We start from the raw sequence: 72,089 nt of genomic DNA on the forward strand, positions 1-72,089 counted from the left end.
GAAATTTCAGGGAGTTCATGAGCTTAGCAATTTTTATGCACAAATTCTCTATTTTATAATATACATTAATACAGTCCAGCTTTTATATTTCACATATATAATTATCATGACTAAGCACAGTTAAAAACAAGTCTATCCAAGAATCACTCATGGAAACATTTTTGCCCAGGAGGGTAACAGTCAGTGAATGAAGTCAGACGAGTCTTCTAAACAAATAGAAGTTTTATATATTTAGAAAAAGGGAGAACCCCTGAAAAAGCCCAGGCAAGTTTATTCTGGATCAATAAAAACATGGGGCAGAATTGTGTAATTGCAGCTTTTTTACACTTAATGTTAAACTTTTCCTGTAAAAGGCTAGAACAGTTAGAGATATTTGACATTAAGACACTTCTGAAAATTAAAGCAACAAAGTCAGAATTTGTGTATTTATTTGAATACATAACTGACATCTTGACAGAAATAACTAGTTAGTAAGAGGCTAAAGCACTGTGTGGCTATAATTTGCAAAACTTTGACAAACCCCATACAATCATGATCCCTAAAATTACAAAGAATGTCATATCTATTGATACATTCCTTAAAAAAAAAAAAAGACTTTCCCAAAACTGAAAACATCCTTTTCTTAGAAAAATATGAGATTCATGAGAAAATGAATGTATCAGTTTTTAAGAGCAGAGACATCAAGTATTGCAATACAACTCAAATCCTACAATGATACGAATTTTTTTCACCCATTTTTGAAACACTAACTATATTGACTGTACAGCTTTAATCTTGATTGGACTTCTTTTGCAGTGGAATTTATAACATACTAGCACTTTTCTTTCTGTACATATTTCTGTCAAGGATGTTTTTTAAAAGCTCAAAGGGAGAGAATTCCTAGATGAACATTTTCAGCCATACCTTCTGTTAGTAAAGAGGAAAAGTTAATAGTAACTATAACTCTGTATATGCAGAATTTACTGTATATCAAAAAGCGTTACTAAGTGCCTGCCACTAGAGGCCATGTATTTCCTGATGAAACAAGCTATGATGCAGATCCAGTTTCATTTGGTTTTTGTTGAAAATGGGAACTGGGCAGAAATAAAAGAGAAGAGACTGCCCAGCTCTAGACAACACTGAAACTAGTGTTTTTGAAAAGAAATAAAATCATTAGTTCTTCTCTATTGATCTATCCATTAGATTCCAAGGGAAGGGAAAAATTTGTGGAACTTACTGTGTGAAAAATCAATGGCTCTGGTAAGGGATTTGTCGCATTAGCTCCGAATATGTTCATGGGTCAAAAACCATGAAGCTTACAGAAGACAGATGAGGTTTGGTTAAAAGTAAAAGATCACAGCATTGAGACAAAAACAGAAGTTTCCACATGGAGGCATATTCATTAGGCAGCTTAATAAATCATTGGAATAACTATAGGAATTAATTGTAGGATATTGGTTTAATCCTTTTATTTTCACTGACCAAGTAATCAAATGAGCATACATTTAAACACATTTCAGTCCATGATACCTTCCCAAGAATGAAAATGACATAAGATTCAGATCCATTACTAATATCTTAATGAAGATAATTGTTCAAGAAAGTATCTCCTTTGTCACATATTCAAAACAAGAGAAAAGTTGACACTGCTTCTTTGGGCCTATACTGGTGTCAGAATTACACACAGGGCAAATTAAGAGCTACATTATCATAATTTACATACATACAAAATGCTAAACAAGCTGCACGATTGCTCTGAGATACAATGTAATTTGGAGGTACCTTGAGTTAGTTAGATCGTACAGCAGAAGAGTACATAGCTGTAGGTTTGCTTTGTTTACTTTTAAAATAATAAGTGTGTTCAAAAGAAAATGAAACCAGATAATTTTTACATAAATAAGTAGAAAACTTCATACAGGCAATCAAAATGTAGGTTTTACATTGTTTCCAGGACAAACACATTATCAGGACTGGAATGGGATTAAGATTGTACCAGTAATATAAAACAATGAAGATAGTCAAGAGAAAAGATAACTAATATATTAAACTCCTGGTTTTACAAGCCAGTGAGGCAGGCTCATTTGTATTTTATTCTGACTCTCTCTGGTTACTAACATTACTTATTCCACATGCCTGTTCAAAACAGGCAAATACACTTGGTAGAGGTGTTAATGTATCTTAAATACCACAAAGTGTATAAAAAAATCAAGATCAATTTTCTTAATTGGAAAAAAAAATGCAGATGCAAAAGAAGATTCATCATTTAAAAAAAAAAAAAAGGTAGCACCCTTTTTTCACAGCTTCCTTTGCATGAATTCTGACCTAGGTCAAATGACAGAAAATTATGTGGAGAGAGAGGTTACACAATAGGCATGAAATAATCCACAGATGAGGGATTTTACTCACAGTGTCAAGGTATCACAAAAAAAGTTGTGCAAGTACTTGAGGTCTGAAACATTCAGAAAACACTGAAAAGCTTCCTGGAAATTGTGTTCTAAGGATCTCAGGTAATCAACTTTGCATCTTTTTTTATAGCTGCGAGAGTCAAAGGGATTATTGTACTGACAAAATGTTGTGCCATGTTTCTGGGAGCTAATTTTGCAACGAGAGAGTGGGTCTGTGTACTACTTCACCTCTATATGAGAGGGGACAGCTGTGAGATTCCTGAAAAAAAATACTTTGAATATGCATTTTTTCCCCTATCTGCCTTATGTGATGGTAAGACATTATTGTCATAATTTTCTCAATCCCCTTCGAAATTCAGAGAATGGCAGTTCTCAGACTTCAAAATGCAGGTCTATTTCTTAAGCAAAACCACAGGTATTATCTAGTACTCCCATGATCACAAAAATGTGACACACCATGATACCATGCAACAGCAGAACTCCTATGATGTGTGAGACTGCAGAAGCTGTAACTGATCAAATAAAACACTGTAAATTTAGAACATGGCTGTGCTGGTTTAAAAGTTAACCAGCAGGGGAAATGAACTCAACTCAAAAGAGAGATTATAAGTCAGAATAACAATTTAATAAAATAATACAATAAGTACAATTATACAGACAAGCAATTTGGTTTTAACCCACAAAACCCAAATGTATAACCCAGCACCCTGGGGCATGAACAAAGTGGTGTTTCTTGGTCCCCCCCTCCCCCCGAAGTCCCAAGGTCAAGGGGGAGGGGAAAGAACCTGCTGGTGGGAGAGCTGTTGCAATCTGGTCAAAAGTGGTGATTGCAGTCCAGTTGAGGGTGGTGAGCTGCAGTCTGGTTGAGAGCGATGAGCTGCAGTCTTCCTCTGGATCCCACGAGTGGTAAAAAGGTTCCAAACCTCCAAGTTTATATATTCTCCAGTTCAGGCAGGAATGCTCAGTCCTTCCCTCAGAGCGGGGAATTCCATAAAAGGGTACGAGGACAGGAACATCTACAGGCCTAACAATTTCTGGGAAATGGCATGGAAGGCTATAGAATACACAGTTTTGGGTTACACCCATACGATGATGAACTGGTTTCAGCTGTCCTAACTAGGACAATGGCTAAATTTTAGAATTCTTCCACAAATTTAGCAATGTTTTTTTTAATATTTGTTAGTGTCTCCTCAAGGTGTTCCAGTATTAATTTTATTATATTCTTTTGACTTAAACATCCTTTTTTCCCTCCTAGAATATAGTTTCCATTCCCACTTTACACTTTGGATTGTAAAGGGACTTCCTAGTTAATCAGTTCTCATGTCTTTATCCCAGTCATAACCCCATCTAAAACTTTAGAATTCACTAAATCCATTATTAACTGGTTCCACAACACACCTCTACTGAAAATTAAAAGCCTTCTAACTTTAACAGAAAATTAGTTGATGTCAGTTTGCTCATTTGTTCTCAAATCTTCTGTTGCCTTTTTTTTCTCTTTCCTGGTTGTGTATTTCACAGAGCACTTCACTTTGCTAGATTGAACCAGTTGGTTTCTTTCAATTCTTTTTGGAAAACAAATTTCTCTAGTAATCTTTCTGCATGTTTTCTCCTTTAAAGTGATTTCTGGGGAGCTGGCACACACTATGGAGGATAACAACTTTAGCAGGTATCTCTGATTGCAATATACACATAAATTGCTTCTATTTTTTCCCTTTTCATGAGCATTGTCAGTCTAGACAAATAGATTATTCACCTCAGAGTCTATTACCACTTTTTATCTGAGCACTCTAGATCATGGCTGGGGTTCATGAACAAAGATTAGGGAAAATTCTCTATCCACGTTTGACACAAGCACGCTGGTGGCTAAAAAGGCCAATACGAGATAGACATGTCCGGTTGCAAAAGGCACAGCAGAAAGACTCCTTAGGTGGTAAATTCTGCAAGGCACAATTCTTTCTGCATTGTCTTTTCTCCTCAAGAGTGATCCTGCATGTGTTCTCAAAGGAAGCAGCAGCGTTATAGATGGTGTGTCTCCAGGCCTCCCGGTTGGAGGCCAGAGTAGACCAGTTATGGTGATCAATGTGGAGAAGGCTGAGATGTTTCAGGGAGTCCTTGTATCTTCTCTCCTGGGCTCCTCTCATGCGGCAGCTGGTGGTAAGTTCACCATAAAGCAAGATCTTAGGGAGGTGGTGGTCCTTCATCCTGGAGACGTGCCCTGCCCAACGCAGCTGTGTTCTCAGCAACATGGCCTCAATACTTGTGACAGCTGCTTGTTCTAGAACAGATGTATTGGTCACATAATCTGACCAGTGGATGTTTAGGATTGAATGGAGGCAGCATTGATGGAAGCGTTCTAGGAGTCGCAGGTGGCGGCGGTAGATGACCCATGATTCAGATCCATGTAAGAGAGTAGACAGCACTATGGCTCTGTAAACACTGATCTTTGGACTTCTCATCAAGTGTTTATTTTGCCAAACTCTTTTATGAAGCTTTCCGAAAGCACTATATGCCTTTGCTAACCTGTTGTCTATCTCCTTGTCAATCTTACCATCCGAGGAGATGAGGCTACCTAGGCAATTAAACTGCTGGACTGATTTGAGCACTGATTCGCCAGTGGTGATATGGGGATGATGGGGGACTTCCTGAGGTGCTGGTTGATAGAGAACTTCTGTCTTCTTTAAGCTGACTTCCAGCCCAAAGAGCTCAGCAGCGTCTGCAAAGCAGGGTGTTAAATGCTGCAGAGCTGCTTCTGTGTGAGCAACAAGGGCGGCGTCATCAGCATAGAGCAGCTCCCAGACAAGATGGTTTAAGGTCTTAGTGTGGGCCTTCAGTTGCCTTAGGTTGAATAGGCTTCCATCAGTACGACATCGGATGTAGATACTGTCCTGATCATCGAGGTCTGCTGTGGCCCTTTGGAGCATCATGCTGAAAAAGACTGTGAATAGGGTAGGAGCGAGAACGCAGCCTTGTTTCACACCATTAGTTATTAGAAAGGGCTCAGAAAGTGCATTGCCATATCTGACTTGGCCGTGCTGATCCTCATGGAGTGAGATGATCATTTTAAGGAACTTGGGGGGACAACCTAAACCTTCCAAAATCTGCCACAGACCTTTCCTGCTCACAGTATCGAAAGCTTTGGTGAGGTCTACAAAGGTTACATAGAGACCTTTATTCTGTTCCCTACACTTCTCTTGCAGTTGTCTGAGAACAAACACCATGTCTGTGGTGCTCCTGTTGGCTCTGAAACCACATTGGCTTTCAGGTAGAATTCCTTCTGCTATAGCAGGTAATGGTCTGTTCAAGAGTATTCTTGCCAGGATTTTGCCAGCAAAGGAGAGCAGAGTAATACCATGATAATTTGAACAGTCTGATTTAATTCCTTTCTTCTTATATAGGGTAATGATGACTGCATCACGAAGGTCTGATGGTAGTTCACCTAGTTCCCAACGAGTAAGAACTCGTGAAATTTAGCATGGAGTGCAAGGCCCCCATGTTTCCAAACTTCAGGTGTCATTCCATCAACCCCAGCTGCCTTGCCAATTTTCACCTGCTGTATGGCCTTGAGGGTTTCTCCTAAAGTGGGGGCAATATCCAATTCATACTTCACCAGTTGTTGTGTAATGGACTGATTTGCTGTGTCTTGGACTACACGGTTGGTACTGAAAAGGGTCTGAAAGTGTTCAGACCATCGATTCAGAATGGAGGTTTTATCTGCAGAAGTGTTTGACCATCAGCGCTGAGTAGAGGACTTTGAGCTTGGTATGTAGGCCCATATGCTGTTTTCAGGGCTTCATAGAAACGTCTGTGATCACCCGTGTCAGCACACAATTGTGTTTTTTCAGCTAGACTGATCCAGCACTTAATCTGGATGTCACGGAGTTTCTGTTGGAGCTTGCTGCATGCAAGATGAAAGGCTGTTTTTCTTACGTGACAGGCTGGCAGTGCAAGGTGTGCTTAGTAGGCGGTTCTCTTCTTCCTCAACAATTCCTGGTTCTCTTGACTGTTTTCATCAAACCAGTCCTTGTTCTTCTTGAGGGAGAACCCTAAGGTTTCTTCAGAGGACTGCTGGATGCTGTTTTTGATATGGTGCCAGAGTGTTACAGGAGAGGGATCTGTAGAATCTGAGGAATGGTTATCTAGCCTAGTTTGAAGATTCGCCTGGAATTTGTGTCTCACTGTGGCTGATTGGAGATTGTTAACTTGAAATCTCCTCCTTGGGATACTGCCCCTTTTAGGTTTGAATTTAAGAATGAGGTTAAGTTTACAGTGCACCAGTCGATGGTCTGTTTGGCATTCTGCACTGGACATCACACGGGTGTGGTGGACATCGCGGACACCTGTCCGTCGCATCAAGACATAATCAATGAGGTGCCAATGTTCGGATCTGGGATGCATCCATGTTGTCTTCAGACTATTTTTCTGCTGAAAGATAGTATTAGTGATGGTGAGCTGTTGCTCTGCACAGAATTCTAGCAGAAGTCGACCATTATCATTGCAGCTTCCAACACCATGCTTGCCTAGTATTCCTTTCCAGGCTTCAAAATTCTTTCCTACTCTGGCATTGAAATCACCAAGGATAATGATCTTATCATCTACAGGAACCTTCTGGATAAGGCAGCGCAGGTCAGTGTAAAATTTATCTTTTTCAGCAGGGTCAGCTTGGAGAGTTGGGGCATATAAACTAAAGAGGACAACATGTTGCTTGTTGTGGAGTGGAAGGCGTAGGGAGATAATTTGGTCAGAATGAGCTGATGGCAGATTTTCGAGTTTGGGAACAATAGAGTTTTTGATCATGAAGCCGACTCCTCAGAGATACTTTTCAGTTCTGGGTTTACCTGACCAAAAGAGTGTGTAACCAGCACCACGTTCTCTGAGGCTGCCTTCCTCATGAAGGCGAACTTCACTGAGAGCAGCAATGTCGATGTTGAGACGTGATAGTTCATGGGCAATCAGGGCAGACCAGCACTCAGGACATCCACTATCTGCAGAATTGAGCATGGTGCTGATGTTCCAGCATGCCAGAGTTAATTTGGCTGCACCTTTGGAGGCAGGTGTATATGCCTTTGTCTTTTGATCTTTGTGTGACTGCATTTGTAGAAGATGTCGATACAGAGTTTTGCAAATGTGTGTAAGGCCTTTGAGCCTGCGCAATGGAGTTTTTAGGTGAGACAGTATACGCTGAACTGAACCCACCCTTTAATTCTAAGGTTCATCTGCCAGGGCCGAGTGAGCTTGGACGGTGGCAGCGAGGTCCTCAGGATGTAGGTTTAATTAGAGTGACCTTCTCTTAGATGGATGGCCTTACAGGGCTGGTCGAGCTCCATCTGCCCGAGTTTGGAGTTTTCCTTCTCTTCTGTGTGTTCCGGGCTCCCGCTTTCATCTCCCACGATGGCACAGTCCGCACCAGCGAAGCTCCTCCTCTCTCGCTCCTTTCTGTGCCTGGAGCCGGGCCCAAGCGCACACGTCCTGGGGCCAGGCTGAGGCCGGGCCGCGCCGAGTGCATTCTAAATACTTTCCTGGAACCAATCATATTTTGCCATTTTTGGGTAGATTTTGTAACCAGTCTTGGATTGCCAGGAACTTAAACTTCTATAATAGCTTCAAGTATGGTCTCAGAGTAAAGCAGTTTATAACAGCTGGTTGAATCTACTGCATTTTTCGGTAAATTGCTTTTGGGGACATAACCACTGCAAAAATACATAATATTTTATTCCCTATCTCTCTCTCTCTGTCCCTCTGGCTTTCTTCTAAAATCTGTGTTCTGCTAGCATGGTATAAATTCACTCCTATTGAATTTCCTGGATTATTCAATTCCCTACTTAATTCTCAGACTAGGCCTATACTGGACACCGCAATGCTATCCTCCCCACTTTTCTTAAAAATGTTGGCTTTATCTGAACACTTTATTTTTCACAGTGAGCTCCACTCACTTCTCTTTTTCCCTTCTGTCCTGTCACCTTCCTGTGGTGATAAAACCAAAACCACCAGCTGACAGCTAGATGAAGATAACAACAAACCTAGCTGATCTGGTAGAAAAAGGGAGGTTTTCGGGTATCCTTAGCAGTATAGTAATTTAGCAATTTTGTGGATTATTCTTACTACTCTAGCATGTAGGTACTCTAGCAAAGATCGGGGTATCATTTCTAATGCCATGTCCTACTTTATTTTAATTAGGAGGACAAAAACCCAATCAATAAAATTCAAACAAAAAAAGAAAACTCTACTAAAATATTCTTTCTGAAACAGACTAGTGTGCCAACTGGCTCAGGCACATCCTTAGACCTCTCACAAAGATGTTAACTGGGATATATCTTGATGACCAGCAGAGGAAAAACCACTCCAGATTATAGCCTGAAATGATAATAAGCTAGTTTCAGAGTTTGGGCATCATCAGTGACCAGCAGATGAATGCTTCACTGGAGAGCAGCTATCTGAGCTCCTGTGGGCTTGGGAAGGTCACTGCTCTCCATGGGGATGGAGTAGCACCTGGAAGGGCCCCTGTGGTGCCCAAGGAGGAGCGTGAGGAACGCCCAGCTGCCAGGGGATTCCATGGCCCTCCAGCTCTAGCCATCACCCACTGCCTCTGCAAGATGTGTCAGAAGAATCAGAAGCAGCTGATTTCCCATTTGCAATTTATCTATAAGAATAAACAGACACATATTCTCTTGTCTAAGTTACTTGTTATCTTTTACAGAAGGTCATCTCCATGTTGTTTCTGTGCTGCTAATGAGTACTTGAAAATGTGTGCTTCTCTCCTAAGAGCAGATGGATGAGAATTGAAGAGGATGCCCTGGCTTTCACTGTGAAGCCAAGGTCACTGATAATATCTCTAGTTTCAATCTTGTTTCACCTGTCTCTAAAATGTAAATGACTCTTAAGAGGGGAAGGACTTTTCAGGACTAACTTCCACTGCCCAGAGATGAACACCAGCAGTGACAGTTAATTGATCCCCAGATTCCCTCCCAACTGTTCTTGTGCAGATGAGTAAAATAATTTATACTATATACAAACAAACTTGGATTTTCTTATACATTTGACAAATTCTGATGGTTGATGTCTGCAGCTGAATTAATGTGTTCAATGACTGGGAACTGCTGTATGTGGAAACGCTCACTGGAAGGGAATAAGTATTTTCAAAGGATGACATCCACAAATGTCCAGGGCTTCTGCTGTGGGTGGGTCACGTTGCCTGAAGTGGGAAAGCACCGTATCTGGTCCATTTTGCAACCTTTCCCTTTTTGCAACACTTACGTAAGGACATTTTGAACTATTTTTTTTTGATTTCCAGAAAGAAACTTTCGTGACGACTTTTTTTTTTTTTTTCTTTTCTTCTCCGCACAGAACGAATGACGCTGGACAACACGCCTCTCTTGGCGGCTTACACCGACCCACCGGCGCGGGGGAATTTCCCTCCGGGAGCGGCCGAGGGGGCCGAGCAGTGCCGGGGCCGGGCGGGGGAGGTGCCAGCACCTGCCCGGCGGGGCGGTGCCGGCCGGCTCGGCCCTGCCCTTCTCCGCTCGGTCCGGCCCTGCCCCCGTGGTTATTCAGCGGCGGGAGCGTTGGGCGCGGGTGCTGCTCGCAGCCGGGGGTGGCAACGGCTTCGGGCGCCATGAGCGGCGGCGGCATCGAGAACGCGGCGTTCGAGACTCCCAGCCCCAGCCTCGGCCGGCAGCGCCCCTGGAACTCCGCCAGCTCCAGTGCCACTTCTAGTGCCTGTGCCCCCTCCGATCCCGACTTTGAGGAGGGGCCCTGCGGGTGGGGCCGCTGTACCCCGGAGTCTCTGCAGCTCTGCAACAACCCCGAGGGCTACCTGGTTGTGTACAGCCTGCTGGCCACCTTCCAAGGTAACCCGTCCCTGTGGGCTCTCTGGTGCCCGGGGCACCTCTTCTACTGCTTCTCTTTCCTGGGGGGAAGCCAGCCGGGAGCCTGGACTGGGGGAGGCAAGAGAAGCATGGTGATGGTTTAGGCAGTGGGCAAGGAGAGACAGGGTTCCTCTAGAGACGGTAATGGCTTTGCTAGGGGAAGAAAGTACAGTAATGCCTTGTATAGGGAACTTGCTCGTACAGTGTTACTCTCTCTACTTCACTCTGTTCTACCTCTTCTTTTCCCACCTACGTTACTGGACGCTGCTGAGTCCATGGTCCCACCAGGTCTGTGCTTCGTGCTCTTGTCAGTGCTGCATCTGCATTGCTCACGCTTCACATGCACTTATGGGTTGGGACTTAGAAGCCAGGGAATAAAACACCGATATAAACCAGTAGAAAAAACTCCAGTACCTGAGCATGTACTGTGTTACTTCCCTGCTAAAACAGTATCTTGACCTGGTTGGGTTAGGACTTTGGGTAATTAGGATGGCTCTGAAGACAAGCAAATAAACAACATGTTCTTGTTCTGTGGATCCCAGTGCAGCCGTCTTCCCAAAACTTAATGGTTTAACTTGATTGTGGGGGAAACCTGAAGTTTAGCTTGCCCTAAATTTCTGCTGTTCAGCTTCAGAGTTTCTTGTCCATAGTTTTGGTTTTGTGTAAAAAGATTTGTTAGAGCCTTAGCAAGTCTGAAGCTTAGGAAGCAGTAATAGTAACTGGATGGAGGAGAAACATTAGTGTACCAAATATACAGTCTTGAGGTTTGTCCTTCAAATGGAGCTATTGGATTAATGTTCGTAACCCTTCAATTTTATTGGGCTGACTAGAAGTGAAAATGTGTTTCCTGGAAAAATATGAGGCTTTGAAGCTCATTGTTGTTGCTCCTAAAGAATGACACCGCTGTAGAAGGGTGAAGGGAGATGTTGGAGATTTGATGCTACAGGAGCTGGCAGCCTTCACCAAAGATATGCGGGATATGGATGGCTGCATTCCTGCCTGGAACTGCACTGAGATGACTGGGGTGGTATGAGGAGAACTGAACAGGAGGTTCTGCTTAAAACCTAGAAGGATTTGAATGCTGTTTGTGTTGCTTGGAAAGTCCTTGAAGGACATTGTCTCTCAGTATGTGTTTCTGTGAACTTTTTCTGATTTCAGCCTGTTCAGAATCTAATCTTAGCATACAGGTCTTGTGTTAGAAAAGAAATATCTAGGGAGTTTTGAGCAGAGCCTGTTATTTCTTAGTTGGATTTGAAAAGTCATGCTACAGCTGCTAGGATCAGGAGGTGATTACTGTTACGGTTGTCCTACTGTTAGCTCAAATTTATTTTCTTCATAAATAAAAAGAAAGGTAAAGGTGGAAGAACTTCTTACATAGCAGATTTCAATGGCGGTTGAGTAGTAGAAGACTTTTAGAATACACGTCTATCTTTTTTTACGTGACTTAAGAGTTCTAAACCAAGTGTCTTGAATATTTCCAGCACTTCTAAGTTTCTTCAGATCTGGTTTGCTGTTGTGATCTGGTTGCTGAGCTGAATAATAAACTTCATGTCATTTAAAATTTTTCTCTTTTTAGTAGTCTGTGTAGGTTGCCAGTCATAAAAGCATCTTGTACCATAAGAATTTCTGTCCCCTTAAGAAGGCATAAATGTTGTTTGTGCTGCTTATCCAGCTCTTGGTCCTGTTATCTAACTTTATATATATTCCAGGTAACTAATCTAGTTCAAGTTTAGGGCCTTTAATGTAAGGAAGCTTCTGATGTTGGTTTTGGAAGCTGATGTAAGTGTGGCTATCACAAGTCTTGTGGCATTCCTGATGTTGTTACTTCGATTTTCTGAATAAGAGCCTTTCCTTTGGTTTAGAACACAGAAAGGAAACTGGGTGCTAAAGACTCAAGCTGCAGTTCTTTTTGAGAGGCAGGAAAAACAAGAGTCCTTATCAGCAAGAAATTCAATGTTGTGTATTAAGCTTTGTGAAAACATTCAAGTCTGTAGCTTCAGACTTTAGATAAAAGCACACAAAATACGACTGGAATTTTGAAGTTTTGTGAGCTAATGCTGTGTGGTGGTTTTGGGTCTAATTATTTGACTTACCCTCCAAATTACAGAAACAATCATTGAGGAAGATAAAATATATCTATTTAACTTGCTAGCACACCTCTAGAAAAGATTATAACGTAAGGTATTGAAGACTAATGAAGGCTTTTTACGTGAGTGAACATAGTGGGTGATTATCTGCAGTGACCTGGTACCTGTGTGTAGATTTCTGGGTGTATCTAACTTAAAGCCTGTATTTGTCAGGTTATTTTCTAGCTGCTTTAGAAAAGAGATTATTGTTAGTACCTGATGTGCTGTATTTCAGCTTCTCAGAAGATTCCAGGTGGAACTTGTAATTTCTGGCTGTTTCTGTGTCAAGTATTATGAAACCTGTATTTCCAGAATAGAAAACAATTTGTGTAGAATGTTGTTGCATGGCTAATACCTGCTTTCTGTACAGCATGTGGAGTTGCATAAATGTATGTGGTATCTTGTAATACAGTAACTGGATGTGCTGCAATTCCTAGCTGTAGTAGGAAACAAGGTAGAAATTATCTCACTATTTTGAGTACAAGAAGGACTGTCAGTAATTTTTATTAAACAAAATGACAAAACTGCTGTTTGAGGCTGGTTCATTCTAATATGTCTAAAAAAATTGAATAGCACAAATATTTTATAGGCTGGTTAGGCCTTTTTAATTTTTTTGTGTGCCTGCAAACTACTGTGTTAAAGCCACCATGCTTATAACAACTGCAGAGCAGTTTTGTTTTTTTTTAAGACAGGATAAAGAAAAAATACTCTTGTGTTTCACGAGAGCAAATTAAGTTGGTTTATAATTAATCTGGATTTTATGGGTCAGTACCCACTGAACCTAAAGCTCTAACAGATGTAGTGGAACAATAAAGTTTTGGTTTAGAAGAGTTGAAAACTAGCTTCTGTGCTACAACTTTAGAGTGTTGAGATGGCCTTGCAGAACTTGTTTTTCAGATCAAGTATTAGCCAGGTTCCATCTTTCCTAGCGATTAGTCACTAGATGATGCCATTGGAGGAGCTGCCATTCATCACATCTGTGTGTTTACAGATGAAATCTAATTATTCAGTAAAATTAACTATGAGGTTTTATGGCTTTTAGGATGCAAATTAAAGGTGATGACTTAAACTACAGTAAAAGACAATGCCTTCTAGCTCTGTAATCCACTTACCGTGTAGCACACTTGCTTCATATGAATTTCTCAAGGCCTTAGTAAATGTTTGAGGTGCTGGCAAATGGGGGAAAAAGTTGTTTGTTCATTCCTTCATGCTATTATTGTTCTTTGGTAAATGCTCCTTAATAGGAAAAAGTTGCCAAATGTATAACCAATGGCAGTGGAGGAACACTGTAATACTTCTGTTATTGACTGATAGGTAGAATTGTCAACATTAATAAAGAAGCCATAGGGTATTGGAATTAAGAGTGTGCCAAGAGCTACCTCCTTATAAAAAGCTGAAATGTTTGCCTGTGGTGGGGATTAGAAAACAACTGGCTGATTTGGAGTAATTTTTTTCAATATGTTGGAGCACTTGAAGGAGATGTTGAAGTTTGTCCTCAGTAGTTGTACTTCTGGATGGTACAATGCTTGTTGAAAAGTAACTTAAGCCTATTGCTGTCACCAGTCCTTCTGTTCTGGTTGTAGAATGACAGTAGAGAATCATGTTTGAATTTTAGAAAGAGTAAGAATAACTGTAGGTCCTGTGTCATGAGAGAGGCTCATCAGTCATCTCTGAGGTTACATAACTCCAACTTATTTGCAACTGTGACTCCAAGACTTCCTAACTTCTTTTCAGGTATATATTTTATTATGGACACAGTTTAATTAGACTATGATGAAGTTTCCTGGCACTGTTATGAACTACTGCTATTAATCTCTTTGGTGTTTCACATAGAAACAGAATGTGAAGCAGGATGGGAGATTTGAGTTAGAATCTACAGACAGTGCATTTGTAAAAATGGACATGCACTGGCAATTGCAGCTTACTTGCTTCTACTTTGGGATAATTTTTATTTTTTTGAGGTTCATCTGTACTTCAGTAGGGCAGCTTGTGCAATGCCTTTTTTTCTGGGTCATTTCATACTTTTACTTCTGGGAACTTAAAGATTCAGAGGACAAACTTTTTATTTTTCACTTAAAGTAAATCATCTCAGTTGCTCTAGAACAGTTGTGAAGTATTTTTAAATAGCTTTTTTCAATTATAGGGGAAGCATGTCTATTCAAGAGCCTTCTTATCTTCCCTTGTGGTGGCAGGGAGGAACTTATGTTTTTTGACAGTACTTTGAAAGCTATGTCCTGAACTTAGTTCACTTGTAGCTTGTATTCTAGTGCAAGCCATAACCTTGACTAATTTCCTTTTAACTTGTACAGTATCTTATGATACTGTAATGCATTCTGTTTGGAATCTGTGCTTCAAACAGAATCTGGAACCTTAATACATGAAAAGAGTTTGAGGCATGGTATATTTCTGGCTTAATGCTTGAGTGTCCACAGGGGAATAAAATTGAATAGCCTGTGCAATTTTACTGGCTTAAGCTGGCACTGTGTTGATCTAGTATATACCTAGATTTTAAAGCTAATAAATACTTACAATGGAGCTTTGTAAATATGCTAATTTCATAGCATTGCAAGAGTAAACTTACCATTGTGTGATGGAAAGGTTAAAATGAATATATCTTTGACTAATTATCTCTTTTTTTGGTTTTGTAGGTATTGTGGTAAATGGCCTGGTTAACATTAGTATTTCAACAATTGAGAAGCGTTATGAGTTGAACAGTTCCCTGACTGGCTTAATCTCTGCAAGCTATGACATTTCTTTTTGCATGTTGTCGCTGTTTATATCTTTCTTCGGAGAAAGAGGGCACAAACCACGATGGCTTGCTTTCTCAGCATTTATGCTAGGACTGGGCTCCCTTATATTTTGCTTACCACACTTTAGTGCTGGAAAATACCATTATGGAGCTAAACCTGAAGGTAAGCTTATCTTTGTTTTGAAAATTACACACACACACACAAAAAGAATCTCTGTAGCGACTTGTTGCAGCTCTTTATTTGGTACAATGTAACTAATCTCTGTTAAAATCCTAAAATAAAGTATTATCTGTGACACTGAAAATAATGATTCTGTGAAATCTGTAAGTTCAAGAAGTTACAGAACTCTGCACAGTGAACTTTATTTAACAGAAGTGATCTAACTGTCAATATCAGTTCTTGCTCATAAGCAACATTTGAATAAAATGCCTTTTTTTTACTTGCACTGATATATGCAATTAAAATTCACTTTTGAGAAAAGTATCTGGCATCTATTTGTGAATTGGAATCAAGTTAGATCAGTGAGGTAGAATAAGTGTCAAAGTAAAGCTTTGACTGTAGTCAAAAAAATTAGACTTGCCATCTTGTTGAAAGGTGGCTACTTTTTGCAGTTCTTTGGGGTTTTGAACCATTAAAGACATCTTGATTCATTCGTTAACAAGTTTCTAAGTTCCTTTAAAAGATGTTGATTAAAACTTGTAGATTTATTTGAAATAGAGGCAACAAGCAGTACTGAACTGTACTGAACAAAGCAGTATTTAAATCATGGGAGTAGTTAGCTCTCAGTTCTTACATAACTTTTCTCATAAAAGAAGACTTCAATGCAGTGTGGTTAGTGCAGTGTGGTTTGTATTTCAATTTAGTGGCACACCTGTAAATAATACAGAAATATTCGGATAAGTTTAAAGCAGGATGACTTAATCTTAATTGTTATTGCAATGTTCAACCAGACTTACGCCTCCAATGACTAAGCATACTAGTGTGCTCACTTAAAAAAATCAGTAGCTGTTAAGCAACCTGATGAAAGGTTTTGATTCTCAATTTCTTTAGTGTTGATCATGTCATACACTTGCATAAGCTGTCCAGACATTAGTTAAACAAGTTTGGTAAGCTATTTTTCCCCTATCTAATAAATGAGGATCTGTAATGGAAGTTAATTGAACATTTAACTGAACAAGGCCAAAAGAAAACGGTCTTCAGTGTTTGAGGGTTGTGAGCAGATGATTATTTGCTACCTTTTAATAGAGGGCTCCTGGCTCTGTTACAGTCCCATTTCTCTACAATTTTGGTTTCAGGATTGTACTTCCTCCTTCACTGTAGTATGGAAGGGAAGCTGAATTTGATATATAAGTTTTAATCTGATTGCAGGGGTTTTTTAATACTGATAGTGTGGGAGAGAAGACCAGCTATCGCAACTGATCTCTTTCCTTTCAAACAACTGTAGTTGAAATCTCAAAGACTATGTTACTGTTTTATCAGACATCTACGTGGATGTAGATGTTGATGCTTCATTAGGAAGCTGTTCTACATGGACTTTTAAAAATTCCCCACCACTTCTAGACTTCAAAAGGAATGTGTCTCCTTCACCATGGCACTGTCAGCTGACAACATTCCTGCTGTTTTGACTGTTGTAATGCAGGTGCCTATGCTGGGACTGTGGTGAAAGACTTAGCTGACTTAAACAGAACACTATTAAAGATAAATGACTAAGTGTAGGGAACATTTGCACTGTGACAGAGTCAACATAAATCTTCAGGTGCTGTGCAATGGCATCCTTTAACTGTCAAGTACAGGATCATAGGATGTCTGGTTTAGCTAGTTCTGATGTTGATGAAGCATCTTAACTATACAATTGGTTGTGGAATTTAATAGCACCACACCCCCTAAGACCTTCCTTTTTGATTATTTGTTTGAATGAGTAGTTAATAAAAAATATTAAAGTTTCTATAAATCTTTTATTTGATGCTTTGTATTAAAATCTACCACCTAATTTATTTCTGAACAGCTCGTTTTACTAGTTGGTTACTTGATTATTTATGTTTGTCTGCTGTATGTCCCTACAGTGAGTTTTACCTGCAGGATAATTTCAAGTACAGTTCAGTACAATTTTTAATATGGCTGCCAGGCTAATAAATAGATCTAGACTGGAATACAAAATACATATAACCTCCAGTATAAGGCTTACAGACTTCATGGAACTTACTGTTTTACCTTGGGATATTAATTTACTTTTATTCTGAGTATATACATATCCTACTCTACAAAATGACTTGATTGTTTATTTATCCTAATACCACTTTTTAGAAGTCGTTTAGTTTCATATTGAAGGAGTTGTTAATGAATGGTCTCCCTATTATTAAAAATTTTTAGCCATAGCAAACATTTCTTTTCTAATCTCCAGAAAGGCTTCAGACTCCGGTTTGTAGCCTAGGTGTGACCAGCTGTTTGTTCTGAACTTTTCCAGGTTGCAGAGTCGCCGGTGCCTCAGCTGGCTCCGATATGTGCAGTCAGGGCTCCACCTGGTGGTGTGTCCGTAGCGGAAGCAACCGAATTTGATTAATCAGAGGTGGCAGAGGGGACTGTGAAAGCTGCAGATGCTATAAGCAGTGTACCTTTAAACTTCTGTCTCGGATTTTATTTTAAAAATTTAAACATATTTCAATATGTCTTTCGCAGCAAACATGAATAGTAGTTTTTCACTTGACACAAGGAAGATAATTTCATTGTGAAGACAGTCAAACACTGGGACAAATTACCCAGGATTCTTCTTAAGTGCAAAGGAAGGAAATCTTTGACTCCTCCTCTTGATGTGAGGTTTTATTATCCCTTATGTTGGCCTGTTTCCATGTAACAGCACTGTATCACCTGTTGTGAGCTACAGGGAGTAATGGTAAAGTCCATGGATGTATTTATAACACCAGTGTAGACAGTTTGTTTAAATATCTGCTGTGTGGCAAGAACTTTCTTGTACTTTGTTTTGTGAGCTCAAAGTGTGGATTGAGCTTGCCCTTTCTTTCCTTAAGTAAAAAGTGTTTTAAAATCTAAAAGGACCTGAGGAAGAAAAAAAATGTAGTAATTTTGTGGCAAAGTAGGGTGAATGAATCAGTCTGCTTGTTGGATCTGAAGGATGTTTTCATATGTCTGTTCGGTGTGGCTTATTCCCACAGAACTCATGAGTTTGTTGTTGTTCTTAAGGTTTCATGCTCTTCTATGGAAAAAAAGAAACATGCTTCTCTTTTATCTCATCACTTGGCACTCTTACTGAAAGTGCAGTGATAGCAAGGGGAAGGAGAAGAGAACACATACTCCCTGTCATCAGTTCCTCTTTTCCCTCCTTGTAGTGCCAAACAATACAGGAGCAGACACAACCTTACACTGCTGCACCACTGCTTTCCTCTGTGTGCTTAAGTACAGAGACTTTACCTTAACCACTTGTTCTGGAGAGGTGGCAGTGTGTGTGCTCTATGAGAGGTAGTGGTGTAGGTTTTCAAGGTGGGTTTTCTTTTCTCCTAGGGAAACATTTCTCAGAAGAGTGAATGAGAAGGGAGGATTATCTTTGCTAGTGCCTGACTGCACTTTCTAGAAGTCCAGCTTTCCTTAGGTTGTTCAGGCTGGTCTGTCAATTGAGTGGAAGTTGTTAGTGCTCCTTAGAATCATTATAACATACAAGAACAAAATGAAGTGTGTTACCCAGGAGTATTCACAACCTGTGGAATGATCATTTGACAGATGGTTGTTTGTTTGTTTTTTTTTTTTTTCCATAAATCTGATCAGTAATGCTTTCAACAAGGCAAAGCATTTTAATAAGGCTATTTCATTCATCTTACCTTCCTGGTGAGGAAACAAGAACCAAGCCATGATAGTATTTCTTTTGGGGGATATAAACCTTGGCACTGCCATATGGGATACCTTAATAGGTGTGAAAATTGAAGTGGGAGCCTGACATAACAGCACTTCATTTGTAGTTTAGCTTTCAGTACAGATTTTTCTTCAGCTAGACTGTGATGAGCTGGGTATCAGAATTATAAAGTCTTGTTGTCTCTGTTTTTCAGACACTTGTCAAGCTCCAGAAACTGTATCTGCTAATATAACTTGCAGTGCCAGCATGAAGTCTTCACATCACAACTATATGTATGTCTTCATTCTGGGACAGCTACTGCTGGGAGTTGGAGGAACGCCGCTGTATACTTTGGGAACAGCTTTTATTGATGATAGTGTCCCAAAACACAAATCTTCCCTTTATATAGGTAACTTTTAAACTGTTTATAACATATCGTCTGGATTGATCATAAACTACAATACCTTCCAAATGCTTTTATGAATTACTCCAAAAATCTTGTAATTGTTTACTTATATGCATAAAGTGTTTCTACATCAGTTACTGTGCAATTTAGGTATTAGTCTGCTTGAAGTATCAAGTCTTTTCAAGTTTTATTTTGTAGAGCCTGATAAAGTTACTTTGAGCACCTCTCCTGTTACTTTTTGATGTCAGTAACTGAAAATCGTTTTGGTTAATGTAGCCTGTCTGTTAACAACAGAATAGGCTGTAGCAAAAACTTGCTTTTTAGTGTCACAGGTGTTGAAAAATAGTGCATATCAATTAGTCAGTAGCTAGGTCATATTGTATCCTTTAACAATCTTATTTACTTATCTTCTGTTAGTAAGCTGTCCACTCAGTATGGAGACAGTGCTGGGCATTGTGTGATCAGTGCAGTTCTCTAGCCACGTACAAATCTGGCACTTCAGGAGGACATACTGGAAGTATCTTTCCTTCATTCAAAGCCATAGTATGTCTTTAGGGTTAGGGTTGTTTAAAAACTAGCAGTAGTTTTTAACTTTTTTCAGTCATCATTCTCTGGGTTGTGTGCATTTTTACTGCCAAGTTCATTGTAGTCGAAGTGTGTTTTCTGTGGGTTTAAAGATATTTGCTTCCCCCCATTTTGTGTGTAAGCTGATAGAAGCATTTTAGCTATACTGATAACTTCTAGGAGGAATTCAAGGCACCTCAGATTCCTGAACTTGTTTCCAGACTTGATTTTATGGGGCAAAATTGAAATCATCACCTATTTGCATACAAGTCTTGCACATTTGTTCCAGGCAAGCCACTTCATTTGATGCCAACAAATACAATAGTTGCATATGATAAATCTAAAATAACAAAAACGGGTTTTATTTTTGCTGGTATTATACGTTTTTTTCATTTCCCTCCCCCCATCCCTGCCCCTGAAGCCAGTGAAATAAATAGAGCAGAACTAGGGCTGTCTGCACGATTGGGGGATTAAGTAGTGACCTGAAAACTCAGGAGAATTATGTCAGTGTTCATACTTAAAAAAGACGAGTACAATAAACTAATGTATGTACAATCTTCAGGTATCTGAGTTCAGAAGAGCAGTGTATTCTGCCTAATATAATTAAACTGAAATGCAAGTGAGTGGGCAGGTAGCTACCTTAAGCCTTAATTCTTTTTCTTGCTTTTATACAGTGTATTAAGGATTTAAAGTATATTGTGTTGCCTTGCCTAATGCAATAAGGCTTATACAAGGCAGCAAAAAACAAACAAAAAAACGCCTAAAACTTTCTGTAAATAGCTGCTAGCATCTTTGAATATAGGCTTGCAACTCAAAAGTTGATAGTTTCTTTCTCTTGTAAACTGGGTGCATTTTCATGAGGACTGTTCTGCTCTTGCTGAACTGGGACATCAACAACTAAAGCCACTGAAAAGTTAAGCAATTGCAAATGGTATTTAAACTGAGTGGTGTAGGAGGAAATAGGCATCTTTTAAGCTTGGTTTGAAATTCTGTAGAATGAATGTGAACTTAGAAAGTTCTGATAGGCATGTCACTATTTCCAAAATACAGGAAAACCTAGGATATGTTTACTCAGTATTTATTTTGACTTGGGTGTCACTTTTGCATTGGTTTCCCCTCTCGCACCCTTCTCACCTTCCTGCCTCCTCCATCATTTCCTTTTGCCATCTAACTAGAGCGAAATTAATACTAAGTACTCAGGATCCAGACATTTTGGAAACATCAGAAATCCAGATTCTTCAGCCTGGGGAAGCAACATAGAATATCAGCAGTAAGAATGCATGTTTACTAATTATTTCAGATTTTGTTTCTGTTAGTTGCAAGCCTTAATCTGCAGAGTGCTCCTGATAGCAGTGAGTGCTAAACTGCCACATAAATCTGTGGTAGGTCAGGGAGACTATTGTGATATTGAAAGTCTTGTACTTTTTAGCAGGATATGGTTACATCAGCTACTTTGCAGGTTAGGGTTTGTTTTTGTTTGGTGGCATGTTTTATTTTTTGGCTTTTTTTTTTTTAGATGGTGTGTCTGGATTTTTGTTGATGTGTGTTGTTGTTGTCGGTATTTGTGTGTTGGTTTTTTTGTTTGTTTGTTTGGTTTGGTTTTTTTAGTGTAGTCAGGCACTGTCAAGAGCCCTGGCTTTGTATTTTAAGGCAGATATTACTCCAGTCAGACATTTTAATGGAACCTTGTCTTTTAGTCTTGAAAGATGTAAAAATACTGAAGATTGAAAAATATAAATAACTAGATTCTTAAAGATTTTGGTCATGTACTGTTAACAACTGGTGCTCAGACTTTCACTTCAACTTTTTCCTCAGCTAGCTCTTGAATGTAGACACAAAAGGTAGGTGCAAATGGCAGTCCAATAATACTTAAAGTTGCAGTCAGTGAGATTTTTTTTGCTGAACCTCTGAGTTGCAGCTTTTAATGAGAGCTGCAAATTTCCTTGTTGAGGCACAAGTATAAATTTTGTCTTCTACATGCTGTAGTTGAAGTAATGAGAGTGAAAAGAACCAGCTGAATTACGGAATTTTGATCTGAAGTCGATTTAAGAATTTTATTAAAAGAAAGCTTTAAAAAAAAAAGCTTAAGTTATGGTGGACTCGATGTATTTTCTCTTCTAGGAATTGCCTATGCCATGTCTCTGCTGGGTCCTGCTATTGGATATGTTGTAGGAGGGCAACTGCTTAATGTTTATATTGATATCCAGATCCCAGAAAGGCAAGATACAACTGAATTTATTGCTATTTTCTTTTCCTAATAATTTTAATTGAAATCTTCGCTTTTCTTCCTGTGAGAAAGAGTTTTTGTTCAGAAAATACTGCATTAGCAAGAGCTTCATTGATTTGTAAGCAAGTTGCACTCATAAAGGCTTCAAGTAAGTGAATTACTTCCCACAGGGAGTAGTGTGACCCCATTATGTGTGCAAGTTCCTCTACAGTGCAAATATTTAGTTCTAGCTTTTCAGATATTGGCTATTTTAAACCTGAGTAACAAAAAAATGCTTTGTCTTCTGTTTAGTTGCTCGTTTAGTGTTAAACTGCACCTATTGATTTCTTGTGCAGAAAGTTTCCTTGAGTTGCAATATGAGAGGTAGGATAGTGCTGCTTAACTCCTGGCAAAAAGCTTGTGAGAAAATCTAACAGGTTGAGTAGTAGTCCACTATTAAAAAAATGTTATAAATTGTACTACTGTCCAAGCCAACAACTTCATTTAGATTTTTATTTCCTGTGTTTTAGAGCAATGCAATGGCATTCTGAACTTCAGAGTTGGCTTTGACATAACTCATTGGTTATGAAGATTCTTTCTAAACCCAGCCTTTTCAGTATCTTAGTAATGCTTCAGGATCTTGAAGTCAGGGCCAAAGAGTAGCCTCTAAATCAGAATAACATTTACTAATGAGATGAAAGCTATATTTGGTAGAATGCAATATTTTTATGATAGACCCTGTGAATGTGCAAAGAAGCAAACAAAAAATTTAATACATGTGGAAAACAAGAAAATTACAATATTAAAAGGCTTTCTGTTAAATCAGTTTTAAGAATAAATATTCCAGCTCATGAAATCTGAAATTGCTGATTGAAATTCAGAATGATAAACCTGCTTTTTCTGAATTACTTTTTCAGTACAAAGGTGGATCAAGATGACCCACGTTGGCTTGGAGCATGGTGGATAGGATTTCTTGCATGCTTTTTTGCAATTTGGCTTCTTATAATACCTTTTTCAATGTTTCCAAAGCACCTGCCAGGTAAAGGTTTAGCAATGCTGAGTTAGTTTGGAAGAGGGATTTTTTTATACTTGTGGTTTATAGTCTGCTGGACTGGATGTTTCCTCTTTGATTCCATTGTTTGGTTAACTTAAGTCTTTGGCTAAAATCTGCTAAATACTTCCCCCCCCCCCCAGTATGTAGCCTTTAAAATAAGGCAAATGGACTAGAAGAAGGATCTTGTTTATGGTGTCCCCGCCCATGGCCAGGGGGTTGGAACTAGATGAGTTGTGAGGTCCCCTTCAATCCAAACCATTCCAGGATTCCATGGTTCTTTTCCAGTAGAACTGGAAACAGGTACCTGAATGTGGAGACTAATTGTCAAATTTTGAAGATGCTTCCATCTAACTACCCAGAACTGTATTTAAAGCTGCTGTATTACCCACCAAGAATAATGTGGAAACTCTAATGACTTAACTCGTGCACTGTTGTCTTTCGTTTTTTTATTAGTTTGGATGGAATAATAAAGCATGAATCAAAGTATCCCAGAACAGTCTTCTAGAGAGATACTTAGAGTGTAATCTCTGTTCAGGTAGATATTATCTAGGAGTCCCTTGGAATCCAAGCATCCAAAGGAACTTAGTATACTAATATTGAAAGAGAAATGATGGAGGAAAAGAAACAATGAAGTAGGGAACAGGGGAGAGTGTGAAGATGCTTTAAAAAAAAATTGAATGGGCTTCAGCATACTCTGAAGATTTTAGGATATTCCTGATAATATCTTATTGCAGCCAAGATATTCCAATGGAAGCATGATGCTTTCAACAAAAATCTCCTTTCAATTTATTATTGATCTCTTTATAAATCTGTACCAATAAAACACTCAAGAAGACCTGCAGTATCTGAACTACTTTTTCCAAGTAAAGGAAACATGAATTTTTCTGCCCTTTTGACATTAAGTCTATGAGCACAGGTATTCAATGTTTTCATTGTCAATAAATATGACTGTTTGTAGGAACAGCAAAAATACAGGCTGAAAAAGTCTCTGAAACTCATGATGATGGAAGTGAGGCCCTAGTTCGGATCAAGAATATTGGAAAAAATTTTAAAGACTTTCCTATATCTCTCCTGGTAAGAAAAATCCAAACTTTTCTAAAACTGGTATATTCTGAGGAATGAAATGCTTTTTTATATAATCTATAGATATTTAGAAAGGTAATTGCTTCTTTATTGTGTTGTGATAGTGGTCTCCAGTGCTACTGATAATATAACAGATATTCATTTTGTTGATACTTGAGGTTGTTAAAGCAGAAAAGCATATTACTGAAGTTCCATTAGACTAGCTACTTTAAAATATAGTGGCTTCTACTTTAGTTGGTACCAAAATCAAATGATTTCTGGAGCATTATGATAATTTCTCTCCATAGATACTGTTGAGGAATCCAGTACTTATGTGTCTAATAATAGCCAGTTCTTCAGAAGCTTTAGTTACCACTGGATTTGCCACATTTCTACCAAAGTTTATAGAAAATCAGTTTGGAAAGACGTCAAGTTTTTCAGCAACTCTTGGAGGTAATGTGACCTTTTATTTATAAATCTTAGATATATTGTATTGAACACCTCATTAACATGGTGGAAGATTATATGGGTATCTTGTTTGCCTGAGATATTTGTAAATGTGATTACATGGAATGCAATTTCACATCAGAAACAATATTTTTGTTATTCTTACCTGATTTGTGAAAACTTAAGTTTTAATGTATAAGTTAATACTTGTGAACTTAAACTTAATTCATCAAGGGTGCAAATCTACTTGTCTGTAGGTTTTTTGAAGACTGTCAATCTCATATTAGAAGTAGAATGAGAAATTTATGTGCTGATGAGACTGTAGTTTATTCCTTTCTTATTCTTGGTGAAAAACATTTAATTTTCCTTACTTAAAATCAGGTGAAGTAGCATTAGTATCTTAGTCCCACTAAAGCAATCAAGATAAATAGCAGTTGGAAAAAAAAGCAGTGCTTATTGCAAATAAGGGGTTGTCTCTGCCCTTCTCTTCTTCAATTCTGCAGTAATGTTACAGTGAGATTTATTTACAATAAAATGACTAATCAGGATATGTTATAAAACAATTATGTAACAGCTTCTATAGTTGGCTTACTGTCACTTATTCCTATTATCCGATATGGAAAGTAATAGGCAGAATTCTATGAAAAGCTGAGTATTGGAGAAACAGAAAAATTGGGTGGAAGAGCTGCGCTCAGTATGGCGCCATGATTCACTCTGACACAATTTCTTCCCAAGAACAGCAACCAGATCAAGGCAGACATGTCCATAATGTCCCACAGATGCTTGCAGTATGGCAGACTCAATGTTTCTAAACATGTCTTGCCAAGCAGTAGAGTGCTGCAATATAAGGATGAGGTAGCTGAGCTGCTCTTTCTCCAACAAATATGTTTGAGAGAGACTTTCTGACTGACTGACTGACTTACCGCTCTGGACAATACTAGATATAGTACTGTCACTATTCCTGGCTTCAGAACAAAGTATCTTCAAATTTTGCATAGAAATAGATTGGAATACATGCTCAATTGTTAAACAATAACCAGGGGTGAAGCAGAAAACTGAGTGTTGCATTTTATGTCCACAGACCTTATCTGGATACCTTTGAGTTGAAAATATTGATAGGGCTTATTAAATGCACAACTTTAAAGAAATGGCTACGCTAATGTTGAAAGCTGTTTGTACCTGAACTGAGCTAGCTAGTCTGTTACCAATGACCGTGAAAACTTCTAAAACTACCTTTGACTATGATTGATTGTGACCTGTGCAGTTTTGCCACTGTACTTGAACTGTCTCTGAAGTTAGCTGTCTCGGGTCAGTGCAAGTTATACTGAATTCTGTGTTATTTTGTAGGTTAGCCATGTAGAAATGCCCAGTTATTTATCTGGAGTACTAATAGAGCAAAGAGGATAAATCATTGTGGACTATATGGCCTCGGACAGCAAAACTGACTCACTGACCTAGATTCTAGATTTCTTTAAATCTTTCAGTAGATGCCTCATTGCTTCTTGTGCTGTCTCTTGTATAATAGTGGTTATGTTCTTTTAGTAACAAGTTCAGTACACATGTATAGCAAAGAAGTGTGTTGAAATTTTTCACATATGGACATGTGAAAAAAGACACTGAAGCAGTGAATGGGCATTTTGTATTTTCTGAAGTGAAAAGGCCTACTGGTGTTAAGAGATTCCTGCCCAATATGTAGTACTCCTAAGGCATCGAGTTTGACTGTGCTGAAGTTGGGTTTTGGACAGCTGTAAATTATGCTGTCAAGGTAAGCTTCTGGAAAGGCTAAAGGTCATGTAAGGATAGAATAAGTGACTCATACAGTCAGATTCTGATAGTATAGTTTGAAAATGACATCATGTGGACTGCATTTTACAGGTAACTGTTTTGATTTTTTTTTCTTAGTATAAAATTGCACTCTTAATTGCTTCACAATTATGTCTTGCATTTTTGTGTCTTGTTTTCCTCTAGGACTTGTATTAGTTCCAGCAGCAGTACTAGGCCAAGTCATAAGTGGCATCTTGGTTTCCAAGTGCAAAATGGATTTGAAAAGCATAATCAAGTTCATGATAAGCACTTGTTCAGTGGCCCTGCTATTAAACACAGTCTTTTTATTTGCCAAATGCAGGAATGAACCTTTCGCTGGTGTCTCTGAAACATATAATGGGTAAATATATTTTAATGCACTATGGGGTTTGGTGTTAATGTTTAAAATAAAAATGTTACATCGTAGAATATAAATCCTTTTAAAATGTCATATTTTGCTTCTCTGTATGAATCTGAAATGTTTTATGCAACTTTATAAAGCTTTGTTTTGGAATCTTCATGTAGTAGATAAGAGAAGGTAAGGATGCCTTACCTGCAAAATGTTCTGAGCAGTCAAGCCCTGCTTGACACAAATCTCAGCTTCTGTAACAATTTTAGGTGTGGTAGGGGCATGGCATTGACTACACCTAATTTTGTATTGCTGTAAAAGTAGAGTATTTTGTATCTTGTTTCATTTAATGAACTCTGGATAATCTAAACAGTTTGTTCCTGGAAGGAGTTGTCAATTTTGTGAAAGGACACGGAAGTGCACTGCAACTTACACTAATTGCAAGTTTTTCCCTAGGAAACCAAAGACATGATTGTAGCATCAAGTTCTAGGGCACTTGGCCTCCTTGTGCAAAGGGGCCTTTCGGTTTTTTTTTCCTGGTCTAGTGACTGATAGAGGTAGAAACTTAATGCAAAGAGAGAATAACTCAGTGACAGAATTTGAGACCAAAACTGGTGGAGTAACATGGTTAATTGAAACACAGTTAAAATATTTTTGGCTAGCATGTATACAAAAGAATTCTCTAAACTCAATGTACTTTACTTTCCCTTAAACAACATAATACTGCTTCCTAATGAGAATGTAGTCTATCACTCATTTTTAGATATTTGTAGTAATTGTAAGAAATTCTAGGATAAATTCTTTCTGTTGCTGTGAACAAAATTTACTCTGGAAACCAGTAGGGCACTAAAGGAAGAGAAGTCAGAAAAGTGAAAGCAAAAGGAAACAAAATAAAAAAGAAATGTTTTCAAGGATAAACTTGCTTTAAATACTGAATTTTTAGGTCCATACTTGAATAAAATGAATAACTGAATGTGATCAAGTCACCACTGTGGACACTATATTGTAGAAAATGCCCAATCATGCTTTATTAAAGAAATAAGTAAAAGATCATAATGTTTCAATTCTTATAGTTCTAAATAGTACAAACTTCTGTAGCACAGGCAGTGTTTAAAAACATTGGTGTTCCAAAACACTGCTGTCAAGCAGTTGGTTACTCTGTCGTTAATGAACAGAGCCAGAGGCAGCTCCAGCTGTTTGAAGGTCTGCCAAAGAGCCAAATAGTGCTATGCAAAATAACTCTACTAGGCTGGCACCTAGGGGCTGCTAGCTACCATTTGGAAAAGTCATAATAATGAGCAACTGACTGAATAACTTCCCTATACCTTTGTATTGTTTTCCCCAGTCCCCCGTTTTAGACAAGGGTTAGGTACCATTATCTTGTGCAAAAGCATAATCTGAAAGTTCTCCTCCTGTGGAAAAAAAGCATTGAAACCTAAATAGGGTGGGCAAGAGGAGTATTGCACTTTACTGCCGCAGTAGCATGAAGTTCACCATGAAAATGCAGAAGATGGGTTTGGGCGCATATTGCTTTTGTAACCTCTAATGCATATGCAAAGTGGTAGAAAGTAGAAATGTAATGTCATGATGCCTCAATAATTAATATGTATTTCCTTTTCCAGAAGGTATGCAAAGTGAATAAACAAACTTTTATATATTGGTGACCAAAAGAAAAATAAACTTACCACTCATTCAGATTTGGTCTTTACAACTTGCTGTAAAAATTGACAATATATTTAAAGGCCAGTGTTGAAATCTGATGCATAAAATATGGCTCTGCTTCAGTGTCAGAAAAAATTCTAGCAGCAAGATGACTTGACCAATTCAGGACTGTGAAAACCAGAATTCAGACTTTGGTTTTAAAAAGGTTATAGTTACATACTGTGCAAAAGAATCTGTATTTGTTAATTGAATATTGAAGAGGTGGTCTAGAAAATATAACGTGAACAAGTTGTATGATAATGAGCAGCTGACAAAAGGTAGAGCTGAACTAATTTTCATCTGAAGTTAAACACAGTTAACTTGTATTTAACAGTTTTGCATCGCTTTGTCAGTTATGTACATTAACTGTTGCTGAAGACTGCTTGTCTACAGCAATTTGGAGTTAACCAGTCTTGAAATAACTCTCTTGCCTCAGTATCCATTATAAAAAGTGGTTTAGTTTTAGTTAATTCAATGTTAAATGTTGAACTATACGATATACAGGTCACTATATACATGTGACCTGCATCAGAATAGTTAGTGGCACTAATACAGTGCCAGTTCTGAAACTGTATAAGCTTGTGGAAGTATAGCCAAGTGTCTGACTCTTGCTTATACTACTGAACAAATGGTTCTGAAAGAATAAATTATGAAACTGCTCTGAGAACTGACTTGGAAACTTAATCAGATTCATTTTTGTGGAGAATTTAAAGAAATCCTTCATCGCAAGCATTCTCCTTCTATTGAGAAATAGCCTAGAGGAGTGAGAAAAGCTTTCGTAGGCTTAGTTCCAGAACCATACCAGTACAGATTCACTTCTGAGTACATGTGTTAGTGGAAATAGTATACAGTTGGTAGTAACACTGTTCATTACTAAATTAGGCTATCAGCAGAACTAGCATGGCTTATTTTGTCTTAGCAAACACTTCAAAAGAATTGTTTTTGCCAAATTTAATTGCCCAATATTTCATTGAAAACTTAAAGGAAGAGAAATGCATTAAATATTTATGTAGTTCTGTTCATTTCCACGTGTCTTTGGGATTCCTTTGCTGTGAAAGAACACCCAACTGATGGAGTTTTTAAAGGGCATTAAATGGTCTCATCTGGCTTTAGAAAAGCAGTGGTATCTTTTTTCAATGTTTTTCTCTGACCATACATACCTAAATGTTCAATCCCTCTTTGAAGGTCGGGGAAGAGAGACATTGTCTGCACACTTAATTGATTAAATATTTCTACCCTTTGCGTGCCTCGCAGGCTAACAAGGCACTGTATGAACAAATTTGTAATTAGTGAATTTGCTTATGATGCACCATAGTTAATTCTTCGTACGTAGAAGAATGACAGTTAGTTTGCTTAGGCTTAAAGCACTAATGTAATTTAGAAGGACTCCACTGTACTACAACCAAATGGATTCTATATATAGATATGATATCCCTAATATTCCATTTGCAGTTTGAATTCATGTAAGTTTTCAGCTTAATTTCTAGATAATTTTTCTCCTACTAGTATTTTTACTATCTTAAATTCTTATGGAGAAACCTGCTTTTATATAATTAATGTGGAACTTTTATTTTACAGTACAATATTTAAACTACTGGCAGTGTCAGAATCCTGGTTTTAGGTGATGGAACTCTGAACCTGTTAAACTTCTTTACTTACTAATGAACTACTTTTAGAAAATCAAAGGGTGTTTTTTATTCTCTCTAATTACACCTCAAGGCAATCCTCACACATCTCAAACTGATTTTTCATACTAATAACATTGTGGGACTACTTCAAATACAACTAGACTATGGCCTGTTATTGGAAGTAAATGCCTAAAATGAGAGTAGATATAGTAAGCAAGAGTTTAATTTAGCTCTGTTATTCATTAGTTATTCCCCAAACAGCCAGGAAAAAAATGTTTCAGGTCTTCAGGGTGTAATAAGACTAGTTTCTATGTCATTGAACTCTGCGGTTAGCATATGCAGTTGTCTTGGTGCTTGTACAATTTAGATGTCTGCATAGCAGTCTTAAAAATAGTAAAAATGCAGTGGGTTTGCAAGTGGACTTGAATCAAAAATGGGGCGAAACCTTGGAATATGATCAAGAGAATAAACAACACCAAATACTGTTTTTTATCTTGTACTTTTTTTCTTAAAATTGTAAATCGAAGAAATTCGAGTACCAAAGTGTGTGGAAGGGAGAAGGTGGTATAAGATAAGAATTGGGCTGATATGCAGAATTTTGTGATCTGTTTTGTGAATGGAAACTGCAAGGATAATCTATGGAAGGAATAATAGCATAAAACCAACTAGGTGCACAATAACTAGAAATTCCTGGAGATGTAGCTACTATGAATATAACTTTTAAAATAATCAAGTGCATTAATAACCTGACTTAAATACTTTGAGATTTATTATGCTGTAAATCCTGCTGTATTTATTTATGTATCTTTTGTTTTTCAATTACTTTATTAAAAGCCTGTTAACTTCTGCTTTTCAGAACAGGCACTCTGCGTAACTTAACAGCACCATGCAACGCTAACTGTGGATGTTTGCGCTCTATGTACTACCCCGTGTGTGGCAGGGATCGAGTTCAATACTTTTCTCCCTGTTTTGCAGGATGCAAATCATATCTTGTTGATAGCAACATGACAAAGGTACTTTATGCAATGAGTATAGCTGACGTGGTCTGTTCCGTTCTGGTTTCCTGCAAAATGCATTGTATTTCAAAAGCATCCTTCCCTTAGTATGACAAGAAGTTGCAGTATTTATGAATCTAAGTCGTAGTCACTACAAGAAAAACTGTTTAAGTGGAATGAATACTGATATGTGTCACAGTCCAGTACACTCTGACCAGGTGCTCTTAGACATTCCACCTGTAGAGGTGTAATGTTTAATACCAAATTTGCTTGATAACAGTTGATATTACATGGGATCTATGATTTAGCAGAGTGATGCAAAATATGCTAAAAACAAAACACAAATGTAAGTTACCTTTAGCAAAATACACCAATTGCAATACACAGTTCAGTTATGGTACCAGTGTGACTACTGTTGCTGCTCTCTAATGTGTTCACTGTCACAATGCCGGGCTTCCTCAGTTGTTGGGAAGGCATATGAAGCCAGCTCAAGCCTATTGCTCTCTGATTTTTTTCTGGTAGTTGTCTGGCTTTTTATGCTTTATGTTGGGTTGAGCCACACTTCCTAGCTCCCCATGCTGGTCTGGCTAATTTAGAGAAACATTCCCACTCTCTTAATGAACTCAGGGAGAACCATTTACACCATTGGTTGATTGACTCAGCTGTCACAGCTGTTTCTTTTCTGTATGGCATTCTTTGCAACAGCTCTGGTCATTCACAGCCTGCATTGTTCTGTGAGCTTCCTGGGCACATCCCTCTTTCCCATCTCCTCTGAACTTCTTCCCTGGTAGGAGTTTATTGGTCAGTCACAGTGTTTCTCACTTGTGTGGTCGTGTCATTTTGCAAATATTACTTCTACTAGACATTCTGATGCTGAAAATGAGTTAAATCTAAATGTACTTTAATAGAATTGTCAATCAGAAAACTAGACATCAGCAACTGTTTTGACATTACCTACAGTTCTTTTCTACTAGATATTAAACTAGAGTTTAATACTGCTTCTGTGAAGTTTTTAAAACTTGAATGTCAGTTGCCCCTGATGCAGGAATGGTAAGCCATGAAATTGGCTGGTTATCAAGCCCTTCCAGAACTCAGAGGCTTTCTGTGCTTGTCTCTACTAGTATAACAAACTCTTGAGCAGGGATGTGGGAGGACTGTAGGAAGATTCTAAAGACATGTAATCCCCTAGATACTTTTTATATCAGAAAAGGACAGTGTTAAATGAGGAGGTATTATCCATAAGAAACTATAGGAGACTGACTGCTGCTTGCTATGAAAACTTCATTTCACTGACACGGGTTTTTTTTCTTAGAAAACAAACTTGTGTGGATTTAAAAGAAGTGCATGTTCCAGTTGTTCCTCTGCTTACAAAAGCAGTCCAATATAGCTTCTAGTCTTTCCTGCTTAAGTCTTAAGAGTAGAGCTCGCCTCTCTCCCTGCATATGGTTTGCGTTTAACTTTAAAATCTTTAGTTTCAAGGGGTTTTTTTCTGCTTGTAGGTAAAAACTTGCTACAAAATGGAGACTGTCACTGTCTTTTTAGGTCAAAAAAGTAATAATAACTTTTGCTCAGGTGAGATGGATCAGTCAAGTTCTGATGAACTACTTTTAAAAATTAGGATTAGTGTCATCAGGAAATGGCCTGTTTCCCTTATAGTAGGGTCAAGGTTTATTCTTGTCTGATGCAGACCCAATGAATTTTTACCAAAATAATGTCATTTTGTGTCTTTCTTGGAACTAAATTTTGTCTTATATATTTGTAGATATACCACAACTGTTCCTGTATTGGGAAACCAGTAAGAGAAAATGGTTCAGAAGACTTTCTCTTTGAAGCTATCTCTGGGAAATGTCCAACACAATGCAGATTTTTACCTATATTTTTGACGATCTTCTTTTTTGCTGTTGTTTTTACATTTATGGCTGTTACTCCAACAACTGTGGCCATTCTCAGGTACGTTTTCTGGGCTGAAAGACAGGTAGCATTCTTGTGAAAGCTCGGATCAGTGAAATATTTTTATTTGTTTTGCTTTGGAATGTGTACTTCAACAGGAAATACCTTGTGCATTAAAGTACTCTATGTAGTAAGCAGGCAGTACTTGAAAGAGAGGAGAGTCATACAACTGTTCACTCTCTCTTTAATTACATTTGATTAGTAGATATGGTTTGAATCTATTAAAATTTGCCTGTTTGTATCAAAATCCTTCTTATGGCAGCACTCTTGACTGTTTTAGTTAAAGCAAGAAGGAATAAATATGCCATGTGTTTGGATGAAGAAAATGTTTGACTAGTCTGTGTATCAATAGTGTCAGGTCTTCAAATTGTATCAAGAAAAGAAAAAAAAAACAGTCTTGCATTCTCAACTTTTGTTTCCTGTCTCAATTCAGAGTTCTGGCTTGAAAAATTGACCTGTCAAAGTCTGTGGACTACCTTTCATGATGTTGATGTTGTATATATGGTGGTCACAAATATAAAATGTGATAGCATGTATGTTTATCAGTGGTTTGGCTGTCTTTCAAATTGCTGAAACTGATATGCATGAAAGCTAGACTATTGATTTTGGTGTTTGGTTTGTTGGTTTTTTGTTTTGTTTTGTTTTGTTTTTTTTTTACAATGTGGTCCTCATTCTGGGTGTAGTGCTGTTTTCCTGTACGATGAAGTCTGACTTGTACCTCTAATACTTCTAGAGAGAAAATACCCATGATGCATAGGCATACATGCAAAATACACATGATGCTTTGTGAAGTTGTGGCTAGATGCTCTTTGGCAGGGGCTTGAGGACATAAATGATATACTGCAGCTGTGCCTTGTAATAGCCTCCTGTTCAGGGTAGGTGTAAATTTGGAATTAACACCTTGTCATATTAGTGCGGGGGCAGAATAATGTGAAGTGTTGCATTATCTTCAAAACTGAACTGATGTAGTTTTATTTTGATAATTCTAAGCAGCAGCATTTGGATATTTGATTACTTGCACACTTCAGCTAAAATAGTGAGACTGTTTTTATGGAAGAAAGGACGATAGAGTAGTTTAAATGTTCAAAACCTAATTTAAATAGCTAAATGTCAGATAAGTTTTACAGTATATTCTGATATCTTTTCAGCTGGCCTATTTTATGCAACTTTAAATGTAAACTCACATGCTCATGATGGTGTTCTATTGCTAGATTTAATGACCTGCATGATGTAAAACTCATTCTCCTTTCCTTAGCTGCCTTTTGGGTACTGGGGTCCTAACACTGACTGCTGTAACTGCTCATCTTTGATGTTTTGATATGTGACTAATCCTCATACATAATCCAGAATGTGAAAATAACTTCTGTGTAAATATGATATTTTTCAATACTGATAAAGTTTATTAAAGAAAAGACATGTTACAGTTTATTAAAGAAAATAGTTCTGAAACTAAATTGTATAAATTAAGCAAATTAGGTTGTATTTAGCCTTTATAGTAGTATCATTAGGACACTGTCCTGAAAACATGTTTGTTCCCAGAGAAATATCTGAAAAAAATGGGGAAGAGGTAAGGAGGTAAATTTTGCTACTTACTAAATCGCTATATTGATTTGTATAGCATAGGCCACAATGGTTTAATTATAAAGTCACGTAATTATATGCAAAGGTTATGAGAATACAACATGTGCTCTGCTGAAGCCTGGTCTCAATTCATTTAGTGCTTCTTTAGGAGTAGTAGCTCAGGATTACAGTCAAAACTTTTTGATTTCCTTGGTTGTTCTATGGAAAAAAAATTCGACAGTATATCAGGGTGCTGGGGGCAAGCTACCTTTTTATTTATACTGTTTGTTAAACTAGTTAAATCTAAAATTTCTTGATGGGCTATGGGATTTTTCTCAGTCTTTTGTCTAAACAGCATTTGAAATAGTTTTGTTACTTGTTCTGCAGGCTGGATTTCTAAACTAAAGCGTATTCACTGAGGGACACAGCAGAGAAATGAAACAGTTAAAACTTGTTTACTGTGCCTTAAACTGCAAATCTTGTTACAGGTGTGTGCCACATAAACAGCGGTCATTTGCTCTTGGAGTACAGTTAGTGTTTCTACGACTACTGGGTACGATTTTCTTGTTGAAACATTTGCCTCTGAATAATCTTCTTATTTGACATTTTTTTCTAGACTTTTAAATAATGCATTAAGAAGCTTTCAGAGGAGCTTGAAGCAGCCTGTCATTGGCTTATAGGATACACTTGTTGTAAGGTACCATCTGGATTCAAATTCCTTGTTAAATAGGGCATTTGTGCTCGTTGTAGCCTTTCTTGTTCTTATCAGCACAAACCAGATACAGGTAACTGTCATTCGGCAAAAGGCACCTGCTGTTATTTTCCCCAGAAGAAGGTCTATTAAGAAGGTTGAGATAAGAAAAACTGATGTTATAGAAAACAGCTTCATGTAGTTAACATCTGAAGATCCAGAAGTTTAAAGAAAGTGACTGTCATACACTTGTATTCTTATTGGCCATACCAGTATATTTCAAAGTGGATAGATGGAGTCTTCCCTCCCCTCCCTTCCTTTAAAATTCCTTTGGCTAATTTTGTCATTTATTGAATTTGTAGACACTTGTACATAAATAATTACTGAGTTTTAACATGGGAAATATAACACTTCTAAATCTAAGCATCTTCAGCATCTCAGTAAGACAGATGAATCACCTTAAAAAACAAAACAAAACTAAATGTAGGTATATTCTGATCCACACTGACCTGAATTTTCTTGGGCATATTTTAAATTCTTGCTTTAGTAATAGACAGTTTTTAAAAAGCATGTTTAATTCAAGACTGGGACAAGACATGGTTACTTATTTGACTTTTATGTCAGGATTTAGTACTGCAGCCATTCCTTCTCCTTTGAAATCAAATATCTAAGTGTGTTGCTCTACCAGCTGAAACCTCAATTAATCTAAGTTCTACTAATACAGCATAATAAAAGCAAACATCCTCGCAGGTAAAAATTAGCTGGGAGGTAGTGTTGAGTATTATATGAGGGGGCTTCTCTGTTTCATTTTACTCAAAGTTAAGATATTTATGTTAGTCTTGACTCCTGATTTCACTGTGGAGTGATAGAACTTTTTGCACTACCTGTAGTACGACTGAAGAACTGCAGCAACTAACAGCATTACTTAGCAGCTGCTGTAAGCTGGAGGAATCGCACAGAGGTTCTAGGCAGAAGATCTAGTGAGGACATAGCTACTTGTTAGCTCTAGGACAATTTAAGGCTTGGGTAGGTTAGGTAGATATACAGTGATGTACCTGGGGTGTTCATTATAAAATTGGCTATACCTGGATGCAAGACACTTGTGCTTTATAAAACACTGCTGTAACAAAAATCACACAGATCTAATAAAATCTACACAGGAATAATTTTAAACACTGTGCTTTTTTTTTTCTTTTTTTTTTTTTGTGAAGTTTTTTCCTGGAAGCATGGCTACATCTGAGGGATGGGAAGAAATAAGTAGCTGAAAATACTAATATAATAATATTTTAGTTCTCTGCATTTGGAACAGGTTGATGAATATGATCTGAAGGAAGACTATTAGTTAAAATCCTGCTTCCTTGATTAGCTGCTTTCACCCCTGATTTAAATCACTTTTTTTTTCAATGAAAACTGAGGAAGCTTTAAAAAACTCAAGTCTTTGAACAAACTTCTTGCTTGATAAAGTGAGAGCTGTATAAAGAATTAACTAGCACTCTATGCATCTTACCTGTTAATTTAGAGCAATGTTTAGGTGCAGACTTGCTGTGTAGTATGAGCCCCATGACTTTGTTTAAAATGTTCTGTTTAGTGTTTGGTTCTCCCTTTTTATCTTCCCTACCAGTTTGGCATTTCACTGTATGCACAAAGACCAGGTAAGACTGTTTCAAGTAATTCAAACATTCTAACATTTTACTGTATTTTTTAGGTACTATTCCTGGGCCAATTTTGTTTGGTGTTTCTATAGACAGCAGTTGTACTCTGTGGGATATCGATGAATGTGAAACTAAAGGAGCCTGCTGGGTATATGATAATGAAAGAGTAGTTTATCTGCTGATGGGCATGAGTAAGTAATTTCTTTATATTAAGTTCGTGTACAAGGTAATAGATATACTGACCCTGACTGCTAGATGAGAATTATTTTAAAACAGAACCTTACACTTTTAATCTTTAGCAGCAGTGTTTTAAATTTTTTTTCATAAATAATAAAAAGCAAAATATTGTGCAAGGAGAAAGACAACATTAAGTGACTCTTTAAAGGTTACTTAGAAAATATTTTAAATAATAGTACAAAAGAGTTTTGCTCTTTAGTTTCCTTCATTGTCACACTTTATGTACTGAATTTTAAGGGACTGGCACACATCTCAATCTGACCATAAAGATGATTAGGGACACAAAGATGATTAGAGGGATGGACCTCTCCTATAAAGAAGAGGCTGAGAGAATTGGGATTGGTCAGCCTAGGAAAGAGAAGACTCCAGAGTGACCTTATTGTGGCCTTTCAGTACCTGAAGGGGAGCCTACGAGAAGGATGGAGAGGGACTCTGTCAGGGAGTGTAGTGATGGAACAATGGGTAGTGGATTTAAACTCACAGAGGGTGGGTTTTGGTTAAATATTAGGAAGCAGCTCTTTACTGAGAGAGAGGGTGACCAGGCACTGGAACAGGTTGTCCAGACAAGTTGTGGATGCCCCATCCCTGGAAGTGTTCAAGGCCAAGCTGGATGGGGCTCTGAGCAACCTGGTGCAGTGGAAGGTGTCTCTGCCCGTAGCAGGTGGCTGGAACTAGATGGTCTTTAGGTTCCCTTCCAACCCAAACCATTCAGTAGTTATCTGGGTTGTGTGTTGAAAGCTTAAGGTCTGAGGAGCTTTCTTCTTCTTGTCATATTTCAGTTCTTTTCTCTAAAGTATATAAAGTTCTTGTAACTATCTCTGAACACTGGTCAAAAAAAATTCCCAACTTGTTTAACAGTCTGTTCCCTTCAACTACGGGAACTGTGTGTGCCTGTGGGAGAGAAGACAGGCTAAGCTTGCATCTGTGATAACTGTTCTTGTCATGTCTTCTAGGTACTTACAGTGCATAAACTGAAGTACCAATATCTGATCCTGAAACTGAAAAAGCAATGGTCACAAGGCCAGGTTTCAGTATCTCCCAGGCATGTTTATGATACAATACAATCCTTCCTGTTTTCCCTATCCCCTTGGCCCCCCAAGTTGCACAAACACCTGTATGTAACCTTTTTAAGGTAGCTGATGAGAGAACTCTTAACAGGCACTCTATGTGGGAAGTTCTAGGTTGTGGAAAAGAGATCATTGATACAGCAGATGACAGTGCTGAGACAAGGAATGACTCGCACTTCAGGTTAGAATGGCATGAGGAAATACAAAACTGAAGCAAAGGCAAGAGCTGCTGCAAACAGAAACTCTCAGGCCAGTGAAGTTCGGTTGGAAAACTGCCTTTCCCTGCCCTTTGCAGTTCATGTAAAATACATTTAAATGGATGCTGTGCATTTCAGAGTCTTACAGTGTAACTCCTCATGTGAAACTTTATAAATGACTGAAACACATTTTGCTACTGGAGGTGAATACAATAAGGACTCTTCTATTCTTTGCATTCAGGTGCTGCTTGCAAAATCATCACAATCGTCTTTGTGGTCCTGGCAGTGTATTTCTACAAGCCTCCACCACTGAATAAAGCACTGTCGACAAAGGATGCAGAAATGGTATCTACTGTACACACATGAATTATGAGCAAATCGGGGACTTTTGAAAGAAAGCAGTAAGAATAAGCACTTCTACAACAGTTGTACACCCTTGCCTGAACATAAAAGATCACATTTAACATCTGAGCAACTTAAAATATTTGTGAACCTGCAGTGTTCTTTAGTTTGCTAAACATTGCTTAGTATTCCATTGTGTATATCCAAAGAAATGGCACTTTAATTTGCAGTCTAATTTAAAATGTCTAGTTTGTAACTTAATTGAAACAAGTTGCTTACTCTGACTGAGCCCCACTTACCTCTATTTGTAACTGTAGTGGGAGAAAACAAGTAACTTGGTTTAGTAAAGGGAACTATGTAAGTTCTAAAAGGATTTCTTTTCATGTGCTCATAATCTGGGCTAATGCCTTTGGGGATTTTTTTTCTATAGCAACACTTGGGAATATGCAAGTTTGGCCATTTTTAAAAAAATATTTCTACATGTTATTTTAGTGGTATAAGTTCACTTTATAGTATTGTAGGAAATTGTAAATGGTTATATGTTGTATATGTTATATGTAATATGTTAGCTGGGTTGTAAAATCAAAATATTGCTTAATTTGAGTGTTTGAGTTTCTATCTGGAATATATATAGAAAGTTGCTGTTCAGCTGATTTATTCAAACATTTTTAAAATGTTTCTGTAAAATTTGAAGAGAAAACCTATTTTTTTATAATTTCTGTGTATGCGCTGTCACTTCCAAATGACTGAGTTCTAGACTTCTCAACTCCAAGAAGCCCAATTCTGAAAGCTAGCAAGAATGTGTATGGAAAAATCAGAAGTAGAAAAATATAGCTTTAGTTCTTCTTTTTGACATAATAAGTAGTTATTCAAGCTGTATTTGTATAGCGCAACAGGAGTGATATACAAGTCAACCACTGTTACCAGACATTAAATTACAGTGCCTGCTACTGAAATATCATTCAATGTTGACAGGAAATTTTTAATGAGCCAGATATCCCACATGTTTGTTTTACTTTGTTAATAAACACTTCTTTTTTGTTGCACTGGCTGTGCATGTCATTCTTATGTAGCTGTGTGTGCCCTCTTCATTGTGTTACAAGGACTGTACTTATTGACTCTACCAAGATTTTTAAACAAGTACTACAGCAAAGGATTATGCTTCATCTAATTCTTTAAATGTAGCTGTTGAATTAGGTAAAGTTTAAGTATGCAACTCAAGAAGTCCTCTGTAACTACTTGTAAATTTTATTTACAGGAAATATTTTATTCAGGAAATAAAGCAAAATCAACTACACCCTGTAACACAACATTTGAGGTCTCTTGAGGGAAAGAAGGAAAGGGGCAGAATTTGCTTGCTCCATATAGCTGAAGGTCTCCTGATAAGGTCTGTGATTCATTCCTGATAAATGGGCTCAGAGCAAGATTGGTAAAATCACTTGAAAGAATGAAATAGAGATCTTCCTTAAAGTTTGGGAATGCAGCCTAAAATTCTGAAATAATTTTCATTTTCCAGCTCTGAAATGGTTTGTGTGAGGTATAGCAAATCCCTTAATCATAGTAAAGACATGTAGTACTGTAGCTCAGCTATTAAACTTGCTTCTCTTGCTTAGACTGAGATCATAATTTCTGCTGCTGAATGTGGTTGCACAGGCTACAAAACCTGGGGGGCAGAGTAACCAGAGTTTTCTCTTCTGAGGAGGTTACCCACACTCTTACTTGCACTGGAGTGGTTATTTGGGTGGGGAAGGAAGGAAGCGTTGCTGTTGTAATTTATAACCTATCCTGTGACTTGTTAAAGATTATGCTTGCTAGTTTAGGAGTAGCAGCATAAGGACTAGAAAGACAGACCAAATAGAAGTTTACCGATTTACCTTGTGTCATAGCCATGTTAAATTAATAGATACAGCAATAAATAGTGGAGGAAAGTAGATGTTGTGTCAAAGGTTTTTAGAAAGTGAGCGTAAACATCACAGAAAAGTGCATCTTATGTGTGTGGACAGGGAGGGGTGAATTAAAAACTGCCCCCATAACTGTGCCTGGAATGTCAAAGCACAAAGTCCAGTTTGAGTCAAGTCAGTGGTGCTGAACCCCACAGATCAATTCTGGGGCCAGTACAGTTCAGCCTCTTCTTTAATCACCTGAATGATGGGATAGACTGTGTTTTAGAGAAGTGGCTGATAGACTGAATGTTTACTGCCCTCTCCAGAGAGACCTTTAAAAGATTGAGAAATAGGCAAAGAGGAACCTCACGAATTTCAACAGGGAAGTGCAAAGGCCTACACCCAGGGAAAAATAATCTCAGGTTATTTTGGAGGTGACTACCCAGCTGGAAAGCCGCTGTTCAGAGAAGGCCCTTAGGTTCATGGTGGACAAGCTGACCACAAGGCAGTAATATACCCCTTCTGCAAAAAAGGCCAATAATGTCTTGGTCTGCTTTGGGCAAAGCGCTGGCAGCAGGTCAGGGGAAGTGATCCTGCCCTTTTCTCAGTGCTGCTGAGAGCATATCTGGAGAGCTGGATCCAGTTCTGGGCTCTCCTGGACAAGTGTATTACGGACTTACTAGATGGGCTGTGGTGCAGACATGATTAAGGGGTGGGAATATAATTCATACTGAGAGAGCTGGGGAAGCTTGTTTTAGCCAGCAGAAGATCAGGCTCAAAGGGTTCTGAGCCTTGAAGAGGTGGAAACCAGACTGTTCTTATTAATTCCTAACTCTATGGACAAGAGGCTGTAGACACAAAGGGAAACATCTGAAATTTCCTCTGAACACAAGAAAACATTAACTGTGAAGGTGGTCAAATATCAGAACAAGTTGGTCAGGAATTTGTGGAGTTTGCCATTCTTTGAGGTGTTTAAAAGTATGATGTGTAACTTCTATATGTGTTTTTACAAGGGAAGACCTATCTGTTCTTGAGCAGTGTTTTTGATTCTTTTTTTTATTGGTTTTGTTGCTGTTTGTTTTTGTTTTTGTTTTTGTTTTTTTTTTTTTTAAATTATCAGCTTGTTTCTCATATTAATACTTAGCAGCTAATACTTTGTGTATGTCTCACTGGTTGATATTAGTTCTTTTCTTGCTAAGAGTGATAAAACATTTCAAACTGAAGTTGGCAGTCTTTCGTGATTTGTACATGCTCTGTGAACTACTGTTTAGAGTGCTTGGACTGCTAAATTTAGGGACTCGTATCTTTGAGGTTGTGTCAACAACCACAGGTTTGGGGTTTAAGAATTTCAAATATTGTCCAAAATAAGGGCGATTTAAAACTTTTTGAAAATTGTGTCTTGTAATGAGCATGATTATTTTTAGAAACATATCCCAGTGCAAATGAAGCTGTCCCACTAAACATTGTAGTAAAACAAAAGTTTTAATTCATCTGTGAACCAGAAGTAAGCTTCTAAACCTAAGTATATTGCCCTGTATGTCTAGTGCAAATGAATTCTCCAAAACTTTATTGGAGCCTCTACTCAGTAAATCTGTAAGATTCCAGGATGCTTACAAGGGAGTGACAGTAGTTAGCTATTAAAGTTGAGACAAAGTCTTTTTGTTGTTGTGGGTTTTTTAATCTTAAAACCAAGACTGCAAACTGTGCTTTCTCTGTCTTGAAGAGGAAGGACAATGATAAAGTAATCTCAAGATCTGTTTGGACAGTGAAAGCTGGAGCCCCTATTAAAATAAGCTAATTGTTTTTATTTTAGAACTTCTTCAAAGTGAATAGCTTAACACCAAAATTCACTTGCCATGACAAGAATACATTCTTTCTGGCATCATGAATACTGAGAGAGGGGGAAATATGAATTTTGTTTTGCATGTGGCTACCATACTTATCATCACTTAAAAGTAATATTTTCTATATGTACCTGGTTTGTGGAGTCTTTTTGCACATGGTTAGAAATATCTGAGTAAAATTACTGAAATGTATTGATTGTAAAAAGAGCAGACCAAAGTATATCTACTGGCAGATTATGGACAGAAACGTAGGAACCTTAGGAATGCTGCAGCTTTTTAGCTGTTTTTACCAGCTTGAAGTTTAGTTGCTGACCATTACTGAGGTAATGACAGTAGGACTTGTGCTGCTTCCTGGCTTAAAATATATTACAGGTAGATCAGGTGCAAGTAAGTGTAAGACAATTACAGAAAAAAACCATCTTTTAAGTCTGAAAGCCTTTAAAAGGTTTTGAATTGAGTAATATTTCTGTTTAGCAATGAATAAATAAGTATAATATACTTATTTAATCTTTTGTTAGAGTAGCAGAACATACAGTTATGATATATAACTGGGATGAGGATTTTTGTGTGTGTGTGTGTGTGTGTGCCTTTTTTCCCACCCACCAGATGGCTCTGTTTCTGCTAAAAAATATAAAATCTTGTTGGTTTTTGTATGGAACATTATGGGTCTTTAAAACACCGAGCAAAAAATATGCAGCTTTTGCAAAAATATTCTGTTAATGGAAGTGTGACTGGTGCCTTTTGTCTGCTTGATTTCTGATTTTGCAGTGGCAGTGACTTTCTTTTTGTGGTAAATACGTGAATGTGCCTGTTTGTGATTTATTTTCTTTTTATGACATGTCCATGAAGCATGATGCAGCTCTACTTTTGTATGGATCCTTGTGGAGTTTTTTTACTGAAAGACAGAGATCTGCAGGTAAAAAAGATCAATGTTAGATTAAAGAAGCTTTAAAAAAATACTGAGGAAGACAGTTAATCTTGTGTCTCAGTAATAAATGATGCAAAAAATCCAGAATAAGTTATTTGTCTTTGCTTCTACGGAAAATATACCCAGAAGAGTGAGTCTACTATACAAGAATCTTATGAATTTGGGCAGCTTATTGTATGCCTTTCCAAATCTGTATAATGAGAGTGTTGATGAGTGGTTATAAAACACCCATTCCTCTCCAGTCTGCAGAACACCTTAGTAAATGTCCCAAATGGAAGTCCCAGTGTCACATACAAAGGTTTTTTCCTGACCATTATTAATCTTTGAGCATTCATATTGAATATGTGAATTTTTAGTATGAAATGGCACTCTTGAGCAGAGGTGAATATAAACCAGCAATATCATATTCAAGCTGAGTATGGAGATCATAATTTCCTCCGAATTATTCAGAAACTTTAAAAAAAAGTGTCTGGGCTAAATAAAGACCTGTTTTGCCCCCAGTTTTTTGCTCTGAGTTTGTCTTTAAAGGTACAAAATTAAGGAAATATTTAACTTGTCTGGAAATAAAAACAGAATCATAAAATAGGGTCCACTGGTGTGAAGTCAGGGAAGGTTTTGCTGTTTATTTAAGGGGAATCAGGGTGCTTAGACAAATTGCAAGACAATTCTTTGATGTACTTACCATTTATCCAGCTGAAGGAAGTTCTTCTCACAGAACTGAAAGGCTTTAGTAACCTATAAACCTTGTAAGAAATGACTGAGCTATAGCAGAAAATTAGTGCTTTTCAGATTTTTTTTTCCTACTTAGTCAAGTTTTAAAGATGTCTCGCTTGTCATATTTTAATTGGCTAGATGTAGAGATTAGTTTCACAGTTTAGGAAAAGCATGCTGATTAATGCTAATCCACATCTCCACCTTTGCACTTTGCATTTCTCAAGCATCTGTTGCCATTCCTTCAAATGGGAAACTGTCAGGCTATAGATAATGGAGGCTCCAAAACACTGAAATAATAACCTGCAGTAAGTGAACTGAAGCAGTTCCAGCAGGATATTGGCAAATAAACATACTGAACCAGCTATATCAGGAGACATGAAATGAGACAGAACAAATGCAGGCTGAAAATGTAATACAGGGAAATACATAGAGGAGATGAAGAAGATTACATTGCTATTTTATTATTTCATTCTAGTCAAGGTTGCATTGAAGAGCTTTGTAAATCAGTTGATTGTGCCTACCAGAACACAAGGACATCCAGTGTTTGGTTGCAAAGGGACATAATCTTTTGGAAACAAACCCTGGAAGCAAATCTGATAGTGTGAACATTGCAGTATGTGGTGGGTGTTGTGCTTTAACCCCTTCTGGCAACTAAGTTCCACACAACCATTTTTTTATTCCCTCCTGGTGGGGTGGTGGAGAGAATTGGAAGAGTGACAGTGAAAAAAACTTGCACATTAAGATAAATAAAGTTTAATAAGTAAAGCAAAAACCACACATGCAAACAAAGCAAAACAAGGAATTGACCCACCCCATCCCATGGGCATGCAGGTGTTCAGCCATCTCCAGGAAAACATGGCTCCATCACGTGCAATGGTGACTTGGGAAGAGAAGCACCATCACTCCAAACATTCCCCTATTTCTTCTTCTTCCCTCAGCTTTATATGCTGAGCATGATACATATGGTCTGGAATATACCTGTGGTCATTTGGGATCACCTGTCCTGGCTGTGTCCACTCCCAACTCCTTGTGCACCCTGAGCCTCCTCACTGGTGGGGTGGGGTGAGGGGCAAGGTCCCCCTCAGTTTCCTCTTCTTGAGACTAAACAAACCTAGCTCCCTCAGCCATTCATCATAAGATGTGTTTTCTAGTCTGTAGTGCTGCATGGGGTTTGGGGTTTTCTTTTTTTTCTGTTTCAAGGCATGCAATCTGAAAAGCAGTTGAAATTATATGGGAAAAGCAAACAATACATTTTTTTTCTAGGGCTTCCCGCATTGCACTCAAATAACTCAGTATTAAATCATCTACAGGAAAAAAACATGGTATCAAAAAATACTTTGTAAAAGAACTCCAGATTGCAACAGTGAAGTACCAGAAGACTAAGCAGGTAAGATGGGTAAGAATTTAACCACTAAGCAGTAGTGCTAAATATTTTGATTGTCTTTGTTTTCACTTTGAACTTGTACATTGTGCCTGCTATGCTTAAGCTGTACTTGATTTAAAGTAATTTTAAAGCATTTGTAAGTCAATTCAGAATCATGCTGTTCTAAATGAATTGCTATAATGGATGCATTTGGAATGATTCAAGTGTGTGGAATGCACAGTGTTGTTAAATAACTGTTCCACTTACTAATGTGACTAAGCTTTATTTTTTTATGTGTGTGTTTTCTTTGCTATGCATGATTGTGTTGTGGCTTTTATCCTGGTTTGGGTTTTTTGACGCCTTTTTTTGTGCAAGGGTGCTTGTTGCAGGTAAGATGGTTGTTGCTGGAGGCTCTCTGCATTAATTGAGAAAAAAACTTTGCTTTTTTTCTCTTCCCTCTTTTAATTAAAAGAGCAAACATAAAACTCCTTGGAACACTGTGGGGACTTCTAACTAAAATTTCTGTAAAACTCAAAACACATAATGAGCAGCTGCTGTGATCTTTGTGTGAAATATTTATGGAGATATCACCATTGGGCCAGAAAGTGTATCACATAATGGGATGGTTGATGTGCATGTGGGAGCCCTTAAAGTACAGAACAACAGTTTGTTGGCAATAAAATGTGATGGAAATCAATGAGGACTGGATAGAATTTGATCCAATAGAACATCTGTCCTGAATGCTGGAAGTAAGACATATTTGTGTCAGCTGCATACAAAAGCTACATAAGTAATGGAGAGTTGGAAACACAGAGGTAAGTTTTAGCACATTGCTACTCAAAGTACTTAGTATCCATGAAGACACATTTATTCCCAGGATAATAAAATTAAATAAAAAAGGAAAGGTATGTACACATTTCAGTTAGGTGCTTTTATATTCAACTAGCTTTGTGCTACTGTCTCGTATTGGCCTTTTTAACCACCAACGGACTTGCAACAAACATGGGTAGAGCCCTTCCCAAATCTTTGTTCGAGAAGCCCAGCCATGAAAAAGCTTTGTGCTAGTGGTGTTTCAATCTCAGCTAGAATATATAATTATATGCTATTTGCTAGTAAAGATTATTGTACTGTGAAGTTAATTTCAGGAGAAGTCACAGAAGAAATGGAATTGGTGCAGGAATGAATCTGGAAAACAATTGTGTGATAGGTTTAGTGGACATTCTATACAGTACCTTGCATATATATGTCATGGGTCTCTTGGAACTTACTCTTCCATTTGGAGGAGCTTGTGTTTTGCTTGTTGTCTTGTGGTGGCATTTGAGACTGAAAGCAGTTCAATTCTACACGGTATCCCTTGTGTACATAGAGGTCAATATTAAAGGTGGTACGGGCATAAGTCAGCTTCCTTCTGGAAAATTAGCAAACTAAACCAGACCAACAGCAGTGATCTAGTTAATTCTTCCGTTTGTTGGTTTGCGTAGTTTGTTTAGGTATAGTCAGTCTCTGCCAATACTGTGGCTTTTAAAATATCAGCAGAACCAGCTGCTGTTATTCTGTGCTCTGAGGAAAAGGCATGAAATCTTATACAGTGAATGGTTGGTAGTGTCTCATTTATAAAACTGTATTCTTTGAATAGATTTAGACTTATTTTGAATGCATTTTATTCACCTTGAACTCCACAGTGGTTTGCATGGATTACGTCCTGCCTCAATGTGTATTTTGCTGTCCTTCACTTTCATATTGAAATGAATAAGGCAAAAGATGATATTTACTAATTTTATCTCGTAGCTTTGTGTATGTCAGACAAAATATTTTCCTTACATTTACCATATTACATATTTTAACATGAGCCATGTGTTTCACTGTGGAGACTCTTCAGAGTGTTCAGGTAAAGCTCTGCTGAAAAGCTTCAGCAATCTGAAAAATAAGGTCACTTACTGAGACACCTGAAAGGACTATCTATGTGTGCAGCTGCCACACAATGTAGGGGTACCTGAGCTCCATTTTCCTCCTGCATTTATCCAACAACTCAGCTTTAGTGTTTGTTCAGGCAACTTGAGATGAATAGAAGTCTTCAATGTAGACCTCTTCAGGGCATCCCAAGCCTCAACTTGCATTAAAAAGCAAAATCTTCCATGATTGTTCTGTCTGATATTCTAAGTGTTTATTTGTTGTTATCACAGGGAGTCAGGTCTAGTTGCCCTTGAGTGAGTAATTTCTTTTCAGAAAGGATATTGGGAGAGTAAGAGTAATTGAGATAGATAAACTGGGACACTGAGACCCATTTCTCCCCCCCACCCTCCCACCATGCTTCTAAATTATTGAATTAACTACACTGTAGTGACTACATGATCTAACAGCACAAGACTATGTTGTTGATGCTCTCTTAAAATGATGATCCTAATGGGAGTTTATTTCTTCAAGCAGCAAATTCATTTGCTGAGATCAGCATATTGGTAGCAGAAAATTAAAATGAAAGTAAAATTGTAACTGTCAGCATCTGATGCAGAGCAATACACCAGTAACCATTAAATCTTATTTTTTTCTCTCTGCAAAGGGAAAGTGATGATCAAGATGACTGTTTTTAACACTTCCAATTCAGCCCTACTGCTGTTTGTTTTAAAGAATTACGTGCTTGAAAAAAGTTCCATTTCCCTTTTACAGTATTAGTCTCAGATTCTAGCCCTATAAAGCTTCTTTCAAAATTTGTTTATTGGTTTCATAGACTCAAAATAAGTTGAATCTGAAACATGGCAAGTCAGCATGTCTTTTTTAACTTGGTAAATTAAAATGTTATTGTAATACTGTACAGTTTGGCAGTGACCCAATGCCAAAACTCTTGACAGATGTTTCATGCAGTACTTGTGTCTTCATACCCAGCATGAATCTGAGTCTCTGTTGGGTACAGGCTGTGTTGGTTTGGTTTTGTTTTCTACATTAACAGTGGAAACTGGGAGACTAAACTTTTCAACGCTCCAGGGGTATAGAAATTTAACCAACACCAGTGCTATGCTATACTGTATTTTTTTTTTTAAATAATATTGAAGTTAATTTTAGAGAAAGTAGTAGATCTTTCAGAATGTCAGGTCTTTGGACAAAAGATATAAAACTTATATTTTCTTAAATTGTAGCTCTTAAAAAAATGACTTTGAACCCTGGAAATACATGCAAAATATAAAAACAAATATAGAAATAAAAACACGAAGGCAGTTTTTCTATTGCTATAATGGTTTTAATTTTTGATGTAATTCAGAAAAATGTTTGCCTGTTTCAGAAGGCCATTCAGAACATGGGGGCAGCCACATTAATTCAATCTGAAAGGATTGCAATGTCTGCACGAGGCTGATGACACTGAGACAGAGGTAGGACCTGCAGGAGGAAAGTTGTGTTTGGGACAGAAGTCCAGATTTTAGAATATGTAAAGCCCTGAGCAGTTGCTGTCTGTCTCAGGAAATGCCCAAGGTCTAGGGTTACCTCAGTTTCTGTTTGCAAGCTTCTACACATGTGCCTTTGGATAAGTGTTATTAGTTATACTGTAATGAATTCATTGTCATGGTGTGTTGCAAGTGGCTGGAAATCAGACCTGCTCCTGTTCTGATTTAACAAAAATGCATTTGACATGAATTTGATAATAAAGGAAAACTTATAAATATTGCTGAAAGAAAAGACATTGTGGTCCAGGCTTACCACCATGCCAAGCTCAGCATACAGGAAGCATTTCTGCAGCCTAGTACCTGCAATCTCTATGAGCAGCAAATACTGGATGGTTCTGTATGTAAGGGAATTTGCTGAACAGAAAAGGCACTAATGGGCTATCTGCTGCACACTTTCTTTCTTACATTTTTTTCTTCACATTCCATAACAGGCAAAACAACTTTTACTATTAGGAGAAAATAAAATACGTACAATAACACACAGTAAAATAGAAAATAAACAGAAGAAATTGAAACATATTTGTAAAACAATCATGTAAAGCGTGCTTGGAAAAGTGTTTCTGTGGAAATGATGTCTTGGCACTCCATATTTATTTTCTGTTGAAGCTTCCAGATCAGATGAGCTCAGTTAATAAGTCAAAGCAAGATTTTTCCAACAGCCCACACAGCATGCCCAGTGATCTAACTGAAATTCAAGCTGTGCTATTCCACTTTCTACATCATCACTAATATAAAGGCTCTGGAGTCAGATTTTCATTGGCAATTCTGTTCATGCATTTTACAAATGAAATGTCTTTCTTTTCCTTAATAACTTACCATAAACTTGATTTGGACACTGAAATCAAACACTTACATCACAGAAGGTAGAAAAGGAGAATATATGTGCAAACAACAAGGTTACTCTTTTCCAAAATCATTTCATCAGGACTGTAAACAAAATCTGGTTTGGAGAGAGTAAGAATCTCATTTCACAGATACCTAAAACAGATTCCAAGTGCCTATCCTGACTTTTGTCTTTCCCTTTTCAAATTGAAACTTTTACCTTATGGTATAGAGAATGACCAAAATCTCAGAAATGTGGACTAGTACCTACTTCTAATTAGTGCTTGGAAGTAATAAGAATATTTAGAAAGATGGTGGTCATTGTCATATATAGATTAAATCTCCATGCTGTGTTTAAAACATGCTAAAATTTTATGTTTGTTATACTGCAGTGATATTGAGAGACTGAGATACTGCGAGAGTACTGAGAGTGAATCAAAATAGAGCACCTTTTATATGCAAAGAAGTTGCATACTAAAGCAGTCCTATATTGAAGGACATGCAGGACAGGACTGCAGTTTTGCAGTAACTTCAAGCTGTATCATCACATTCTTCAAAAGTTTACCTGTTTCAGATGTAGCTTTAACCTGGTCATATTTCTGGCTTGATTTTCTGACCAAAATATTATGCTGGCAAAAATAAGTGGTCGTTGCAGATCCAAACAAAGGCGGTCGGGCAGGGGGAGTGAGTGAGGAGGAGGATGAAGGGATGACCTGATGGTATTTTGAGGACATCGTGAGAGCTCATTGTGCATTAGCGGAATGATACCCACCCTGCCATGGAGAGTGGGAAGTCTGGAGAGCATTAGTGCTGTATCTCACTGAGTCAAGATGTAAACTTGCTCATCTGTCATTTGCTTAATCATCATCATTGCTTAATCCTTAATTGTGACTTTTCATAGAATCATAAAACACCCTGAGTTGGAAGGGATCCACAAGGCTCCAACTCCTGCCCCTGCACAGGACCATTCCCAAGAATCACACAATGTGTCTCAGTGTTATCCAAACACTTCTTGAACTCCAAAACAAAGCAAGCTTTAAATATGTCTTCTTCGTCTATGTCCCTGTTTATGAGGTGATCATCCTCATCATGTGACTGGGACTGGCCAGTGTTATTTCTGCACTGCCTTTTGTCATTAACAAATTTTAAAAAGCTCTTTTGTTGTTCCCGCAGTACTGAACCACTTCAACTCAAACTGAGTTTTGGCCACACAAATTTTTCCCTACAGTGGTGAGCAGCATCTCTGTATTCCTCCCATGTCACCCAGTCTTGCTTCCACTTCCTTTTTTCACCTTAACTCCAGAATAAGGTCCCTGCTCAGCCAAGCTGTCCTTCTGCGTTGCCTGCTTGACTTCCAACATTTTGGAATTGCCTGCTCATGTGCTTTTAGGAGATGCTGTTGAAAACGTGACCACCACTGATGGACCCCAGCACCTTCTAAACCATTTTCCCAGAGACCTTACCACCTAGTTCCCTGAGAATCCTGCAGTCTGTGCTCCTAATATCCAGAAGGATATTGTGATACTAGAGAAAACGTCTTACAATTCAGTGTGGGAGGTAGTTTGTATGCAGACTAATTTTTAATTTTTTTTTTTACTAAATAGTCTGAGACTAACCAGTAGAATTTTTTTTTTCTCCACTTTAATTCTTTTTGATAGTTCTTGGCTGGATATTTTGGAGCAGGCACATGTGCCCTTTATGTATCAAGCAGGAAGTTTATTTTGGTGAGCTGCAAATATTGACATCTTAATGAAGATTATTCTTTGTGGATGGTGATTCTCCTTTCTTTAAACTTTAATTGAAGAAACAGAAAGTCTAAATTCCTTGTGATTTAAAGTTTGGGTGTGGACAATGTGATTTAATATCCAAATCACTAATGAATGATTCTTAATCATGGTTGGATTCTTGTTCTTTTGCCAGTTAATGACCAGCTGAGAGGAGTTAATGGTCCTCAGCTGCATCTTGGACCATTAAGCACTGAGGAAATTATTTAGTAAGCGCCTGCTGTTACGAATTTTACTATTACAAGCTAAATGTATTTTAATGTCTTCTGAAATGATTTTTGGTGGTGGTGGTGGTGCCGGTAGTGTTTTTTTCCCCAGAACTTGTTTCACTCTGTTATGTCATTGCATGGACTTAACTTTTTATTTGATACCACATAAATTGTCAACAAAGAAAACACCAAAATGAACATTCCTGCATGTTTAAAAATTGAAGTACTCAATACTCCAAAGTATTTTCTGTTATTGGAATTGAATTACATTATTTTTAATCTACTTGAGCAAGAAAGGGACTTTGTATAAAACCTAGTCTATTTTGGTTCTTCACAGGGTGTTTGGGGGTAGCATGAGGACAAGGATGGTGATTACATGTTATCTCCATAATTTGCATGATGCTGGTCTGTTGCATATTGGGATTGTGCAGCATTTAGGATAACTCTTTGGGATATGCCCACTGCACATAAAGGTACTCACTGTGTTATAGTTTTTTTCTTTATGTTCCCTTTTATTAATTATTTGCAACAGCTGTACAAATAAGTTTGAGATAAATGATCATGAAATCTTTTTACTGTCTCAAACGAATGGATACACCTAATATTAGAAAGGATAGAATGGGGATAAAGTATTAAATTTATTAATGAGTTTATCCTAGAATATTTCCTTAAAAAACAAGTATCTTAAATATTTTGATATTTCTTGCTATTGGCCCTAGAAATTGCAAAAGCTTTAGAAATTGCCCATGCTTTTTTTCTTTTCTTTTTTTTTCATAATTACTATTTAAAAATCTTAGGCCTTTCTTGTTCTATTAGTAAAAGAGGTAGTGTTTCTGCCCCGTAATATTACAGTATGTCTTCTTGTAGCAGACTTCTTAGTGAAAACCGCTTCCATGTTTCAGATTTCCCATGTCAATTCTGAAGGCAAAATGGATATACTTCTCATTGACTAAATCTTCATAGGTGACTTAATCAAATTATGGTTTCTGACAAACAAAATACAATGAATGACAACTTTGTAGTGGAAGTTCTATGCTGAGCTTGATGTGTAAAAGAGGTAAAGATGTTTTTGAACAGTTCTGCCCTGGCAGAATTAATTTTAAAAAAGGTAATGATATATAGTTTGTATGTTAGTAAGTGTGTAAACTTTCCAGAAACAGAATGGCTGTTGCTGCTGCTGCTGTTGTTCTGGTGGTGGTCATTATTATTATTATTAATATTAATATTATTAATATTATTATTATACTTCATTTACTTATAAACATCAAAAGTGTTTAATGTCTAGATAGGCCATACAAGGTTATTGTAGTGGGTTGGCTTTTGGATTTTTTAGGCCTTCCTTAGCAACACGGTCAGAAATCTAAGGAAGTATTCCATATCATCCCTTTCTGTAACATAACATATAAATAAGGTGCAGATAAGAGAGCTCGTTCTCTTCTCTCTTCCAGTGGCTGAAGGCAACAGGTCTCTCTGCAGACGGTCTTTGTTTGTATAGACCAGGGCCTGCCTGCTCAGACCTGCCATTATCTCTGGTCCTTTTGGGAAGTGTGGGGTGTTGGTTGGTGCTTCGCATGACTCTGCTGTCTCGTTCAGGGAAGTATTTAATTTGTTTTTGTTTTTTTTTTTATTTGTTCGCTAACTCTCTATTAGTGGTTTATATTTGTAGTATATTTGTTTTGATTTTTTTTTTATCCCTGTTTCCCCCTCCCTTTTCCCTTTTTTCCCTTCAGGAGCTCCCTATTGTGTGTACAATATATTTCAATTGTATATATAATTGTAAATATATGTAAATATATATTTTTGATATAATACCATTTTGCTTGTCTTCTTTCAGTTTTTCTGTGGTTCGTTTTCTTTTTTTCTCTCTTGAAAGAGCTGGATGGGGGAAGGGGACAGCTTAGACTTGGCAAGAGAGTCAGGCCAAACTGATACAGTTATATCTTTGCATATACTAAAATATAAATAAATCATGAAGTGCTATGAACAGTTATTTCTTTATTTAGAGCTAGGTAGACTTCTATAGTCCCCCTTACCAACTGATGACCAGCCATCTGCTTCTCTCTTTTACCTGAATCTTCTGGAGTTTTTTGAAGAAGTAAAAAGGTTGAGCTTTACAGCCAACAGTGTGTGCTGAAATATCTCCTACTGAAATAATTAATTACAGGTATATGAAGATGATCCTGATCTTGCATTGATGTGCAGTAACTTTCTAGAATGCACTGCAAAACCTAACGAGCTGATGTGTCTGTTATATCCAGGAATCATACAAACCACTGAATTAAAGCTTTAATCTCAAACTGCCCTTGAGATTAAATGATGCTGAAACAGAGAATTTAAGCAGAGCCCGAACACTCTTTTGTTAGTAATGGTTTCATTTATCAATCTGAAATGATCCAAAGATGTTGTAATTAAAATGATATAGTAAGTGTTGGGAGAAATAGTAATAGAAAACTATTGAAAATTTGTCTTAATTTTTTTATTACTATTATTTTTTATTTTTAATAAGCAGATGCGAAGGTGGGCTGGATTTATGCACACACCAAGTAAATTTTTAGGCAGCTAATCACAAGGGCATTCAAGACTGAGAAGAAACAGCCTCAAGTTGTGCCAGGGGATGTATTGATTAGATATTAGGAAAAAATTCCTCACTGAAAGGGTGGTCAGGAATTGGAATAGACTGACAAAGGAAGTGGTGGAATCACCATCCTGGGAAACGTTCAAAAAGTGTGTGGATATGGCAACTGGGGATATGGTTTAGTGAAGAACACAGTGGTACTGGGTTAACAGTTGAACTTGATGATCTTGGACATCTTGTGCAACCTAAATGATTCTGTGGATACATAAGAGTCTTATGTATTAGTTCAAAGCACAGGGGGATCTCCAGTGAAGCTGAATTGCACAGGTAATTGAATGGGGAGGTATGAATCTTGTAAATTACTTTGTATCCTCTACTGCAGCAGCAAAACGGAAATGTAATAATGAAAACTGTAATAGATAACACTGAAAACTGGCAACTGGCTTTGTTCCAAGAAGCCTTTTAGGCCCTCTCAATATACAGTTATTATTGTGCTCCTAATCACAGCTTTACTGAACTCCTTTATAAACTTTACAGTGTAAGTATTTAGCACATTTTAAGAGCAGTTGGCTATAATGTATGTCCAATAATATATAACTATGTAGGCTGTAGCATGAATAGTTTTTGCATTTTGTGGATTTTAAAGATCCCACTGCCATCTGAAAATCAAGTATTTCATCATTCATGTTAGAAGTCTATGGGTTACAGATGTTATGGCTGGCAGGTCACAGCTGCGAGTGTAGATCTCTTATTTTAAAACAGTAACAGAACCATGATAATTTCTCTGTGTAAGTAAGTAATGGATTGCATGGCTGAATTCATACACCAGATTCTCAACTTCATTCAACATAAATTTCCTGAAGAGTTTTGGGAAGAAGCAGTGTTGTCTTTTCACTGTGTTTGTAGTGACTAAGGAGCCAAGATCTGAAGTTAGCAGATCAACCATGTTCTCGCTTTTGTATGAAAAAATTGATTCTACAACTCCATGTCAGTTCTGATGAGGTACTAACTTAGGACTACTGGCATGCTTCAAATTTCTGCTGTGTGTTTTCCTCCTGCAGCAGCATATATCAGAAAATCATCAGATCAGTGCCAGGAGTTATGAAACAAAGCAAGACCCTTCCCTCTGCCAGCCACACACACATTCACTTTCTGGGTTTTGCACTATTTGAGGAGAAATCTTGGGAGAACTTGGATACAGAATTTTTCCACACAATCATGATGATTCAGTGAAATCTGTTTGGTTTACAGAGAGTTTTTTTGGTAGTTTCTTTGTTTTTTGGTTTGGTTTGGTTTGGGTTTTTTTATAAAATGTCCTTAAATATCAAGCAATATTCTGATATGTGTTGGAAAGTGGGTTATATACTCTCTTCCAGGGGCCGGCTCTGATGAAATCCTGACCACTTGGTGGGTCTTGAGTCTTGCCCTGTATCATGTCCCCTTCATCACTAGATGTTGTCGCATCCTGTTAGGGGCTGAGCTTTGAAGAGCTGAGGATTTGTAGTGTGCACACCTCTGGATCAGGTAGGAGAAGTTAGTCCTGAGATTTTAAGTTCTGGTCTGCCAAGACTGGGTGTTGCTGCTGTTGATGGAGCCCTTTCTGGACAAGGAAGATCACATTCTTTTGATTTGTGTGCAGACCTTCAGGATTAGTATTTGCTGTGTGTGGAGTCTTATCAAGCCTAGAGCTGAACCTCTGACATCTGATTCAGTCTTTCCTGACAAAGGACCATTTAACGGATATGGAAAGTATCCCTTAGAAAATATCTGTGGAGAGCAGGTGCTATCTTGAGCTGTATTGATAGGTGTCCTCCTAATTCCTTGTTCTGACCCTACAACCTAAAGCAATGTCCTGTTTTTCAGGGAATTTTTTTGAAAAAATGGGGATCTTTAGATTTAAAATACTCAAATACCTTTTCACTGGGACTGAGGTACTCACTACGTTGCCTTTGAAAATGAGTGAACTCTCAGAGCTCATTGGAGGTGAAAGTTGCCCATTCAAATCAAATATGTCTTAATGAACAGGCTTGCTTTTTTTAATTAACTCAGGTATATTCTTACTAGTTTGGCCAATATTGTGAAGGAAGATTGTCTGTGATGTGAAGAATCCTTGTAAATATTTGCTGCAACTCAGCAGATTTGAGGTTTGGGATGACAGTCTAAGGTCTGTTCCCAAAATTTTGTTTTGCAGAAATTATTTCCTAATAAACCTGGGGAAGGACAGCAGGAAAAAAGTTAATGGTCAAGCAATTTCTTATATATTAACTGAAATTTGATATATATTTACCTCCTAACTTCAAAAAACACCATGCAAACCTGTCATATTTTTGCTTCTGTTTTCTTACAACTAGGTAATATACCCATTTAATACACAAATTAGCCATGCAATTAGTGTAAACTCTGGTGTAAATTTATTACACATTGAGTTTCTGAAATCTCTCATGAACCTCTTGATAATACAGTTTATTATATTTAGAGTGTAAGCTTGTCCTTTTTGACTTTCACTTGTGCTCAGAGCTGTGACAGCTGCAGCACACAAAACACGGGAAGCCCTGCCGTTTATAGTTTATTTGCCTCAGATTCTGTAGCTGTGAAATAACTCCAACTATTTTTCATCATTTCCAAGAATAAAAGATGGATAGTTCATAGAAATAGTAAACATAGTTATTCACATACCTGTGTGATTCGTAGTTTTATGTAACTGACTTAACCTTCCTCAGTTTTCTCTTTCCTAGGTTAGTGGGGACTATTTGTCTTGGTCTTTCCCCTCAACCAATGTGACTGTCCTCTGAACTTTCTCTGGTTACCCTGTGAGGGCCTATCAACATCACATTTCTAATTATCAATGGTAGAGCAGAAAAAAATACCCATGCACCAGTAAGGAAACACTCAGAAGTCTTTCTGGGGTATCACAAATGTGTTTATTTTGTGTTACAGCACAGAGATAATTTTATATGTCAAAATATACTTCAAACACTAGTAAGTCAATTGCCAAGAATGAGATTCAATGAAATGTACTCCTACTCCTGTGACTTTTGAAATCTATTTTGGATAAACAGAACTTCATTTATTTGATGCTGTTCTGAGAAGTATTCAAAAGTAAATTAATATTTGCTGGCACAATTTCATTCAGCTCTAATTCACTGAATGTTGTATCTTTTCCTGTTGATGTGATGTCTCTACTACAGTTAATGCAGCCTTCAGACAGTTACTGACTGTACATGTGTCCAGTAAAGTACCTCCCGCACTACCGTACTTCTATGGAGACACATAGTTGTCATGACTTGCACCATCTTGAATGAACCTGGTTTATTTTCTAGACTTAATTGTTGCTTACCCAAGTCCCAGTTTATTGCTTATCAGTACTCTGGATTGGTAGTCACTATACATGTATATTCTAACCTTGACTCATTTCCTGACAATAAATAGCTTAATTAATTACATGTACTTCACTTTTTGATCAATAAAATAGAAGCAAAAAAAAAATAAAATTCAAACACAGAGAATGTAAAAATGCAAAAATGGATGGCTATTCACTTACAATAGCAAAAACCTTTAATTTGTAGTTGTTGACATCATAACCTCAGGCACCATGTTTAAAACTATGATATGTTTATATTTTGAATTTTATTTCTGGGAGCAATTGTAAGCAATTTCATTTTTTTTTATTTTTAATGACTTTACTAATAATGGAATCAAAGAGTGACTTGAGTTGGAAGGAAGCTTAAAGATCAGCTATTTCCAATCCTGCTGTTGTGTACAGGGACATATTCCACTTTATCAGGTTGCTCAGAACCCCATTCAACTTGGCCTTGAACACTTCCAGGAATGGGGCAGCCACAGCTTCTCTGAAAAACCTGTTCCAGTGCCTCACTATCCTCACAGTAAAGATTTTTTTCCTCATATCTAACTAAACCTACTCTCTTTTAGTTTGAAGCCATTCCCCCTTGTCCTGTCACTACATGCTCTTGTAAAAATTTCCTCTCCATCTTTCTTGTGGGCTCCCTTCAGACATTGGAAGGCTGTGATTAGGTGACCCTGAAACCTTCTCTTCCCCAGGCTGAACAATCCCAATTCTCTGAGCCTTTCCTCAGAGAAGAGATACCCCATCCTCTGGATGTCCGTCCTCTGGACTCACTTCAACAGGTCCATGTCCTTCCTGTGCTGGGACCCCAGAGCTGGATGCAGCACTGCAGGTGGGTCTCACCAGAGCAGAGCAGAGGGGCAGAATCCTCTCCCTCACCTGCTGCCCACACTGCTTTGGATGCAGCCCAGGGCACACTTGGCTTTCTGGGCTGTGAGTGCACATTGATGGCTCATGTCCAGCCTCTCACCCACCAGCACCCCATGTCCTTCTCTCCAGGGCTGCTCTCAATCTGTTCACCTCTCAGCCTGGGTTGATGCTGAGGATTGACCCAACCCAGGTGCAGCACCTGGCACTTGGTCTTGTTAAACCTCATGAGATTTCCATTGGCTCACTACTGTGTGGACTTGACCATCCAAGTGTCTCCTGATCCTCCTAACAGTCCACCCATCAAATCCATCTTTCTCCAATTAAGAGAGAAATGGAGTAGAAAACTACTGATGTAGTTAATAATTTAATACAAAGGCCAGTTGAAGCCAGAAGAAATTTTTCTGTGTTTTCAGTTTCTCTTCATGCTTGAGTGTGTTTTCTTAAAGTTGATTTAGGCTTTATTTGCATATGTGGCATAACATATTGTGTATGTGTATTTTTTATGAATTTCATATAATTTCTGCCATTTGAAAATCTTGGTAACCAGATTATAATAAATATCAGCTCTAATGAGATTATATGTTTTATTCAGAGGAGGTTGTCTTAGATACTTATTCTACATTATTTACTTCTTGTAAAAATTTGAGAAAAACAAAGCAATGCAATTTTACAAGGCAATAAAAGTTGCATCTGTGATCTCATGGGAGTACTTAGAATATCAGCTACAGAAGTTTTTGAGCTGGTTGGAGTTTAGAAGGTTTGTGAAAAAATAGAGAACAGCACCTCAGAGAGGTGGTGGTGAATACCATCACTGTGAAAACTTAATGAGGATAAAGTTAAGATCTCAGCTCTACCCTCCCTTAGGGCTTTTCTACCTCATGGCTTTTTGCCATTTACTGTTAAGGTAGCCTCCAGGTCATTCCAGTAGAGGTGAGGGAATACATCCTTCCCGTGAGCCTTCATATTTCCCAAAGTGGTACAAACAGTTTTCAGGGCAGGCAGGACCTATTCTGGATGGATTTGCAGCACCTGGGTGATTATATAAATGGTTTTGGACTGATGGTTCCCTGATGGTGTCAAATTCCTGCAAATTTCAGAATGTAAGAAGTAGTTATCTTCCTTCTGTCCAACTTCAGTGTTAATTCTGACATGATGTTACAGAGCCAGTTTGAATTTGGTCTTTTATTGACCATCTCACTAAAATGAAATTTCTTTTCCCAGGTGCATCCAGGTTGGCACAGTTAATCAGCAGAGGAAAGATGGTGGGTAGGTCTCAGTGGTTTATGTTAAATTTATTGATCGGGGTCAGCATTATCACTAGAGATGTCAGCAGCTTGTTTTTGTTGGTAAGAGAAAAAGTGACAATATTCATGATGTTCACACTGTTGTATCACAACTCATAGATTCCATTTTTTTCCCCTAAAAACATTAATTTTGTGTCAGATCAGCTATTCTTAAACACTGATTAGCTTTTAATGAGGAACTTAGTATGGTGCCTGAAATTTTTATTGTTATTTGAAATAACTATTTCAACTTAGTCTTTTTTTTTCTTTCCCCATTAAATTCCATGTTTTAAAAGGTCTTACAGATGCAGAAATATTTCACAATGCGTAAGCATTAAACAGCCTCCAGATCTGGATAGAATGCGAATACATTTTGCTGTGGATCTCTATGACACAAGTGAAAGCAGGACTGGAGTAATCACAGGCAGGAATAGGTCCAGATCACAATTTTGTGTGGTCTGTTCTGAAAACTGACATTTTAATGTGCTCTTCCTTATAAATGTATTGCTTCAGAGAAATATTATTGCTAAAAATAACAGGACCTCACAGTTCTTTACTACTGACAGGGTAAGGCAAGAGTAATATAGCTGGATGTGGACTCTGAACACACGAAGAAATTGATGAAAAGTATATTGAATAGGAAGTGTGAAACAAAATCATTAAAATCCTCATCTTAAGAAAAGTTTTAACTAAGTGTCTATTCTAGTATGTGTACATGTAATATAAGAAAAAATACGAAACTGATTATTTGGGCAGAAATACTGAGTTCAAATTAATGCACACATTGACAATGACAATGCTGTTATAAAAAATAATGGCCAGTCTTCGCGAGCGAAGATTTGGGAAAGGTCATTAACCCTTCGAGCCTGCACAGTGGATTTTTTAGGTGAGACACAGCGTGCGCTGAACTGAGCCCACCCTTTAATCCTGAGGTTCATCTGCCGGGGCCGAGCAAGCTTGGACAGTGGCAGTGAGGGTCTCAGAACGTAGGTTTGTTTAGAGTGACCTTCTCTTAGATGGATTGCCTTACAGGGCTGACGAGCTCCATCTACCCGGGGGGCCGGGAATCGAACCCGGGTTGCAGCGGTGAAAGTACTGCACCCTAACCACTAGACCACCAGAGGCCCCAATGCTGTTATATACCTACTTGAATGGTGATGTAGTTGAAAACCATTGTTCAGTCTTGAATTTGCTCTTTGAGTATTAACTTAAATAATTCAATTTTCTGTATTGTCCTGGATTTCAAAATACAGATATGCTGTTCATCTTCATATGGCTCAGTAGGTATTGGAGGATTCCAAGATTGTTTTTTACTATGGAAATCATGGAATGAAAATCTATTGACTGTGTTTTGCAGAATAAAAATTGAAGGGATCATTATGGAATTTATACCACTTTTTAAAGTTACAGTCTTTTAAGCAAAATCTTGAAGGAATCTGAAGATGTCAAACTGTGCTTTACCTTTCAGTGCAGTTTAGCAGTCCCTGTGTTGTTTCATAATACTATATTATGAAAAAAATTCCTCATGTTTCTACCCAAATTTTCCATCAGTTCACACACTTGGAAAGTGTTCATAGTTATAAATGACAAGAAAAAACCTTGACACTTTCTTTCTCTTCTCCTGCATAATTTTTTTTTTTTTTCATCTGAATGTCTGTATTCCAGACAGGAAGAAAAGACTCTAGCTCTCATGTTTTATTCGTCTGATATATATTCCTCTAGAATTGCTCTGCTTGGATTTTTTCTTTCCATGATGAACTATTGACTTCTATTGAAAATAATCCAAAACAACTTCAAGAAAATTCTGATAAGAAAAAAAAAAATGTTTCTTCCTACCCCCAGCCTCAATCTCTAGTCTCTGGAGTGGTAATCCATATATACTAATCTATAATAGAAGATTCACTGATGATTAATAAGTACAATAATAAATACTTTTGTCTTAATCTATAAATATTTGTTAGGGTGGAGTCATAATTGACTATGTTCAATATTTGTAGGAGAATTTTTTCAGTGGGAATCACAAGTTATTCCAAGTACTTACTTATCCACATGGAATATAATCTCTCAAAACAAGATAGTCATGGAAAAGTTGCAATTACTTTTTTACTTCTACAGTTCTTTTTTTTGAACTTGTACAGAACAGTCCAAGGAAATTGGAGCTGTTGGCTTATCCACTGATGAGGGATGTCACTGAAGTCATTAAACTTTTAAGTAAATTTAAAGTAGGATATCTGTATTTCTATGTTCTCGAGGAAAATTGTCCCACCTTGTAGCCTTTTAAATTCATGATTTTTCCAGAGTGTGAAGAGATCCCTAAGCTACATTTCTCATTTGCTAGTAGTTTCTTTTTATCTTTGACTATTATTGTTGATTGATCCAAATAAAAGATTAAGTCTAATGGACTTTAAATACCATTTTTATAGTAGGGTTATAGTGAGAAATTCATACACATAAAATTCTGTTTGATCTACTACTTCGAGCTGTTCTGTTTCAGTGGCAGTCAGTATGTACCTCACACTCCATCTGAAGCATAATTTGTGAGTGACCATTGGGTGTCACTGCTGCTGCTCATAATACAGATCTGTTCCCACCACTGTTCAAAGAGAAGTCGGAGGTTTAATTTCAAGATCTGCTTTTTCCCTTTTAACAACATGGAAAAGGGTCACCCAGAAATACCATGACTGATATCAGTGAAGGATTAGAGGAACAGTAAGTGAGATGTAGTTTCCACAGATATTCTGCGTGGTCTAATGTGTATAATTAAATCCAATTGTTATGGGATGATATTGACAAAATTAAGATAAATTTTTCCATCAAGGAACAAATTTCCACTTAAGTGAAATCAAATGCATTTTTGTTTCTTAAGGGAATGAATGCTGTCATGTTGCTTTTCGTAAAACAAAGACAGTTTTGGTTAAGAAAATCCCAAACAGTGAAAATCCTGAAACTGCAAAGCAGCATTAAAATTAGTTAGAGCTCTTCACATGTTCACCAATAAGTGAGCGCCTTACATCACCAACAAGCACAGCAGGTGGCCTATGAACCTTGAAAGGCTGATAAAGTTTCATACTGTTGTGAGAATCAAATGTGGTTTCATACTGAGTGGAAAATAAGGCTCTGATACTCTAGCATGCACACATTGTTACCTTTAGAGTCTTCTGCATTGGAAGGCTCTGCATATTCCAGAAACATGCAGACTTTCACAAGACTCATCTCGGGTGGAGAAGTCTGTTCATAAAGAAATGCTTTGTGTCCAAAATACATACTACAGATCAGAAAAAATGTGTTGTTTTAGCATCCTTTGTATCTGAGAAATCAAGTCAACTGTATACACCACAAATATCTGTAAAATATATACAAAATGTTTCTAAGAATGAATGTGGTTAGACTGTGTTTAATGCACTTCATGCTTGTGCATTTTTTTTTTCAGTAATAAGAATTTTATCTATTGTCTTTTTTTTTCTTGCTAGGGGTAAGCTATTAGTAGAGGAAATCAACACTGCAATTTTGTCATACTTTTTTAAATGAATGACATGAATTTCATATATAACTTTAACATTATCTGTGTGCAAGGTCTTAAGATGTTTGTAGACTTCAGAAAAAAATGACTTAGTCATTTAAATGTTTAATATTTTTCTATTCCTTTCATGAAGCCCTATAACTCTGTGTAGGCATCTGTGGATATGTGCTGCATGGATAATGTTAAGTTTAAATTAGCAAAATATGGTCTATAAAACTTTTACAACGCCCTTATGGTATTTTGTGAGTCCGAGTACTGCTACTATCCTTCTTTTTAAATATGAGGAATTAAACAAAAATGCATCAAAGACTTTAATTCTATTTGCATAAGATATTTTAATTGGAATAAGTAATTGACCTTAACAGTATACAGTCCAATGAATTTTTAATTGCTGGATGTTACCACAAATTATATAAATAGCAAAGACAAGGGGAAAAAACTCCATCAGTTTTACTTCTGAAGTGGGATTTCAACTTTGGACCTAGACAAGTATTGCAGACTTGTAAAATAAATTAGACTTGATGGGGGTTCTGTGGTCTGACCAGCAGCTTAGGCCATGACTGTCAAAGCTACCACAGGTTATGTGGGACAATGTCCCTTTCATTTTTAAGCATTTCTAAGAATGGGATAGCATAATTTTCCTAGACCACATATTCTAGTGTTTCCCCACTGTCACAATAATAAATTTCTCCCTTACCTCTGAACAGAGTGCATCTCTGCTGAGCTGGGAGCATAAAATACCATGAAAAGGTGCTGGTGGGTGGGTAAACTGACACAACTGTAAAATGAAACAAATCCCACAAGCTCTAAATGCTGGAAAATATTTTTTAAAAAATGCTTTCTTCTGAGATCTGTCTAATGTTTAATTTAAATTAATGTTCCACTCAGAGAAATCTTGGTCCCAGAGGTTGTATTGTTTTCCAGCCTCAGGGTCATGGTTGCAAAATAGTTGTTACTAAAAGCTAGAATCAGCTAAAAAATATGTTAAGAGTTTTTCCTCTGTTTTCAGTTTGGCTTCTATTATCACATAGGGTTTCTAAATCTCAGTTTCTCAGTGCACCATCTTCATATGGGATTTTGTAGTAACTTGCTGTACCTGTGAAGGTTTGAATGAAGATTGAAGATTATCATTAATTCAAAGACAGATAAAAGGTGGCAATGATTTTCCTTTATGGTCATATGGATATGGGAAGGTAAACTGATGACAGATTCAACAGTATAGGGTTTTTAACAGAATTCATTCTCAAAGAAGTTGCAGGATTTAAAGGGGACCATAAAGAACTCATGATGTGAATGTTTCTAATGAGATGGGAAGTTGTTCTACTTTCTGTACTTTAGAGAAGTCTATGTTCAAAGAGTTCTCTGGCCTGATCTTGTTAAAAAAACCCCATAATAATTCACATCCTCCTTATTACTAAGGTATAGGCCACTGTTTCATCAAAATCTAGTAATACTTAAAATCCTTCTGCATTTTTGTGCTTATTATGGAGATGGTCTGTACTCCAGGCTGATTTAAATTTAAAAAAAAAATGTAATGGATCTATGGTTCAAATTAAAGTGTTCACAAGATGACAAGTTATGATCAGTGTCTCTTCATATGAAATAGCCTGTAGAGACCTCAATTTTATTACTGCTAGCAGGGGATCACAATGTCTGACTGCTTCCTTAACCATTTTGCTTCAGATGTATTGCACTTCTTAATTTAACTTGGCAAAATCTTTTCTATTGGCCACTCAGTATGGTGCCTACTGGCATAAGATGCCACATCCGGAATGTTCAGAATGACTTCCCACAAGCAAAATCAATATAGCTGATCCCTGGAAAAAAAAGGAGATGTATCGCTCACAGTAGAGGTCTGTATAGATTTTGGTACCCACTTTGCTTGGGAACTCAGCTGTGCAGTGATTACTTTCCTTTTTCCCTTTAGGATATGCTCCCCTACTCTGATCTGAAAATGTTTGGTTTTGAGGCCACTGAACATGATTTGTCACTTTAGAGCATCTGAATATGTTCCTATTTGATTCAAACAAGGTCTACCATGTCATATTTTCAAGTAGTCAGTTTCAATAATGGTTTGTTCGAACATGGATTTGCAGGACTCTTTTGTTAAATTGATTTCCTTCCTCTTCCTCTCTCACACTGTTCTCTACTGTTTCCCTCCTTACTTTAGAAGCAGAAAGAAAATTCACGTTTTCTCTCTGCTACTTTGTGCATAGGGACCAACATAAGTACACTGCATGAAAAATGTCACTTCTACCTATGGTTCTTCTGTGTGACTGAGATAAATAACTAGTTTCCTAAATGGTCACTTATAATAGAAGAACTGTCTATCTATTTATTTCAGTCTCACAAGGTCTTTTTCCTCAACAGCTCTATACACAGTGGAAAAAATATACCATCAGGAGATAGGTTAAAGCCGAGGAACATAGGTGTGAAAGTCCAAGGAAGGAAGAAGGCCTTGGGAGTAGGCTGATGAGGAAAGATGTCTGAAGGCAGGAAGAATACATCAGGGAGTGGACAGTAATTACAGCAAAGAAAAGGAGAAAATAGGTATTGCCCAGAAAGAGGGTGCAGATTCTAGAGGTGGGTCACTGTGAACAGCTTCTAGAAATGACAAAACAATACAAAAGTTCAGTAAAATGTAACATAAAAGATTAGGGAATTTAGCTCTTGGTATTGCAGGGTTAGGAGTGGAGACTTTTTGAAGATAGTATCAGCTGTTCTTAGAATGTTTGCATAAATTCCTGAGTTTTTTGTCATAAAGAGAACATCTTCATTAGCAGAAAGTTGGTTACAGCCTTGTTAAAATTTAAGTCTGTAGCTATGCCTAGAGAATTACAAACTCATAATGACATTAAAATCCAATTAATTGGATTTTAAAATAAAGCTTAGGCTTTTATAATTGAACCATATCTAAAATCCTTAGTGCAGTAAGTAGAGTTCAGTGCTTTAAGAAGCCTTTCATGTGTACACTGGGCACAAGCTCTGAGCTGTGGTAAGACCATTATGTCAATGGTTCTACCTTATGTGTTTGTGAATCCTTGTCCTACTTTCTCACACATACAGGGGTATACAGTCTTCTTTCCACTGAACTTCTGTAAGGTGGTACTGGTTCTTCTTTCTCCTTTGTTATTGGAGGCACTTTGAGCAGAGAAGGAATGTACTTATTCATGGTTGTTACAATGTGTTGTTTTGGTGGCAGAATGATGTTGTTTAACACCAATGAATTATGCTGTGCAAGCTGAGCACTGACTATTATTGCCACTGAAAATCATTCAATATAAATTATGTAGTGTTTCCTTGTCAGTACTCCCCTGCAAGACCCTTTATAGCTTCAAGCAGGGCCATCTCCTGTAGCTTATTCTATGATCAACTTGACTTCTGTTGACGCTATACTGCTGTGTTTAAAATATGTTGGCTGGCTTCTGATAGAGTAAAAATAATATACAATCTGCATAGCCCAAAATTTTCAGCAAGCTCCACAGAAGATCAGATTAAAAGGAAAAAGCAGATCTGTAAATACAAGTTGTGTGGTTTACCTACAAAACCTAAGGTATATATTTGTTTATTTCCTCTGCATCAAAACCATGAGGATTAATATTTTGTGTTCTCTTTTGTGTAACTCCATCTCATAGCTTCAAGTATTAGTGACTACTCTGTCATATGTTTAATGAACAAAAAATTTGGTATGTTTGAATTGTGGAAATATGAGCTAAATAATGGTAACTATACATTCCTCCAATTAAAATATATATTATTACCTATACATGGATTGCTACCAAACAGTTAAACTGATGACACTACTTAATCTTTTGAACAATGTGAAATTGGAACTGAAAAACTCAAGTCACTGATAAAGCAACTGTAAAAGCTAGTGTTGAGCTTTGATGCTTTGAAGTATTTGTTCCTTTATTTTAAAATGTTCAGATAAAATGCAGTATTTCAAATGTCATGTGCAGCAACATGAAAGATAATCAAATAGCAGATTTTTCCATTTGACAGTTCAGTCACGAATGTATGTGTGTCCAATTATGTCCAGAGTTGGAAGAAAATGGAGATATATGATGATTGCAACATTATTATAATGGTTATTTAACACATACAGTTTTCAGCCTTGATTGTGAGTTTCTTTTCTGATGAAGAATGAAAGATAAGTCAGGGTTTATTCTCCCTTTGAAGCGGCATCACACAAAGCTAGGATTCAGAATTCTTTTCTCCCTAACCAGTCATATTCAATGACTTGGTTTTGAGGTGGCAAAGGAAACTGACAAACTCCACAGCTATATTTTTTCTTATTTTTTAATGGAAGAGAAATATGTATATTTCTTCATTTGCTCTACCTCTTGACAAATACATTTATTGCTCTTAGATGGCTGTTGATTATCTCAAGGGTACCTTGCATGATGTGCAGCTAAAATGTTCCTGAAGGTTTCAATCTCCAGAATATTAGTTGTACCACTTAACTGGTCATAGGGCAGCATTTTTAGAGTGCTGAGCTGATATAGCTTACAGACTTCCAATACAAATAATTTAAATGGTGAGCAAGAAAGAATATTCAGGAATCAGTTTAAGTGACTTGTTAATTAAGACTCTTAGTCCTGCACTTTTATTCAGAGTGAAAAATCTGTATACAATTTTCCTATGAAGAAAAATAAGAAAACCCTACACAGATCCTACAGTGGTTATGTCACTTATCTAGGTGTGGGATGACATTTAGGTCAGTTCGTTTCTACAGCCTGCCCAAATTCCCCCAAAATGGTAGCACTACTTGTTTCTTACAACAATTTCCTGTCATCCACAAGCCTGAGATTTCAGATGGTGTCAGTAGGCTGGCATCTCTGGCCCCCAAAGGAGCCTGCAGCATTCTCAAGACTTTCCTCTTTCCTGCAGACATTAAACTCGGATTCAATTGGTCCTGGTGAATTCCCTGGCATCTCTTAACTCTTCTGAGAAAATGCTTATTTTCTGAAGCAGATGCTTTGGAAAACAGATTTTCAGGGAAGTAGAATATGATTCTGGAGATCATAAACTGTAGTAAACATTGGACAAAATCAGCAAACTGGGAACTAATGAAAAAGAAAGAGGGCTTTTGGAGAAGGATATATATGAATGAGGTGGTTTGGCAACTCTTTCTTCACAGGTATTGTTCGCACAGATCAAGACTTGGTCGCAATTTGTAGCTTTTGGCTCTTGGAGGAATGGAAGGTATGTGAAAGTCAGATTTAAAAAAGGTTGAAGGCATATCTGAAGGTGGAGACGAAAGACAAGGAAAGATCTGTTACTGACGGCAGTAAACGGCTGTTGGAGCTTGTGAAAGGGTTGTATGTCATCTTTTGAGTCTGGTCATAAAAGAAATAGAAGAAATACTTTGTAGGATATTAGTCTTGGGAAGACCAGAGCTTTCCAGCTGAAGGCAGGGGTATACTACTAGTGTTTATGGTGCAATAGATTTCAAAGAAGATATAAGAATAGTACAGAAAGAAGGTGAGATTCATTAAAAAAAAAAAAGTAGGGGTTGTGCCGGGATTGATCAATCTTCTGCCATTTTGCTGTCAGTTTTGTGGGTTTGATAGTAATGAGTATAATGGAATGATGTGAGAATTAAACTTACCATTTGAAGATTTGAAAATAAATGTACTGTCAGGTACATCTGGATATTTGCAGATTTTCTTTGAATTCACAGAAAATACAAAAGATGTTGATGGTTTCAAATTTGCCTTTGATAAATAATCAGAGTCACTAAAGAATGGTTCACTGTAAATAAAGAATAAACAGATGGAACCAGTATGTCAGCTGCAAAATAACAATGTTTCAGACGTTAGAGGTCAACTTTATATAGTCAAATTGGAAAATAATTAGATCAAATATGGAAAGTAGCTAGAACTTGTACTAAACAAAGGAGAAAGCCTAAAGTACTTGCTAAAGCAAAGGTGGGGACTAGCACAAACCTTCAGAAATTGAAAAAGACTTTCTCAGTTTTCTGGCCTAAATTTTTAACTTTTAGATATGTGGAAGTTTTGGAATAAAATAAAAATTGCAGGAAGTTTGGTCTGCAAAAAAGGTAAACCAAAACCCACATTGTTCTTCAACTTCACCAATAAAAAGAATAAAGGGAAGTAATAAAGGTACCATCCTGTGAACCTAGAGGTTTGGAGAAGTCTAGGTAAAGACCTAAAACTGGATTGTCAATGTCCATCTAGGACAATAGTACTGGTAACTGGAGTTAAACTACAGCAGTGATCGAGGAAAGGCTAGAATATGAAGAATGCTTCAACTAGGGTGGAAGTGAAACTGAAATTGATGTTTTCAAACCTGATTATCTAACCTTTTCCCTTGACTACTGAAAGAAGTACCTGATGTTCCTTCACTACCTGTGTAGCAAGTTTCATTTTAAGTGATAGTATTTAAGAAGAAGACGGCATGAAATGGTTTGGAACACATCCCTGCATTTTCATTTTCCTTTTTAGCTTTCACTAAGTAAAGTTCCATGAACTCTCAAGGACTTCTCTTACTCTGGAGGAAAGGAGGCTCAAAGGGGGACTTTATCTCTCTCTACAACTACCTGAAGGGAGGTGTGGATGGGGGTCAGTCTCTCCTCCCTGGTAACAAATGACAGAACAAGAGGAAATGGCCCCAAATTGAGCCAGGGGAGGTTTAGATTTGATATGAAGAAAATTTAATCACTGGAAGGGTGCTCAAACACTGGAACAGGCTGCCCGGGGAAATGGTGGAGTCACCATACATAAAGGTATTGAACAGATGTGTAGATGTGTCACTCGGGGACACAACTTAGTGCTGGACTTGGAACTGATGAGTTAACAGTTGTACCTGATAATCTTAAAAGTCTTTTACAACCTTTGATTCCAAAATTGCAGTGCCTTGTATGGCAAAAAGCAGTAAGAGCATTAGCCTTTTCTTAGTTATTTAATTGAACCTTTTAAGAAAAGAGAAAATATGCCCTTAGAAGTAATAGACTAAGAATTTAAAAGAAAAAAAAAACAGCTCATGGACTAAAAAAAGGTAACACATCAGAAAATAACTCAAAACATTTCTTTGTGAATAAATTTTGTGAAGACTTTTAAGTAGTTAAAGAGAAAATTGCTTTGACCTGCTCTGGAAAGGAAATTGTCAGGTAGGAGGAAACTTACAGGTAAGGTTGTTCAGGGATCAGTCTTGGGACCAATATAATTTAATATTTTCATTGCAGTCTTTGGCAGAAGAGAGCTAATGAGGCCTGCTAATAAAACAAAGTTGTTCAGCATCATCAAAAAGAGGCATGAAAAACTAGGTCACCTTGTGCAATAGTCTGCAAGGTATGAGATGAAATTTAATAGTACAACTGCTTAGTCATATCCTTAGGGAGTGGTAATAAGAAAATTCATTATTAACTGAAAGCTGTTTAGTTGGAAATGACAAAAGATTAGAGGAATTTAATGTCACAGTTGATAACAGAAAAAGTACAATTCAAGAGTTACGAAAAAAGACGTTCCCAAGAAAAGGGGCAAAGAGATCCCAGGATTCCTTGCTAGTATACTATATTCTTTTCTAGTATAAGAGTGTTTCTAATGCAGTGTTCAAGAAAAAGGATGCAGGCAAGGATCAACGTGCAGCCTGTTATGAGAAAAGTTGAAATAAGCTATGGGTTTGGCTAGCAAAGTGAAAGCATGACCTCTAGAAAGGGAAAGGAGTGGTTTAGCTATATAACAATTCATACAAATAAAGTAACCAAGATACATTTTAGAAAATCAGGGAAAATATTCAACTCTCAGAAACAGTTGGAAGTTGTGAAAAAAAAATTCTGCAAGGGTAGTAGGACAGTCCAAGTGCTCTTAGGGTACTCTTATGAGTTTGTCACCAAGGAGAAAATGTAAAAGACTTTCTAAATGTGATGAAATACCAAAAGCAATTTTTTCAGGCTTTACATCTCTTAGCTAATTTGAGCTTCACTGAATACCTAAATATTCTCCTGAGAGTTTTACTGCAATTGTTCCTGTGTTTACTACCATTTTCGTATGTTTTCTTTAATGAACATTTACTTATTAGCTACTTTGTTGCTTGTGGATGGATTATTTCTTCTGCCCCGAGAAACTGAATTTAAAAAGTTGGCAAGTAAACTAAATAAATGAATTACCTTAATGACTGATCTCGAATTGCTCTTTATCTTTTGAATTTTTCCTATATCCCTCCTCCTTCCTTTTTGATGAGATTCTTCTCAGCTTTACTTACACTCATCCAGTTGCCAAGCTGACACATTAACACTTCCATTTTTCTCACCTTTTCTTAACAAATCAGCAGTGAATTTGCTAAAGCCTGAGGTTTTGTAGGTTTCACACTGAAGGAATGCCAGGCACCTGACGTTTTAGAACAGTGTTCTTCAGCCTATTTGTAGTTGTAATCAGTCTATGCCACTTCATACTTGGTTTAAATCACAAATTAATTTTTTAAATGGGAAAAATAGAAATTTTACTTTGCAAGCAATGCCTCTGGTTTTGAAAAACTTTGTGGTATGTGCATCAAGTCTGTATGAACTTGTGGCGGTTTTTCTGAAAATAATAGTGTGTTTTTTCAAGTTGAGATTCATAAACCTACACTGCACGATACCCCTAAGTAATACCAAGACAAGTC

At 37.4% G+C, this 72,089-nt stretch overlaps 2 protein-coding genes and 1 long non-coding RNA gene across 3 annotated transcripts; 2 read left to right on the forward strand and 1 right to left on the reverse strand.

Annotated features, from left to right (window-relative positions):
* Positions 1–5,302: 5,302 nt before the first annotated feature.
* Positions 5,303–9,995, reverse strand: LOC108496141 (the record flags this gene model as incomplete). The annotated part of the gene is made up of 3 exons (XM_017812569.1): positions 9,767–9,995; positions 6,650–7,186; positions 5,303–5,820 (listed from the first exon to the last, which is right to left on the reverse strand). Coding segments are annotated over exons 1-3 (1,284 nt in total), but the record flags the coding sequence as incomplete, so codon positions are not given.
* On the forward strand, positions 9,934–39,917 carry SLCO4C1 (solute carrier organic anion transporter family member 4C1). Its single transcript, XM_017812742.1, has 13 exons — positions 9,934–10,228; positions 15,021–15,284; positions 19,175–19,369; positions 22,052–22,148; positions 23,054–23,175; positions 24,149–24,264; positions 24,561–24,705; positions 26,668–26,863; positions 31,037–31,193; positions 32,938–33,125; positions 35,174–35,238; positions 37,082–37,219; positions 38,771–39,917. The coding sequence occupies exons 1-13, from the start codon at positions 9,994–9,996 to the stop codon at positions 38,893–38,895; spliced, it is 2,043 nt and encodes a 680-aa protein (XP_017668231.1). The 5' UTR covers positions 9,934–9,993; the 3' UTR covers positions 38,896–39,917.
* Positions 39,918–48,857: 8,940 nt separating this feature from the next.
* Positions 48,858–53,555, forward strand: LOC108496225. Its single transcript, XR_001874395.1, has 4 exons — positions 48,858–48,965; positions 51,518–51,583; positions 52,190–52,325; positions 53,301–53,555. It is a non-coding gene; the product is annotated as an uncharacterized LOC108496225 (long non-coding RNA).
* Positions 53,556–72,089: the final 18,534 nt, after the last annotated feature.

This window comes from Lepidothrix coronata, unplaced genomic scaffold, assembly GCF_001604755.1.
Source record: "Lepidothrix coronata isolate B3197 unplaced genomic scaffold, Lepidothrix_coronata-1.0 Scaffold37, whole genome shotgun sequence".
In the NCBI taxonomy this organism is placed as follows: domain Eukaryota; kingdom Metazoa; phylum Chordata; class Aves; order Passeriformes; family Pipridae; genus Lepidothrix; species Lepidothrix coronata.

Coding starts and splice junctions, on each gene's coding strand:
- SLCO4C1 (XM_017812742.1), top strand. CDS start 9,994: ATGAGCGGCGGCGGCATCGAGAACGCGGCGTTCGAGACTCCCAGCCCC. Junction 15,285..19,174: donor TTATGGAGCTAAACCTGAAG/GTAAGCTTATCT, acceptor TCTGTTTTTCAG/ACACTTGTCAAGCTCCAGAA. Junction 24,706..26,667: donor TTTTTCAGCAACTCTTGGAG/GTAATGTGACCT, acceptor GTTTTCCTCTAG/GACTTGTATTAGTTCCAGCA.